This window comes from Pocillopora verrucosa, chromosome 10 (assembly GCF_036669915.1).
Source record: "Pocillopora verrucosa isolate sample1 chromosome 10, ASM3666991v2, whole genome shotgun sequence".
Classification (NCBI taxonomy): Eukaryota; Metazoa; Cnidaria; class Anthozoa; order Scleractinia; family Pocilloporidae; genus Pocillopora; species Pocillopora verrucosa.
This window is the reverse complement of record NC_089321.1, coordinates 20,804,669-20,873,291: the sequence shown is the minus strand read 5'-3', so window position 1 is coordinate 20,873,291 and position 68,623 is coordinate 20,804,669. Positions and strand designations below refer to the sequence as shown.

Genomic DNA, 68,623 nt, shown 5'->3' with positions numbered 1-68,623 from the left:
ATCAAAAAGTTATCAGCTCTTGCTTTTTCCCGAGGGAACGGTATGAGAACACAAGCCATTGCTGCTTCTCACAAAATCTCTCAGATGAACTTCAAGGATTTCTGTTTTGTTCATTGTGATGTCATGTTACCATGAAAATGAATGCTTCCAATTCATGTTGCGCGCGCTCAGTGCACTGTGTTAATTGAGGCCAGTTTGCAATAATGTGAATTTCTCCTTAACAGTTGAAATAGAAGTAACTAAATGAGGAAAACAGTTGCATCTAGGAAACAAAAAAAAATGCTTGCGTCTTTACATTTCCTCACTCGTGCTAACAGTCAGCTGATACAAGGGCGACATATTTGCTGAAAATGGGTGTGCATTAGTACCCCCTCCCCCTTGCCCGTCCCTCTCCGATCTGACCCTCTCGTTTGAACAAACCAAATTCTTACAGTGTACGGAGAGATGTAAGGTGTGATTACAATACTAAACAAACTACAATCCTAGCCACAATAATTAAAACTTTTTCCCCTACCGACCTTAGACCGCCCTAAAAAGATGAATTTAAAAACAAAAACAAACTAAACAACGAGAGGTGAGTTTGTGTTTTGAGAATACTTCATCAGGGTTTCAAGTTGACAATTGACTTACGCTCGCGGAGGACTGGGGTGAAATCTGTTGTCACTGCACTGGACAAGAACTTGTGATATCGTATGCTTGTCTGCTGTTAAGAAGTTAACACAATTAGAACGTCAAATGTGAGAAAATCCAGCCACATATAAAGGAAATTAGAAAAACAAAGTTCACAGCTATCGTGAATGACTCCATTTCTGCGCCGGCCAAACTAACTTTGTTGAAAACTAAGGCAAGGAACTGACCAATCGTAGCTTTGAGCTCTCCGCACAAGGCGAGAGTCACACGGAAACTTTGATTTGAGGGCCTTTTCATATGAGCCAGGTTGACCGGGCTGGCCGGGTTTTCGTGATCTCCCCTTGCCTCTAAATCCTTTGTAAAATTTTCGATGTGTTCATATGAGGGAGCGGCCTGGGTCGGTAAGCGGGCTGGAAAATTTTGCCACATGAACACTTCATCCCGGTTACCGGAATGAATTCTTCGCAATAGCGCATGCGTTAAATGGTCGATGACGTAGCAGCGCAGTTTCATCACACAACAAGGCGGCCCGAATGGCATCGTTTTGCTTTGCCGGATGAATTTTCCACATTATTAGCAACCCGTTTAACTGCAGTGGTACAGCTAAAAGGGTTGCCAAAGCCATGAAAGGCGCTAAAGTAATAACTCAGTTGCTTTTCGCCATCTTTTGTTTTGTTTTTATAATTATTTCGCGCCAGAACTCGTCTCCAGGATCTTCGGCCTTTTCTCATCTCGGAAACCGGGCTGAATTTTCTCATATGAACCCAAGGCGAAATTCGTCCCGGTAAGTGGGTCAGCCCGGTCAACCGGGCTCATATGAAGAGGCCGTCAGTCGCTTTCTATTTTGGGGTACTGGTCTTCTTTCTGATTTGATTGAATTGTGTTGTTGCAGTATTCAAACAGCAGATTAGAAAACAGATATTAAGCAAAAAATCTTTTAAATCTGTTTGTTTTCAAGTTAGACTTCAGCAGGTTGTTGGAGGGGAAATTCACAATTTTAAAGATTTTTTTAGGGACCTGATCATGAGCAACAACAGGAGCCCATACATGGGCTCTTGCAAACAAGGTAGAACTTACTGCTTCAGTGTTTCCTCTTTAAATATTAAAGTTGTTTCACGGCAACTGCGTCTCGTACACCAAATAAGCGAAGGTAAAATTCAGTATAAGGACGCTTTAGAGTTAACTCTACTGGCTCTTAAAATGTTTGTACATACATGCTGGCGAAGAAATATTTGTTAATTAGAAATCATAATAGGGCGTGGTCTTTTGAAATGAACTGTTTTAAGTTCGCTGGGCTTCGAGTACTCTATTGTAAAAATAGTAGTTAAATGGTATTTTAAGAATAGAGGCATTAAATGAAAACGTATAAATACGATAGTAATTTTATTTTACTCCGGTGATACTAGGACACCTTTACAAACAACTCGTACTAGTGAGCTCGAAGCCACGCCGCAATTAGGAATGAATACCAAATTGAAATTGGTATTTGAAAGCTCTGCGGAAAAACTTGTTGCTTCTAACAAACGAAGAAATTGGCGATCAGAAATCACAGCGATTTATGGAAGTTTAAATAGTAATAAAATAATAAAATAGTTAAAACGTCAAAATTAAAGTTACACCCAAAAGACATATTTACACCCAGTTGATGTAAGTCACTACTGTGTCTCTTACACGAGTTCCAGGGTAATTGAAGAATACCTAAAAAAACCTTAGTTATAATTTAAAATATTGACCGCCCAGCTACAAATAATAAAAAATACCTAAGAATAAACAACCTAACTACCTAAAATGAGCCAAAAAAAGTGAGAAAAAACAAGAGCAGACGGAAAAAAGTGTACAATGTCAAAGGAGAAGTATTCATTTACAACTTGTGACTTTGTGACCGCTTACGTCACTTTCATTACAAACAATTTTACCAGCGCGTCTGATTGGAAAAAACAAAGCCATTGAATTGAAAACCATAAACTATGACTTCACCATAGATCTAACTACCTTCACCTTAGAAATAAAACGTAATCGAGGTAAAAGATAAAAGGGTCGTTATGAAAAGAAACCTTGTCAGATCCGCTTTTTTGTTCGTGACCCTGAACTTAAGATACTACAAAAGGCGTATCTGAATACTCATAAGATAATTTTGAACAATTAAAAAAGGGACGGGAAAAGATATCAAAAACTACCTATGATGAAAAAACAAAAATATTTCCAACAATAAAAATATTTGAATTCATAGTAGTTATGTACATGGAAAATTGTTTGACAAATAAAGTAATCTCAACGTTTAAGGGAAATATCTGAATGATTCTCTAAGAGAAATAATTTTACATTGAAAAATGAATGTGCTAACTTAAATTGAAAGCAGAATTTATGGATTTACAAAGGATTTTAGCAAGATATTATAATCTCTTGTTCTTAGCTACATACAAACATCAGTACCTTACAATTCAGACCAGAAAGGAGCAAACAGTTGTGAAATCGAAACTGAAAAAGGAAAGCAAAGGAAAAGGCATAATTAGCCATTGTTATCCAGGATGAAGTCTCTTAAATAAAAATAATCAAAATAATCCATAGCAAACTCATTATAAAATACATAGTAAGATAACGAGAGAGAGAACCAAAGGCATTTAAATTCAATTAAAATGAAAGTTTCTTACTTTTAATGCCGTTTGTTATTCAGGCCATGTTGGTCAATTTGAGGATAAGATCCAGGACATTCTTTTCCTGATCTTTGTGTTCTTTGGTTTTCTTCCAACCTTCCGCAGAAAACGAAAGAAAACATCACTCACCATATGATGGCAGACAAATAAACTATTGCATAAAAGACTTATGCGTGGGTAACAAACCACTTGTTTAGCATCATACAAAAGAAAATTTAGCACTATCACATCGAGGAAATAACTTAGACACTAATTCTCACCTTTGACTTCAAATAGGCATTTAAGGTCCTGACGTAAGAATTTCAAACACTCCTTCTCGTTTTCTTGTCTGGAACTAAATACAACAGAGACGAAAGATAGGGCTTTAATATGATAAACTTTCACATAGAACTTACAATGTAAAGAATCAAAACGCTTAATTATTGAAGAAAGGAGTGCTTATATATGCTTAATTTAAATTATACGCTTTGGTTATTGAATATGTATTACCATCTCATAATTAGGCACATGACTTGTTCCCAACTATCGAGCAAGGTTTAAAACAGCTTTATAGGGATAAGATGTACTTACTTACAGAGTAAGAAGGTCTTGTTTCCTTTGGTCAAGTTCAGAACGGAACTTATTTAGCGCTAACCAGTCAAGTGATAAACTTTCAAACTCGACCTCACAATCTAAAAGGAGTAAATTAAAGAAGGCTGCATTTCATTTGTGTTTATTTATAACGCATGCATCACCCTCTATTTGGCGCGACGGTAAACCCAGAAAATTGTTTCCAGACCTCACCTCTTCGTAGGAGAGAAACTGCTTTTCTTTAGCGTTGCGTGAGGGAAACTAAGCACTTTGAATCCCGAAAGATTCCTGTCAACAAGGAGGATAGTTCGGCTGCTATTTGACGAAGGTAAACAGTTGGAAAGAAACGAAGCTAGGGATTCAGGAGAATGGCTCACGAAAATGACTGACAAATCAAAATTGGCTGGTTTTCCGAAAATAAGCCATTTTTTCCAATGCAAAATCGCTTTTATTCAAAAGGCTACACGAGAACATTGAGGTGAGCCATTCTGAATCTCAGAAAATTGATTTTATAAAGCTTGTTGAGCCAAATCAGTGGCAGCGTATCTTAATTTGCCGCTTTTATTGGTTTTTAAACTATAAACTATGATATCCTGGCGTTGTGCACGTTTTCATATATTGACTCACGCAAAGAAAAAAAAAAAGAGAAAACTAACCTTCAGTGTCCATTGCTTCTTTCATCTCTAATTCCAATTTAACCATTACCTTGTGCAATGAAAGCAACTCGCGTTCGACAACCTTAATCTCTGTCTCCACATAAATGGCCAACTCTGTACTCTCTTCCCTGACGGTATCTTTCTTGTCCAAGAGACTACAAGATAATCACAACTGTACAGTGAATTCAAGTAATCAAACAATGTTCACTAAATACTCTAAAAGAGCAAGAAGTTGTACTTTGCCTTATTTTTTATGAACTTGCTTTCTATCTAGGCCTTCCTTGATAAGCCATGAAATATTTTTGTTCATATTTCGGAAATGGAATTTCGAAACTTTGGGTTCCTGAAATCTTCACATCAGTCTATCAGAGATTTCAGTTTCATTTTTCTGAATCTCAATTACTTTCATATCCCCGTGATTTTCAATAAAAACACAATTCATTGGCTCCTTAAAATTGAGATTAAGCACGAGTCGATAAAACCAAAGAAGAACTGGTTAAGTTTTAAATTGTTTGGAGTTATTTAGTTTTTTTCCCAGACTTAATAAAACACTGTTAGATTATTTTTTTCCGGCGTGTTTTCATCTGTAACGTTTTGCCATACTAAAACGCAAATGGTAAAAACTTTCACTTAAATCTATAATGCATTCATTAATAGGTGATCTTTTCCGATGACTTTTCTTCTTTTTCTCCACTTACCATTTGTCTTTGGCACATTCCACAGTCGTAGAAGGAACCGAAGCTCTCAAGGGTAATTCTTGATGGATTCTACTTCGACCTTTTCTACGCATTTTCTTCAAAAAACTCATGATTGCTTCCTTGTGTTCAAAGCGATCAAATGCGTTACAGAGGAATACAAATCTTCTTTTTATTCATTGTGATGTCATGTAGCCATGACGATAGCTTGTTGGTTTCATTCCCAGTGTACCGCGTCACTGCAAATGGTTCTTTCGATTTTTCACAGAAACGAAAGCTATGACTTGATTAAAAAAAAATGATAAGTCGACATGCTAGTGTATATCAAGCTTCCTCTTTAAAGAAAAAGCCGTGGTTGTTCTAAAGTGATGTGCACGCGCAATTCTCGATGCGCGATGAGGATGCGTGCAGCGAATTTTAGATATACAACCAGAAAATCACCTCAGACTCTGAGACGTCTCAAAAAATAAATAAACTGCTTGCAGCTTACTAACTGGCCACAAAGGAACGAAGATAAATATAAAAAACATTTTGTTGTCCGCTTGATTTTCCCCTAAAAACCAGCATTAAAACTGACAGCGAAGTGAATCTAGTTCAATAGGCAAGGATATAACAAATTCCTTCTTTTTTCCTTCTTTTTGTATTTGAAAACTCGTCCCAAAAATACCACTTCACCTTTTTAATTTTACTTTATTCTTTGTTACAAGGTAACTATAAAGTTATAATTGCCAAAATAACCGAAAACCAGGTACAGAAGTGTGAGTTTTGGGTGTTCCGTATTTGGAATTTTCCCCACCCGTCCTCCCATGGTAAGCTTTCACATGTTCATGCGTGACGTAAGTGATCTGATCAATTAGCCAAACATGTTTAGAGACCTTCACACTGAGGTTGACGTGGACACTTGTCTAAGTTTTCTTGAACTCTCTTTTACCAAAACTTCACTTGCTTTTATCCAAGATTGTCGAAAGACTTTTGCAAGGCTTTATGGCTTTATTTAAAGCCAAATGTATTTAATTTGATAAGTTAATTACATTTTTATTTACGGACTTTGGAGTCTAGCCTCTTTATCGGTAAAGAACAGCGAGCGTTCAGTTAACTCAGTCGTTCGGTCAACATGCTTCGATACAAACCTCTTAAACTGGCTTCGTCCAGGATGCGACACTGAAGTACGTTGTTAAACATACTGAGATGAATAAATGAGGAAACACCTCCAAATCTTGCCGGAGTTCTGATATTTAAAATTGAATCACATGCATTTCTCGGTTTGCAACTTTGGAACCTAGAAACATCCATTTTTTCTACAGCAAGAAGGGATGTAAGCTTTGATGTCCGGACGAGCGCCAAAGGAACCAAATAACATCGTATAACCATTATTTAAATGGTTAAATACTCATTTTCCAAAATATGACAGCGGAATAAACTGAAGCCATCCGGGGGCAGCGGCAGAATTCTTTTCAGACATTGAAGAAATTGAAGGCGGTATATCTACTACCAAGCCGTGAAAATTAGAATCTAGAAGACTTAAGCCCGTTCAAAAGGTCATGATAGTTGATGATAGTTTCAGCTATTACGCGCGTTCATCCACTGTCCTATCAACTATTACATGACATTTAATAGTATTATTATTATTAATTACTTTAATTATCATTACGTTCGACGAAGGAGAACGCATACTAATCGTGTCGCTCTACGGGAATCATTCTCAAGGGTTTTTACGGACCAGCCCAAAGGGGAAAGATCGTGATGCCATGCGATTTCGGGCATTGGGCGCCATTTTGGACTGGCGGACTCGTGGGCTGGCTGGCTGGCAGGCTATGTGGCACAAATAGCCTCGATCTCATGTGCAACTGTAAAAGGAGCCAATTAGAACTATTAATGAAGCTAAGCAAACTGCTCAAAGAGCGGGAAAAAGTGAGCAGCGATTAGTCTTAGTGTTGCATTTGGGGCGAGTTTTCTGGCCTAATCACAGAGGGTAGATGGGTAGAACTGTCGCAATTAAGGATCACTTTCATTTCGACACTTAATCGAAATGGCCTCATGAACACAACAACGATCATCACATACTTTATAACAACAAAGTTTATTCATACTTAACTTACAGGTTTTTCTTTTCATACTTTGAAGCCACTGCATAATTATCTCAAAACCAACATTCATAAAAGAATATTGAAAGATGATATGATAACTAACCAACAAATAATGAGAGGTTTTTTTCATACTTTGAAGCCACTGCAAAATGATCTCAGTAGTAATGTCAATACCAGAGTATTACAAATGTAGGAAACCATCCAACAACAGGAATTCAGGAGCATAAACTTCTAACTGTTTTTTTTTCACTTTGGAGCCACTGCATAATGACCTCAATACCAATTTCTGAACAAGAGTCTTACATATTAAATGTTAAGCAACAAAGAAAACACTATGTTTGATTGACAAAAAAGACTTCAACCGCACCAAGAAAGAATTTCAAGTTTAACTTATTAAGAAGGACTGACATGTCACAGATTTGAAAGGTCAAGTTGAACCAATTATGTCATTATTTCTGTGAGGTTAAGATCTGAATATATATCGACGTCACACTGATTGTCTCTTAGTCTCTGTTACTATGCGTTCTCCCACATCAGCACTGATATTGATTCACTGATAAATCAATATGTGCACATGTGACCACTTAGAATGACTGTTGACACTAGCTATTTGAAGTAGATCTTTCAAAAATAAGTTAAAGAATTTGGAATGTACGTGTTACTTTAACAGTGCCTTCATAAGTATTGCATGAAAAAAGTGTTTTTGAAATTGTATGTATCAAAAGATTGTACAGATGATAAACTGTTCACAAAACATATTGCGAACTAGTTACAAAATATTGTTTACAATTAAGACAGGAGATGTGTATATGTCTTATCAACCTTACTTAGAGTACATTATTTCAAAGTAATTAAAGAAAAAGATTTGGAATGTACAGCTATTATAACAGTGGCTTCATAAAAACTGCAGGAAGAAATTAATTCTTTAAAATTAAAATCCTATTAAAAGATTGAAACAAGAATATGACAAATGGTGACCTGTTTAAAAACATATTTTGGACTATTTACAAAGAATTATTTACAATGAAGAGAGGAAATGTTTCATCACAAAAATTTTTCTTTCTGAATGTAGAGCACTCAATATCATATATCATTTTGAGTAAAATCATACTTAAAATACTTTTATAAATGAACTTATGAGAGAAGAATTTGTTTGAAAAGGACAGCAGCATGTTTTTGAGCAATTCTTGCTGCAATTTTTTTTAAGAAACCAGAACACAAATAGCCAATATTCAAATATAGTAGATGGATTTTCATTCAGTCTGAAATGCAAAAAAGAGAAAATAAACCAACATAAGAACATCTGCATCACTTCATATGACAGAATTATAGACAGTGTGTTTTATTGCTAGATTGTAGTAAACAAAAACACTAAAAATAAAATTAGCTACATGCCTTGAATTTCAACTGATTAAGATAGAATATTGATTGTTATCATAGGAAGTGTTAGAGCCTTGCATTTCATCTCAGTTAAGATTACTGTTTCTTACCATTATTTAGGCATCAAGGCTCTGCTGGCAAATTGCATCAATGAGTCCAGCAACTCTTTTTTCTTGAGCTCTGTTATGATCTGTTTTCCTCCACCCTATGATTAAAAATACAAACCTTGTTTCCTTCCTCTACATATTAGCTGATGCCTTTGACCCCAAAGAGATTAGCATCTAATTTCTCCTTAAAAATGTGACAAGGATAAAGGAATTGATCACTATCTAAAGAAACTCAAGGTTGTTAAACATTCACCTTGTCAGCACCTTAGGAAATGTAAAGAGATCAGTTTGGAGTATATATACACAGAATGATGTTGAAGTGTAAAGGGTTAAGAATCAAGGCTCACTAAATCAGTCCCAACAACACTTAACTGAGAAAAAGGAGAAGAAACAACTGAATACTTACCTTCCACTTCTGAAAGGCATCTCAAATCTGAACACAGCAAGTTAAGACAATTTTCAATGTTTTCTCCTTTGTGACTACGTTGGCAAAAGGAAAACAGAAATTAAAGCAAATCTACTTGAAGCTAAATACAACCTTTGGTTAAGCAGAACCACTACAGTCTGTGAAAAAACCAAAAGAAAAAATTAGGACAAATAGTAGAACTGCTTGATCAGTAAATCAAACATTTTTCCTTCCATTGCTCACATTTTTTATTACCAACAATAATGAATATATCCAGAGGAACTAATTAGGCAATACAGGGCGTGAAATTAATTTTTTTTCTGATAGCCACTTGGCTCCTAAATTTTTCAAAGTGGTAGCCAATTCAAAAAAAGTTGGTTGCCATTTTTAAAGACAAACAAAACTTTTTTTACATTGTCAGCGTTCTAGATAGACCCTCCAAAATTAAGCTAGGAAAAAGATCTTTAATATAACGTACTACAAAGTGGACGCTAGGATGGACGATATACAACCCTCAAGCTCACCTAAATCCAAGGTGGTGTCTAGTCATCGATCAAGATGCATGTGCTGTCTTTTGCAACAAACTTAACAAGGAAGTTTGCCACAGATTTTTCTTTGCAAATCTTTTTAATTTACTTTAGTTATTACTCTAATTATCTCTAGGTAAGGTTATGATGAAGTATTCTAGTTGCCAGTTTGGCGACTAATTTTCAGGATTTGGTCGCCAAAGTAAAAAATTTAGTCGCATTGGTGCTTGTATTAGGTGCAATTTCACGCCACACAAGATATGAAGGATAGATCAATTATCCCATATCAAAGACAGTAGGTAAACATATATAGCACTTATGCAGAGTTTTTGGATCATGGATTACAATGTAAGACCACATTTTAAGTCATAATGGTAAAATTTATTTCATTTCAAAAATAAGCCTTTATTACTTACAGGGCAAAAAGGTCGTCTTTTTTTTTTTCATCACTTTGGAATGGAAGCTATCCAATATAAGCCAGCCTTGGTTTAAGCTAAATTATCTTAGTAGTAATGTCAATACAAGAGTATTACAAATACAAGAAACCATCTAATAACAACAGGAATTTAGGAGCACAAACTTATAACTGGTTTTCTTTTTCACTTAAGAGTCACTGCATAATGACCTTAATACCAATGTAGCACAAGAGTCTGAAAATGCTTCATGTGTGATTGACAGAAAAGACTTCAACTGCACCAAGAAAGAATTTCAAGCTTTATTGAAAAGGACTGATATGTCACAGATTTGAATCAAGTTGAATCAATTACATCATTATTTCTGGGAGGTTAAGTTATGAATATATATTGACATCACACTGATTGTCTCTCAGTCTCCATTTCTCTGTGTTCCCCCACATCAGCACTGATATTGTTTCACCTATAAATCAAAATGAGACATGTGCACATGTAATCACTTGCACATGTTATCACATGTACACTTGCTATTTGAAGTAGACCTTTTGAAAATAAGAAAAAGAATTTGGAATGTGTTACAGAGTCACTGCATAATGACCTTAATACCAATGTAGCACAAGAGTCTGAAAATGCTTCATGTGTGATTGACAGAAAAGACTTCAACTGCACCAAGAAAGAATTTCAAGCTTAACATATTGAGAAGGACTGATATGTCACAGATTTGAATCAAGTTGAATCAATTACATCATTATTTCTGGGAGGTTAAGTTATGAATATATATTGACATCACACTGATTGTCTCTCAGTCTCCATTTCTCTGTGTTCCCCCACATCAGCACTGATATTGTTTCACCTATAAATCAAAATGAGACATGTGCACATGTAATCACTTGCACATGTTATCACATGTACACTTGCTATTTGAAGTAGACCTTTTGAAAATAAGAAAAAGAATTTGGAATGTGTTACAAAAACTTGTGATATTTTAAGGAAAAATTAGATGCTATCCTCTCTGCAGGGTCAAAGGCATCAGCTAATATGTAGATGAAGGAAACAAGGTTTTGTATTTTTATCATTATAGGGTGGAGGAAAACAGATCAGAACAGAGCTCAAGAAAAAAGAGTTGCTGTACTCATTGATGCAATTTGCCAGCAGAGCCTTCATGCCTAAATAATGGTAAGAAACAGTAATTTTAACTAAGATGAAATGCAAGGCTCTAACACTTCCTACGATAGCGATAAATATTCTATCTTAAACAGTTGAGAAATTCAAGGCATACAGCTAATTACTATGTTTGAATATTGATCATTCGTGTTTTGGATTCTTGTAAAAACAACTTTCTTGATTGCTGGCTTAAGGGTAACAGTAACATACACTTTCCCAGGCATCTCTGTAATGTAATTGCTGATATCAATACAGCCAGTGGCCAAAAGCTCATGACGACCACTAGGGGACACCTAATGATTTCAAAGAAGCAAGACGAAGATGAACAGTGTTCAGATTTACTCCAAACTGTGTGGAGTGAAAATAATATCAAAGGCAAAGAGCGACTACATGCTCATGTAATAATGAAAAGGGAAAAGCTTACATTACAGATGAAAATATTCCACTGCTTTTCTTGAAATTCTGTCATTTCCTCCTCTGGGTTCTACAATACAAATAAATATTGTTATAAAATAAAGAAACAAACTTGATAACAACAAATTAAAGAGACCTTGAGCAAACCATAAGAACGATGGAAACGAAGATGTGGCAAAAGAAAAGATCAAATGAGCAGAACAATAGTTGAGCACTAATGTTTAGAACTTTGTTTATGTTGAGCCTGTCCTTGGCCAAACAACAACATGAAGTAATCAAATTTGGCGTGGTGTGTGTACGGGAACATACACTGACAGAAAATTATTTCAGTTTCAATATGGAACTCAATGTAGCTCACACACATTATGCTGAGGTTGAGATGTGGCACGATTAGAGACAGTAAAAACATTCATGCAGCCATTCAGGAAATTCCAACTAAAAATGTAGATTTATTTTTCATCAATCTGTCTTCTCGGCATCACTCTCCTGACTGGTTAAGGTTCCTATTAATTTTGCGAAATATTGTGAAATAGAGTTCATATAATTGTTTTGGCAATATAAATTCAATCATCTGTCTTCAAACGTTTTCCAGGTTCAATAGCATTTCATAATTTTTTTCTCTTCTGCTGTTGTGCTTTGAACTTTTACAGTGAAAATTGCAATAGATTTAACATTAATAAATTAACATAATATTACATAGTAATTCCAACGCAAGAGGCTAAGCGATATTAAAAACCTTGTGGCTTCAAAAAGTCTTCACAACGAAAGATGGACTGTTTTTATTTCAAAATTTCTTTAAACGTAACGCAAATTGAATCGGAGGAAGGAGCAAGCCTAAGAAAAAAGCAAGGAAGGCTTCAGTAAGTGGGTGTAACGTGTTTACGAAAACGATGGTTTCATAAAAGTTGGCCATGATTTCCGCACTTCCCCATAGTTCATTACGCATAGAGCTCTTGGATAAATAAAACAATGACGAAAGAAAGTCTTTTGGACCACAATTTCGTTTCCGAATGCTGTGGCACTTTACGGAAATCTGTCCCCAAATTTGTACCTCATGTTGCCTTTGTTTAAATCTTACCTTGAGGAGAGTAAGTTTACTATCTACTGGATCAGGCTCAGGCCAAAAATGAACACCACGATAACCATTTTCAACACCTCCAAACCATGCTACAGGCTGAGAGCAAAAGTAATTGGAAGAAATATTTCTTTAACTCAAACTGAAGATTAAGAAATCAATAACGTTTAGTGAGCTAAGAGAGGAAGAACAGAGATCCAAAGTCAACACTGAATACCTTTGTGCTAAATTTCGCTTTTCTTTTTTTCCAAAACACTGCAAGCTTGTGGGGATACCTAATTAAGCAACAAAAACACGAATGTCAGCATAATGTGAAAAAGTTGCCATAGTCAACCATACTTCTGTTCAGTGCAGATTGTTTCCTTGTAGAAGCGATTGACGTTTTACTATTCGATGGCCGAGATGCACTTACATCTTTTGTTATCTTGGAATACTACAAAAGGCAAAGGAGTACATTGTATGTTCAAGGGGCCGCCATGACGTCTTTATGCCAAGACTGGTAACTAGTAAAACTTACCCCTCCCTCCCCTTCGCTGTCAATAATTGACCGTTATCAAAAACCTTCTCTTGCAACACTGCCGTGAAAAATCCGAATTACCTTAGTACTTGTTTTTCACGGAGTCCTGCAACTTCAAAGGGCAAACAATATTCAGTTTGGGGAAAGACCCTTTGTTTCTGTTGCTTTAGTCTGACGCGGTATTAAACAGTGAAACCGAACTCAACCGAATTCTAAAAGGCATATTTTTTTCCTCAATTCAATTAATCATAGTGAAATTAATATTGTTTTCGAAATTGTTTGCTTCGTCAGAGTTTAACTTCTGATCATTTTCTAATCAGAAAAATAGGAAAAAAAGCCTGACTCTGTTGAGACAAGCAGCTTCGAAGACTAAACTCCTAATAGTAAAGAGAGAAAGAAAATACTTTATCGTGTCGCTTACCACCTTTTCTTGCGTAATTCAACATTCAATAGCGAAACAGATGCTGTGGTCAAAAAATTATCAGCTCTTGCTTTTTCCCGGCGGAACGGTATGAGAACACAAGCCATTGCTGCTTCTCACAAAACCTCTCAGAGAAACTCCAAGGATTTCTGTTTCGTTCATTGTGATGTCATGTTGCCATGAAAATGATTGCCTCGAATTCATGTTGCGCGCGTTCAGTGCACTGCATTGACTGAGGCCGGTTGGAATAACTTGAATTTCTCCATAACAGTTGAAGTAGAAGTAGCTAAATGAGGAAAACAGTTGCATCTGGGAAAACAATGTCCGCCTCTTTACATTTCCTCACTCGTGTACCTGTTTGTCTCCATTATGTCTTTAAAAGTCGATTCATAACGATTTAGGTAATTGTAGTTTTTGTGTTTCTTCCTATTTATTTCTAAATGGAACATTTAGCACTCAGCTGATACAAGGCTGACACTTTCGCTGAAAAAAGGCGTGCATTAGTACCCCCATTTCCGGCCAAACTAACTGTGTTGAAAACTGTGGCAACGAACTAACCAATCGCAGCTTTGATTTCACCGCACAAAGGCGTGAGTCCGCATGCAAAGTTTAATTTGATTCCCTCTCTATTTTTAGGGTACTTGTCTTCTACTTGATTTGATTGAGCAGAGTAGCAAAGAGATGTTAAGCCTTCGACACCTTTTTTGGACACTAAGGGCTTTTTGTAATGTTTATAAAAATGCTGGGAACATTCAGAAACGCTACATTACTTTCAACATATTTTCTGTCGTTATCACTTTCGGAAGTTTAAAATATTCTCACACTTCTACATGATAAAATGTTTATCAAATTACCAATTTGATGTAGTAGATAATTCAGCGCACTGACAAGCAATCAGTGTTGTCATAGGTCAGTTCCTCCTTGTATTCTTTTCACTTCTCTCTAAGCATCTCTCCTCAGAGTTGGTAAAAAAAATTTGAACAACTGCTAACGTACTCCCGCGCTTAACGCAGATTTCTAAACTTACTCAGAATACTTCAACGAAAAAAAGCAAATACTTCTTTCTACTCAGTAAGCACGCTTATTGAATCATATTTTTCGATATTTCCGGTAATGAGTAGATCATTGAAAAGTTCCATAAACTATACTTCATTACACAAGCAGAGTCAGCAAAGTTTTGAGACCAGTCAATCTCTACGTATTGAGTCAAATTTGAGTAGCAGATATCAAAGTAAGGATGTTTCCTCTGACAATGCATGGTAACTAATGGGCTAAAGAACTTAATTTTTTTATAGTGAAGATAATCTGGAGCAGGTCGGATTTGATTCAGTTTTAAAGGCAAAGGTGGGAAAACAACATCGTTACGCTTGCATGACAATTTTTAAATCTTCTTGCACTGTCAAGTCTGCAATGAAGAAGTCTTGTTGAGTTTGGTGTTATGACTCTTTTTCGTGTTCCCGAAAGGTAGTCTGGTTATTTCAACTTTCATCATTCAGGAGTTATGATATTTCAAGACTCCATCGAAATGTGCATTGCTTTGTTTGGTAAAGGGCAAGGATGAAAGGAAAGGACTTCCATGCATTTTTTTTGGTATGTCCTATTCAAGTTTTCCCAAGATTTGTCAAGTCCATTTATTGTCATAGAGCATGTGTTTACTCCTAATCTCCGCTAGCAAGAAGAGTATAGCCAATGGGCTTGTCACGTGACTTCTTAACGATCATCAGCGCAGTTCCTGCTAGGCAAGCAGCGCACGTCACAAACACAGACCTCATGAAGAAAGGACTGGATCCTAGGGAAATAGAAAAGAGGAAATAATAAATAAAATTACGAACTGGTGGCAAATAATGGCATACCTTCTGAAAGGGCCTTTTGTTTAGAAATCCAAAGAACTACAAATATCAACAACGGTACCACCATTTGCATGTCAAAGAAGCCACAACACTCTAATAACACTTTTATTTCGTGTTATTTACCATTTTTAATAAAGGCATTCTCCTTCTTTCTCTCTCGCTTGCCTCCTGCGAGGTGGATCGGGCCCTGGGCCAAAGAATACACGTCATCAATCACGTGATCACTTACTACACGTTTACCTCGGCCACTTGATAGACATTTTTTTGCACACTTTGAAGCAGGGTTCGTTGCGTTGCATACAATTACGTGGCAGTGTACGAATACGAATGGATGATCTGCGATGAACTTGAAAGCCTCCAGGCTAAACCGCCCAGAGTAATACTTCACGGTGACGTCATTCGGAAATCTAAGAAAAAGAGTTGCGCCTTGATTGGATTTCAATCCCTACTTCACGAAGTATCTGTAACCTACATTTTATTGTCCTAATGTACAAGTGGCGGAGATCAAGTCTATTAAAGATTAAATGGAACCTGCGCGCCGATGAAAAAAAGATCAGAAACAAATAAAATATTTCCTATAATTATCTTTCACATACCCTTTCTTTACAAATTTGCGCTTTACAGAACTTTTCTCATCCTGAGTGGGCGTGGCATAGTATCGATCAGCCATGATTGACAACCTCTTGTCAGTCGATGTCACTGACACTTCAAAGAAGAGAGGTTTACGAAGCAGCACATCAACAGGGAAGTCATCAGTCATGTAAGGACTCACGAACATTTTGTCACGGAACATATTCAGAGAAAGTGTGAAGTTTCCTTTGCCTTAATCGCTGAACCTAATTTTTCTGTTGCTCGGCCTCCAACCAACTGAGGATACCACGCCAAACTTGGATAAGTAGCAGCTGAATGGTATTTCTATTTCCCGCACGCGTGTTGCGACGTCCTTAGCAGCCACAGGGATCTCAAAGACTGTGTTGGAGTAGACTATAGCTGTCGGAGTAAGCATGCGTTTTGTGTTACAGCCAGTCAGCGGAGTTGCCAGAGAGAAGTAGGCGTTGGTTTCCTCAGCCTTGCATCTAGTGTCCTAGAGTCAAAGACGCCTACGGTTGAGACCGCGGAGGAGGGACCTAGGAATGATAATTGTCATATTGTTGCTGTTGCACTAGACATTGACCCCTGGAGCTTCAGGAAAAATAAAAGTTTCATTATCTCCTAGAAGGAAGGAAAGTGGAATGTCGTATAAAGAGAATCTTACTTTGTCGGAAAAAAGTGGGATGGAGAAAATGATTACTTTAGCAAAAAAATGTAATTATGTTATTTCTACCAGTTTATACTAACCATGACATGTTTTGTTATCTGATGATAAGCTTAGCTCTGAGTCTGGACATTCACTTTTGTAGCCCCCTGCAGTATTGACACACGCCTCCGTTCCCAGAACATTATCAGGCTCTCCAGAACACCAATTGGTAAAGGTTGGCCGCGAACCATCAACCCAGAGCCAGCGAGACTGGTGTTTAGGATCCCTGTGCAAACCAATATGCATATGGTGTGAAGAATGAATTACCCTGGAGCCAAGTGCTTGATTTTCAGCTCGAGAATTTATCACGACGAGATGGGATCCTTGCGCTTCGCAGGACGCTTTTGCCGCATTCGAGGAGGCTGACTTAGATGAGAACTTGTAGCACGAGTTTCGAAAACGTACCCAGTTCTTTGGACATACTGTTAAAACAACATGCATCAAGAATCAGTAAAGGTTAAGTAAGATTCATTTCTACATTTACATTTAGTTTAAAATAAGGTTGCTTCTGCGTGTATGCCTCTTTTTTCTATGTGGTCCAGAAATAAGAGTTGATAAAAAAGGGGAAGCCTAAATGCATTCGACTGCAATGTATCGCAATAAATTACCCACGCTCCCGCCGGAAAGTTTTGACTTTCTCTGTTAGTCTTAATCATTTGGATTTGCGCCAACAACATACGCTAACTCGCACTGTATAGGTTACTTTCGTGTACAACGCGCGCTATTGATAAATTTAATGGGGTTCGCATGTGCTTTTGGATTAGCGTGGGCACATGAACAAACGTATCGAGAAGACTCATTTTATGTAGCTTTTTCATTCCCGTCAAGCCAAAAGAATTGAAGATGGGTTCAGGAAAGAGTTTAGGCGGAAAACAATTCAATTTTACACTTGATTTCGAAGAAATCTATGGGACGCCGAAAATAAAAACATCGATTAAATTGGAACACATGAAAGCTTTGTATAATTCAAATTCTAGTTTGACCAGATCAGGAACGATCGATGGCGATTAGTGATTTAACTGAAGGGAGTAGTTCTTATTTTTGGAAAAGCTACGATAGTGTTACTAAGTAAGAGTCGGAAGAGGTTAAACTCACCTTAAGCATTTCTTGGTAAGACAAGGACTGTAAAACCCAAAATAATAACAGACAAAAAGCGAATGATGAGCATACCGACACAGACCTAACCAGTCTCTCTTGTAAGTTGTCCTTTTAATTTTAAGCAAAGGTCTGAAGAATTAGTGGAAACAAAGCATAAACAATTTACTTAAACGGGAATTTTCTTGAGTAAGCTTATCTTATCTAGCGACTTAGACGGTTTTGGCTTTGTGTCATATTGATTTAATATACAGGACTCAATAGGACGAACAGTTTACGATTGATAATCCTAAAACGAACTTGCAATGAGCATAAATTCCGTGTAGCTTTTGAGTGAGAGGTACTGCACAAATGACGCTGAGAATTGTGTACTTGTTAATCTCTGCTTGAGTGCTTCTGTTTTCGCCTCTGGAGCTGTAGTGATATATTACTCGGTTTTGCATGTATTGGGACGATCTCAGAATAGACAGTCATCGAAAGTTAATATAAGCAATATAAACTAGTGTCACCGACGGCTGCCCTCTGAATGTTGTTTTTCAGGTCCTGTCGAATATAACAAAGAAATGTGTTACAGCCAAAGATTTACCAATTTTATCATGAAATATAATTGAATTTATCGAAATGCCAGCTGATATGTGGCTGAATATTTCCGCGCATCGACGATCTAATTGTGTTCATTACACGGAACGAGGCTAATGTTTACAAACCGCTTAATTTCAATTTCGAGAGAGTTACAATCACGGAAATGCTCATCAGAAAGTTTCATTTTTCCCTGATATAAGAAGGAAGTAATTTTGATTGCGCTAGAACTTCTCGAACGCCTCGTATATAAATATAACTTTAAACAGCAGACAAGCACACGATACCACGAGCTCCCGTCGATCTAATCCGATGATTAAAGATCTCACTTCAGTCTTCCGTGAAAGTTAGCTATTGGTCAACTTGCGTTTGCAACCCACATCACGCTTTATTAAAACACCCCAACACCTCTCGATGTTGAGTATAATTTTTTCGTATTTCTGTAGGACGGTCCAATTTTTTTCCGTCACCGAAATCGACAAGGCGTTTAAGAAGGGTGAGGGGGAAAAGTTTCAACAATTTTGTCAAGGATTGTAACCTTGTTCAGTAAAAATAAATATCTATTAGCCAAAAAGAATCATGTCAATCACCATATCTTGTAACAGCCTGTTTTACGACTCTTCCTTGTCTTCTTTGAACTTGGGCTAAGAAAGAATATTTATCTAAAGAATATATATACAAGCACAGCATTGTGTTGTGGCGTAGGAAGTTGCCGAAGTTAAATAATTTTTGATAGTTTTACCGGAGAGGGGGGGAGGGAAAACGGCCAATGAATACCAAAATTTTCTTTCTGCCGCTGCCATTTAAAATTTTTAACGTAAGCAACCTAAATTATACCAATTTATTTGTAATGTTACGAGAATAAAATAATTTACATTCTCTTGTTAATACTTAGTCCTTTATTTCTGTTGAGAGAATTACATTGGAATTGATAAAACACCTCAAAAAATGAAACAAATGAGACTGTTTTCTCTAATACAGGGTTCACTTCTAACTTCCTGAATTCTTCATTTGAAGATTTGTAAAAAAATGGTTTCGATGTCTTTAAGGTATGAAGTAAAATCAAGTCACGGAGAGATTTCTATTTCAAGTGTGCTTCATGTTTGCTTGCCATCAGGTGATTATTTTTAATTTGGTGCACATGAAAAAAGTATCGCAATTCTTGGTCCGTGTTAACTTAATAATATGCGCTTGAGCCTCTCTCGAGGGGTTTTATTTCTGCTTGTTATTCTTAACAGTAGCTACTGGCAGCTCTTGCTTGTCGCGTGACGGCTCTTGATGCCTCCTTGATGTTGATTGTAACGAGCACGTGACAGTAAACCGGAAACGGTCTAGGAATGACTTCACGAGCGCATCAAACGCTCTGCACGTGAGACTCGACTAAGATTCGCTTGCTAAAAAAGAAATAACAACTTTTGATATCCGTTGACATTTCTAAATAAACATCTGCATGGATTAAGGTGCGATACTCTTAAGAAGCTTAAAAGAACCTTTCGATAGCATTTCTGAGTGTCAGACCTTTAGTCCATAAGACAGGGCTTGGCTGCCGGGCATTTAGACACAGCGTTACATTTATATTTGTGCCATACTCCGCTCTGACGAAAGTGAAAAGTTATGAATTTATTTGACGTCCAGTCCCAAATTGGCGATTGAAAAGTGAAATACGATGCCCAAAAAATAAATCCATGACGAGTAATGCATCATTTTCTGTTTCCAGTTCGACAAGCTCATAATAATATTCAGCTTCTTCGAAACTGCTCTTGTTACCAAGTTTATCATTTTGTTACACACCAGTGAGGGAAATCACATTTCACAAGTCAGAGCTGAAGGTGAGAATTAGATTAATAGGTTGGGATCTTTGCGAGAAAATTCATAAGAAAAACAAGGGAAGCACATGTAATATTGTTGTGGTTTTATGGGTGAAATTATTCTTATAAAATAAATCTGTGCAATCAAAAGAACATGTGCTCTTGGTACAAAAATAATATGACTCGAGGGTTGTCTTCATCCTTCTCGATTCAATTTCATTTGCCTTTGGTGGAGTCTGTACTGCTAAGAGAAGAAAGGGGATTTTGAACTGCGAATAGCGAGTGCTCTCCACCGAAAGATAAATGACTAAATCGCAGGATGAACTAATCAGAATACAAAAATATTAAAATATGTAGATACATATATATATAGTATCAAACAAGACCAAAACGAAGAAACAAGCAATTAAACGAACTTGCGTGAAGTAGAAGAGCAATCTTAATCTCTAAACTAGACATTAGAAGGAATTTGGTATTTACTCGTGAATATGAAATCTTTCATATTTTCATCGAATGTAATAAATGTAATAAAGCAAAACATATTATTCTTGATATTTTTAGGCATGCAAAAATAAAAACGACATATTTTGGAGGATAAACGGATTCAGAGGATGGCAGTTTAACAGGTACTAAAAAACATCTATATTGAAGTTCATTACACGTATACCCCTATAGTTGCGCTACTCTTCGAGCCCGAGCGTAAGAAGGCTGTATATCGGCCAAGTTCCTTCTCTGCATTGTTAAAGAGGGAGACAAAGGCTTTGTCAATAAAGGATTTATTGCATAGAAAAATTATACAAACCAAGAGGTTGTAACATATGTACTCGTTATGGTTGTCTTTATTTTGACTAACATGGAGACAAAATTTCGGCCCCGTTGTAGCTAAAACTGCTGCAAAACCCTTTTTTTATGGCAAATAAACGTCTGGTTACAAAATTACAAAGTATTGGACCGGTTACAAGCAAATTATTTCTTTTTTGCGAGTTCATTTATGGAAGTCCAGGGAAAGCACATTTTACCCTTTAGGATAGCCGATCACAAGATTCGTTTTGCTCGCTCGTGAGTCTCACTACACAGGAAAATATAATAATAGAGGGGAAATTAGGGTAACGTCAAAAAGATCTAACAAAAGTGAAAAAATTTAACCCTAAAATACCATACTGATAACAAATTTTCCCGATGAAAAGATTAAGTCGTGTCATTAATCCAGTCCCTCCAAATAACATCTTACTGAGAGAGTTTTGGATCAAAATAAAAGCGAACTGAAAAAACAAGACTTTCCCCAACAATCTTTTAAAGGGCTTGTGGCTTCAGATCATTCATAATTACTGAGCGCCTCGAAACGAAAATTTGTGGAATATTTAATTCTCTCGAACTCTTGACTTTGGTTAAACACACTGACAACTTAAACTAACCAGAGCTTTGGAAATTTTTCGAGGCACTACATAAAGTAATTTAAATCCTTCTCTCGCTCCAATTGACGGATAGGTAGGTTTAGATGGCCATCTGGAAACACTTTTCTTTGTATAATAGGCCGCGTTAATAGGGGCGTTGGCAGAACTTGTGATAGTTGTACAAACCCCTGACTGTGTTCAGCGTTTGTAAAATGCGCCGTTCAACTCGAAGCGGTGACATCCCCCTCCCCTCCCCAGCAACCTTCGGGTATTTGACAGTGGTCCATACCCAGGGAGTGGGGAATTTGACACAGAAGGCACTCCGGGAGTGCAGGATTTGAGACGTGCCCGGTTGAAGTGGGAAATTTGAACCGAAACTGTCAAGTCTCTCCAGCGGAGTACTCTCAAGTTTCAATTTTTGTCATAGAGGAGATACAAATTTGATTTGCGCTCACACCAGCACAACGCTCTCAGTATTGGAGGCAACTGCATCATCATGATCTTTCACATTTTTAAGATAAGGCCAGGCACCATGCCTTTTCTCTCTTTTTGATGATTTTTTCTTTAAAAGGAGCACTGACCATCAAATCTGGCGGTTGGATATGGCATTTGAACGCAATTTTGGCCCAGGGGGGAATTTTAAAGAGCGAATCTTCAAAAGTTTAAATGCCAGAGATATTGCCTTAGAAGGGAATGTTGAAACTTTAAATTAATCGACGCATACAACTTTCAAGAATTCTCTTAAAATAAAGAATTTTCTATGCTTATTTGAGTACAATTAGGTTGATCATGTTTAGAAACGGAGAGCCTTGAACGATGTATCGAAACCAACCAAACAAACGAACAAACAAACATGAAATTAGAAGTGGAATTTAACTCGTGTGGTCACGAGACCACAGTAGTGTGACGACGAAAACCTTGAAATTCTCATTCTTTTGTTATATATTAGTATCAGACACAGGTGGTCTATTGTGCTCTCTTTAAATTACGTTCATTTGCGTCAACTTTTTTATTTTTTGACGATGTTCTTTAGCGCAGTACAATCAATTTCATTTTATTTTCCAGCTATGGCGGAAGGTGATCCCCCAACAGCAGGAAAGGATCTGGACTTAAACAATGAGCTTCCAGTCACAGGTGAGAGAAAACAATTCAGTAAGACGGCTATATGGTAATCGAGTAAGTAATTGCATGTTTTGTTTGGTGCAGCTTTTTTGGACCGTTTACACTTGAAGGTTTTAGGAAACAAATGAAACTCTGGTTTTCCAGCGAACGAAAAGGGAAAAAGCGAACTAAAGCACCGGTTGGAATTGCACATATAAATAAAAAAATAAAAAAGTATATTTTTGTTAATTTCAGCGTCAAACGAAAGTCAAGTTACTTCAAGTGAAACAAAACTTGGTGTATATGATGACCTTTTAAGAGGTGAGGGATTAGATTCTTTGAGATACGCCCCTAGGTATTTTTTTAAGTCTCCAGTCATGGATGAATAATTTCATAAGTCCTGATTTATCTCAAATTATTTGTCAACTCCTCGGAATATAAAGTTCTTGGAAGCTCACAATCGATAGTCTAAAACGCAAAGCACAGCGGTCAAACGTCTGCACGTTTACCGATATTGCAAAACTAGGTGAGGTGCATCAAGGCTATCAGAACCAAGTTGTCTCACAAGAGCTGAAAAGAACCAAAAAAGACAGTCAGTCACGTATCTTGTTTCAAAACCGTATAACTATTTTGGTAGACCTCAAAATAGAAAGGTAAATCAACAGGAAACAAAAATACTTAAGTTTTCCCTTTCTCTACTTTTGTTTCCTTTCCCAGATTTCAGATGAATGTTTCAATTTTCTTTTTCTTATTTTGCAAGACAGCGATCGTGTTTCTCATTTTTGCGCGGGAAATTGGTGCGCAGCCGGTCTGAATTGATCCCCTTGCGCATGCCCAAAGGTTGACCGCTATTTCCCTTCGCATCCGTGTTTAGGATTTTTGCAGAGGGGGACGTAGCGTAACACTCCAAAGAACGGCTGTCAAGAGAACAACAAAGTGGAAGGACCATATTTTCATCAGATTTCACTTATGCCTCCTAATCGAGCTAATCCTCAGTTAGTAGTATAGAAGAGGTTTCTGTGAAATATCCACGACCGAAATAACAATCGATTCAATTAAACTCAGTAGATGTGCTACAGTTAAGACTCCCATTTACTGAGTTTATTTTACGTGAGCAAATAGTTAAATGCGCGAATAATCGTTTCCGAATTCCTTTTATTTTGGCAGAATTTTAGGTTTCTTTATGACTTACAATCTACTTTGTTAAGCAAAAGTTTGCATTATCCGTCTAGGGTCGCTTTATTCATCACTAACTTATTAACACTAAGCCGATGTATTTTCAGGCATAGCAAAAGAATGTCTCGAGGAAGGTAACAAGAAATACAAACAAGGAGAAACTAAGGAGGCGATAAACTTCTACACGGAAGGACTTCAAGTGAACTGCAAAGATATACAGCTGAACGCCAAGCTTTACAGCAACAGGGCAGCAGCTTATTTCCATTTGGGTAAGCATTAGTTTTGAAACTTCTAAAATCTTTACATAGCCGAAATAACGAAATACATAATCTGTACCCATTTCAAACAGGATATTACCCACTCCTGTTGTCTTTCCTGCACTTTGTGCATCTTTCCTCACCTCATAACCCAAGTAAAATCGGCAAAATGAGCATTTCATGTATAACAAATACGCGGAAATGCTCCTTAAAAGAAACAATTCTTAAGTAATCTTTCATTGCATTTTTGAGAAGTCCCTATTGCATATTTTAATAATCCAAGATTATAGCCCTCTTACACGGCATTACGTCCAACCTCGCCAATCAAGCACTAGGGCGAGTGCAATTTGTAGTCGTTAAAAATTTACGAGTGCTAATTTATTCCAAATTGCACGCCAAACGTAATGTGATTACTAGATAAAATGTACAAGCAAAAATACGACTCTGTTTCCCTTTTTAGTGTCTTTATTTCGTGTCATGGCTCGCCAATTGTTGCCAAAGTAGTAAGGCTTTTTCCTCAATAATTTGCTTCAAACTTTTTAAACATCTCTTATATATCCGCATTATCTGACTACGATATTCCAAGCTTTTTAGCTAAAATTTCCGCCAGGAAACGAGATGCTTAGTAATAAGAACAAAAACATTTATTGTTGTTGTTTGCAACCTTGAACATCAAAATAAAGATGAACAGATGATTTGGATTTGGAAATTTCGTTTTTTATAGCATTTGTTTGTCTTAAAGTGCATGGCTCTTTAATACGTCGATCCCTTCGAAGCTGCACCGGTATCGCAGAGGTCATGGGTTCAAATCCCGTACAGGCCTGAATTTTTTCCAGGCCTTATTTTCACTACTGCCTAAGTAGTGCACATTACTGCGAGGATCACTTTCATTCACGTCTTTATCCGCAGTTCAAATATATGACTTTCATATATTCTTAACCGTCCATGTGTATTATTAGCACGCAAATCGACGTGCGATGACGACTCACAGGTAATTATTGAATTCCACAGAAAACTACGAAGAATGTCTTAATGATGCAACAGTTGCCGTTCAATTGGAACCCACTTTGATCAAAGCGATAAAGAAAGGTGCGTGTTTCAGCTATGAGTCATCTAACCTCTTTTTTGAGATCTCTTCCAAGGGAGCTGTATAGATTAAGGCAGCTAACTGTACCTCGGGTGTCTATGATATCTAACGCATCAATATCTGCCACGTAGGTAAAAAGTATTTTCCAAACCAAGTCAAAACCTATCGAAAGCTCAAACATGATTTAAAGCTGTTTTGTCAAACACGGTCTGATTTTTGTTCTTCATAGAAGCTCCACGAACCCATGTTTATCGAATTAAAATGTACCACATTTGAAATACAAGTTAGCGATTACTTAGATGGAAAATTCAGCTTTCCAGTTCTCTGTTTCTGATTTTCAGTCAGAAAACCATGTTTAACTAAACATGTTTTGCTAGTGTGAATGGGGTGTGAGTCGATATTCTGGATACATTTAGATGTTGACGGTAGTGAATTATTTACCTTGCGACGCTTATTATTACCTTCTCAGGAGCCAGTGCTTGCGTCGAGCTATCCTTGTTTGAAGAGATAAGGAGCTGGTTGCAGATGGGATTGGCCGTATCCTTTGACGAGTGTTTCAAATGTGATGCGTAAGGCAATGCAGGCAGTGTTCACTGACACCTATTAGAAACTACAATATTTTCAAAGATCATTTCAATTATCCCACAAAACTTTACTGAACAGAAGGGGCCATAATATGGAATTCCCAGCGATTAAACAGAATGCTCCTCATCTGCGTCACTAGAACAAAAACAGCAGGACGCCCGAAACTAAACAGATAATTGCTATTAGAAAGCTCGTAATACTCACTCTATTAAGAGTATTGTTAAGATAGCAAATCATCCAGATAAACCCCCGCTAGACACGTATGTCCAATTCCAAGGTTTTAATGGGGAATAACATGGTTACTATGGGGTATTTTAGGAACAACATGGTTACTATGGGATATTTTAGGAACAACACCCCGAGTGATTTTTCAAAATTAAATGACCTTCCAGGGATGTTACCAATACCCGCAAACTGTGTGGCTCATTGCACGAAATTGTCCTTTTTTCTCAGTTAATAAGCTCTTCAGATTCATATCAAATTTCTTGACCTCGTGGCTCAAAATATTTGGACTGAATCTTTTCGCTTCAGCCCACTTCTTCCAGACTGTTGGCCACATCGTGCTTTTCTTGATGTTTACATTTGCTGCGTTTTCCTTACGCTCTTGCAGTTCTTTCGCCTCACAATCGGAAATTATTTCAGCCATTGTTTCAAAATTAAAAACAACATAATTTCATATACCATTAAAAATGCTACTTTAACATATAAGTGTTTCGAATTTGACTAAAATACTACTGCTCCTGGCCAGTCATATACAAAAAATTTCCCAACCGGTTGTATAATATTCTCATTATTATTGAAACTTTCTCACTTCACGTCATCAGCCATTTATTCTTGACCCGTTTCAAGATTGACGAGAGAAAAAAACTTCTGGTTCCAGTAGAGATAGGAAAAGCCGAAGCAGGAATCCGTTGTAGCCATCTTGGAAAAGCTTATTATGATATAGCACAGTTCAAAACAGCAATCGAGTACCATCAACGAGCTCTAGAAATTGCTAAAGAGGTGGGAGACAAAGCCAGAGAGGGAGCAAATTATGGCGATCTCGGCGGCGCTTATCGTAGTCTAGGACAGTTCAAAACAGGAATCGAGTACCATCAACGTGCTCTAGAAATTGCTAAAGAAGTGGGACACAAGGCCGGAGAGGGAGCAAGTTATGACAATCTCGGCTGCGCTTATCGTAGTCTAGGACAGTTCAAAACAGCAATCGAGTACCATCAACGTGGTCTAGAAATTGCTAAAGAAGTGGGAGACAAGGCCGGAGAGGGAACAAGTTATGGCAATCTCGGCTGCGCTTATGATAGTCTAGGACAGTTCAAAACAGCAATCGAGTACCATCAACGTGGTCTAGAAATTGCTAAAGAAGTGGGAGACAAGGCCGGAGAGGGAACAAGTTATGGCAATTTCGGCTGCGCTTATTATAGTCTAGGACAGTTCAAAACAGCAATCGAGTACCACCAACGTGCTCTAGAAATTGCTAAAGAAGTGGGAGACAAGGCTGGAGAGGGAACAAGTTATGGCAATCTCGGCTGCGCTTATCGTAGTCTAGGACAGTTCAAAACAGCAATCGAGTACCATCAACGTGGTCTAGAAATTGCTAAAGAAGTGGGAGACAAGGCCGGAGAGGGAACAAGTTATGGCAATTTCGGCTGCGCTTATTATAGTCTAGGACAGTTCAAAACAGCAATCGAGTACCACCAACGTGCTCTAGAAATTGCTAAAGAAGTGGGACACAAGGCCGGAGAGGGAACAAGTTATGGCAATCTCGGCTGCGCTTATTATTTTCTAAGACAGTTCAAAACAGCAATCGAGTGCCATCAACGTGCTCTAGAAATTGCTAGAGAAGTGGGACACAAGGCCAGCGAGGCATTCTCACTCTCTTTCCTTGGAGAAAGTTTTGAGAGTCAAGGTAAACTAAAGAGGGCCTTTGACTGCTTTCACTCTAGTGTAGAGGTGTTTGATAGTATCAGGTCGAGTCTGCATTTCAATGATCAGTGGAAGATTACTTATCGTGATCAGCATAAGAGTGCATACATAGGCTTGTGGCGTGTAAATCTAATCCAAGGTGAAGTTGTTGATGCTCTTTTCACCGCAGAGAAAGTACGCGCTCAAGCTCTGAGAGATCTACTCACCTCAAAATATCAGACCAGAGATTTTTCGTTCGCTCTCCTTAGTTTTGTTCCATCAAGTACAATTTTTATAGCCATCAGTGGACCTTACGTTCACTTCTGGGTTATCCTTAGCGACGATAATATCCAGTCGAGACAGGTACATGTGAACAATTATAAGTATCAGAAGGAATTGGAATTTTTCATCAAGCAACTGAACAAAACTGCCTTGAAAGAGGTTGGTGCAAGAGATGCTGTTGCATGCGAAAATCCTCCTCATTACTCGCCGAAGCCGGAGAAAGTGGCGAACGATATGATTCAAGTTGATGTAAGGAACTTACAATTAAGTGCTCTACGGAAGCTTTATGACATCATCGTTACTCCTATTGCTGATCTGATCAAAGGCAACGAGCTTACATTTGTTCCTGAGGGTCCATTTTGTCTTGTGCCTTACGCGGCATTGGAGGACTCAAATTCCACTTATCTGAGTGATTCATTCAGAATTCGTGTGCTTCCTTCCCTGACGACCTTACGACTAATTAATGATTCCCCAGCTGAGTTCCACATGAAGAGTGGTGCATTGCTTGTTGGCGACCCATGTTTCAAAGAGATCATTTATCAGGGAAGACGTTTGGTGCAACTTCCGGGAGCAAGAGAAGAAGCGGAAATGATTGGACGAATTCTCAGTATTTCCCCCCTCACTGGAGAGATGGCAACAAAAGAAGAAGTGTTAAAACGACTGTCATCAGTGGCTTTGGTACATATTGCAGCGCATGGTAAAATGGAAACTGGGGAAGTTATCTTGGCACCAAACACTACAAGAGAAACCACTCAGCCTGAAGAAAAGGACTATCTACTAACGATGAAAGATGTCATGGAAGCTGGGCTGCGGGCGCAACTGGTTGTTCTAAGCTGTTGTCACAGTGCTCGTGGGGAGGTCATGGCTGAGGGTGTGGTCGGCATCGCCCGAGCATTCCTGGGTGCGGGCGCTAGATCTGTTGTGGTAGCCTTGTGGGCGTTAGATGACGAAGGAACCCTGGAGTTCATGAGTTTCTTTTACGATGCACTCGCTAAAGGCAAGAAGGCAAGTGAAGCTCTCAATCAGGCCATGAGATGTATGAGAGAATCTGGAACGTTCAAGGAGGTGAAGTACTGGGCACCATTTGTACTCATTGGTGATGACGTCAAACTTGATATCAAGGACATCTAGTTGCTGATCCATGTAATTATTCTTTTCATAACATTTATGCAATTCAACGTAGCTTTTAATCAAAATTGTATGGTTATATATTTTAGCACGGGTGCCTGGTTGTCTAGTGGGTAAGAATTGCTTTTTTTTCCCGAAGAAATTGAGATACTTTACAATTGAGTCGACACTTTATAGACTTAACGATGAAAACGTTTTCCATAGAAAATAAGATTGATAATAATTGTTGTGAAGTGTATCGTTTCTTGTCGTACAACCGAATGAAAAATGTTATGTAAACTCAAAGATTCTCCCTTATTGTGGTTCTTTTATTTTTCAGTTCAGGGACCGAGCATTGGAGCGGTATCATAGAGATGACGATACCCAAGGAAATAAACCTTTGCCTACAAACGTTGACATTTGGAACAGAAACCACAGGAATACCAATAAAATCTCTGTAAGAGACTTCTATGCAAAGCAAGCAGAATAGAAAGAGCCTTTAGAGTCCGTAAGGATTTCTCTTCTTTCACAAGTTGATAATTTACTTATTATCTTAAATGTTCTTTTAAGCTATAGGGATTTTGGACACATCGAAGAAAAAAGACTTTGCAGTATTTTTTATCTTTAATATCTGATTCGAACCAGCTTAAAAGTAATTTTTTCAAAAGCAGTTTCGGGAAAATACTATGACTGGCTATGTAAAAAATTTTTCATCAAGCATGAGTGAGTTTGTTATCTATAAACAAGTTTTTGGGCCGGTTATATTAATTTTCCGTTTAAGCTAAAAAAGCACCTGGAAAACGCCGTTTTCCCTAAAATATTTTTAATAATTTTTTTCTCTTAATCGGTTTTTGTCTTATGGCTGATATACAGCTGTCAAAACCATGTGCATGTGTAAACGTTTTCATAGAAATTGGAGAATAATCAGTTGAGTGATCGTTCGATTATCTCACTTTCAGTTGAATGGAAATTGTGATTAACATTTGGAGGAAATTTACCAAGTTATAATTAGTTTCTGTTTCACGATTATTGGATTTTTCGGAATTAAATAAACAGATTTTTTGCGTTTATAGCCAGTATTTAAAATTATTTTTCCCAATACTTCGACAGATTTTTCCCGGGTGCGTTCGAAAGCGATAAAGTTTTCATGCATCAGGATTACAATATATTTTGAGTATGCTGTTAAAACTAATTTTCCAATCGCAAAACGAGAAGTCAAAGAGGAGTTTCCTTTTTTTATTGTTGTTTTCATTGGTCAGTTTTAAAAATGTGTATTTTATGAAACATTTAGAGGAGAATTTCAATAAGTACAAGGAAGTTGTAGTCAAATAATGTAATCAGTCACTTTTATTGGGTTATTGACCCATTTAATGATTTTTTTGCTAAATTTGATTGAAGTGACATTAAATGCTGTTTATTAAATTACAGAGCAACAGAATTGAAATTTATTTACGGGAATGTGCTACAGTGGGAGAGGAAAAAATCTCAGCATAACAAAAAGTAACGACAGCAGCAAAGCACACTTCTTAAAAAAACAACTGGAATGTTAGCAGCTATCTCATGGCTCTAACTCCCCGTGGTGAGTTTAGTGCTGCGTCAAGCTTAAAGAAGATGTTCTACTCACATTTTCCCTAACTCCGCCAAATTTGCAAAGTAACTCACTCGTCAATCTACAAATGGTCCAGAAAATTGAAGAAACTTCCATCAGAAGTTTATAACCATCAAGAGTGAAAACCCATCTCCACATAAATTCCCTCTTAACGCCTCAAATGACATTCAGTAGACTTAGATAACATTGAACAGACTAGTGTAGTGCTATACCTACTTTACAGCTCCTCCGATCATACTAGTGAAGGACTCTTGATCCTTTACCTCCCATTAGTGACCAAGAGAGAATTTCTCCTTACAATATCAACACAATTTCAAGCATAGTAGTGATGAGAATAACGCAAAATATCAATTAGGAGATTATTAATTGATCCAATACCAAATTCTCCAAATTGACAACATAAGAATTGTATGGCGGACAGTAAGGAGAATTACTAACGAGATCTTGGGAGTTAAAGAGTTAATATTACAGCACTCTTCTCGTATCAGTTAGCATGAGCAATAAATAAAAAGACCGGCTATATAGACACCTCCCATTCGATAAACGCATGAGCGTGGCCGTTGAGTTTTGAGCCATTTATTAAATGGGTGAAAAACCTTGAAGGACTAGAAGACTCAGAGATATTAAATCGGCCTCCTTCAACTCCCTCCAAGAAAACTTTCAATATCATTTCATTAAGCCAAACGCAAATCAAGAAATTGCGAAGAATCAAGAATGAATTTGTTTACGCAGGTGCATAAATACAAATGTTCAAAATAAACGTAGTTCGACTAAACTTAAAATTGATGTCATATGCTTTGGAAAGAGACGCGTCAATATTTTTTTCACGCAGTGTTGACGATTTTCACAGCCATAGATTTGTCTCCCCACCCGCATGCTTTTAAATGGATGCGTGGTAACTAGGCTAAATGACATGTTTACAATTGTATACGAAGATGGAACGTGTTGGTTTATTGATTGTGGTGCTCGGTAATATCACAGCTTTATTGCATAACATTATCTCGCAAATGTGCAGGCCATACCGAACATGTCACGCACGTGGGCGACCTCATGCTGGTGTCTTGATAATGTCAGTAAATCAAGGTAAAAAACGCTGCACATCTATCTGTAAATCGAAGGAGTCGAAGCAGCAAAAACACTGGACGCCATTTTGCTCTGGGTTAAGAAGCATTCTGCACATGAGGAGACGGTAAAACACTCAAAAATGTCGCAAAATTCATCCTGTTATTAGTTCCATCTGAACAGAACGAAACTTTCGCACGGTTTTGTGTAAACAGAATGTCCGCTCGTCCAAAATTCGTCCGTTACCGTGTGAACGTAGCCTGAGTTTCTTTCGAGTTTGATATAGTCCTTGAGTTTCAGTTCTTGCCCACAGACCTCATATCTTCCCTTCATCTCTGGGGCATTCTTAGGAGGTAGGCTCTGCCCAAAGTAGAGGAACACAACCCGAGGTGATTAATTTCCGGACATAATGCTGTATCACTTCTTTCCTTTTCATTTTTCTTTATCAAATAATTCGTTAATATATTTCACGTACATGTATTACATTTGATGACACCGGAAACAAAGTTGACTCAAGAGGAGGCAAAGTAGTCTTTGTGCCAGGTAAAATTAACACTGTCAAGATCAGTGTAATGTTCTCCGGAATTGAGTTTCTTTCTTCATAAAACGGCACTGTCTGTCGTCATGAACTTTTCTTGGAGCTGTTTTGGTAACGCGCTTTGTTTCTTGTCTCTTTCTTCATTTCCATCCATATTTTTATCTGAAAAAAAGCAACAATAGCCGTAAAAAAAACCATTAGCGAGTGATTATCGAGGATCTGACTGAGAAATACTGCAACGAAGGATACATGAAAAGGTGAAAAACCTTTCAGTTTACTGTGCGGAGATCTTATAGAATTTAATCTAGTCTGCTGTTCTGGACCCCACTTTAATCCAATAGCTTACATGTGAAGCTTCTGTTTTAGGTCACTTGTGTGTTTGGCTAAATTTTAATTTTTTTTTTTCTTTGTTCAAGTCGGTGATTTACAGGAAACTATCTAAACACCGATAATTTATCAATAAACATGTACATCATCACAACAGCGTGATGCTGTCTTCCTCTGTGAAGTTTCCATCGGTCACTCCAAAAGAAGACGAGAAACGGTTATTTTTCGATAATAGCAGATATCTGGTTAATCCCATCGAGACCCTCTTTTACCGATGAAGAGGCTAGACTCCAAACGATGTAAAGAAAGACGTACTAAACTTATCAAATTAAGAACATTTGCTAAATAAAGTCTTGAATCAAAAACAAAAGCAAAAGCGAAAAAGTTTCGATAATCAAAAACTCAATGAACTATACTCAACTACCGTGAAAGTGTCCACGTCAACCTCAATGTCAAGTTCAAGCTCTCTAAACATGATTGGCTGATTGATTGGATCACGAACGCTAAACACGAATACACAAATCTCACCGAAAGGATCGAGGGAAGAGGGAAAAGGTTGCAATTTGAAATACATCTACGGAGCACCAAGAACCCACTCTTCTCTGCCTGGTTTATGGCTATTCTGGCAATTATAACTTTGCAGTTCTCTTGTTACAAAGGATGAAAGATAAATTAAAAAGACGAAAATATTTTAGAGGGAAAACTTTTTCAACTGAAGGAGAGGAAGTAGAAAAAACCGCATCTTTTTGTTGTCTTCGTGTCTTACGAACTAGATTCACTTCGCTGTCGAGTGCAATTCTCGTTTTGAGAGGAAAATGAAGCAGACCACAAGACCTTTTGATCTATATTCATTCCAATGTACCCAACGAGTAAACTACAAACATTTTATTTATTTTTGAAACGTCTCAGGGTTTTCAGGCGATTTTCTTTCAGTATCTAGTATTTGCTTTACATATCGATCTTCTGAAACGCGAATGATCGCTTTGACCACATGGAAGAAAATGCAAAAGAAAGGTCGAAGTAAAAACCATCAAGAATTACACTTGAGAGCTTCGGTTCCTTCTTCGACTGTGGAATGTGCCAAAGACGAATGGTAAGTGGAGAAAAAGGAGTCATCGGAAAGGTTCACCGATAAGCATGGGTGTAATAGATTTAGCAGGAAGTTTTTTCCCTCTGCTCTTTAAAGGTGGTGAAAGAAAACATCAATCAAGATGCAGAACAGGAAAGAAAATATCACACAGTTTGTTTAAGTCCGAGACGAAAACGAAATGACCCAATGAATTTTTTAACTTAACCAGTGATTCTTTTGTCTAATTGAAGCGCGCTAAATCTCAGTTTTAAGAAGCCGATGGAGTGTTTTTCGGAAATCGAGGACACAGGACAGCCCTTGAAAATATTGGTGAGATTCGGAAAATGAAATTGACTGGAGTAAAGACAACGAAAACAACACAAATTTTCGAAACACTATTTTGCGAAAATGCTTAGCTACTAGGCAAATTCATAAAAACTAAGTTAATTTCTACTTTCTTACTCTTAGAGTCGTTACGGCACTGTCTTAAATTACATGAGTTCACTATACCCTCATAATTATCCTACAGTCTTACAGACAAGGAAGAAAGCAGAAAATTGTCGCGTCCAGGATCCTTAAAAAGCTTCCGGAAGGAAAAGCGTGATGGCGATGTTACCAGTGGTGCTGCCTGTTTCAAAGAAGCCACCACAGAGGCCAAAGCTGCTCCACGTGCTCCATTGTCAGGCGTCGTTGGAGACCATGAGAAAAAGAAGGAAGCGAAAGCTGGTGCTGACACTAAGGGGGATAGTCCTCAGAAGGCTTCGTGTCGAAGCAATAAAAAAAGATCAGGACCAACAAAGGTCAAAAGGAAAGATCTACCTCCACCTCTGCCTTCTTCTGACAGCCTTACCGTTTCTCATACCAGTCCATCCCTATCTGCTCCGTCTCGTCCTATTCCTGTCCGCCCTGCTTCCCCTCCACAGCGTCAACCATGTCCTCGTCAGGCGGCTCAACCTCGCCCCCCTCCACCGACTATCAAGCGGCCTGGAAAAAAGAGTGGCATTGCATCCGATGCAGCTGGCAAAGGACCGAGTATTATTAAGAAAAAGACAAACGAGATTTGCAAATATCCAAAGGATCTGAACCCGTTTGCAATTTCCAGCAGTGCCACCGATAATGACTGCCCGTCGCAGAACAGCGACAAGACCCTCAGAACTACTCACCAAAGGCGCAGAGGAAGAAAAAGTAATTCCAAAAGGGAAGAATATCCAATGGATAAAATCCATTTAATTATACTGATGACACGAGGGAAAAGGTCTCCAGTACTCGTCGCCAAAGGCTTAGAAGAAAACGGAAAGAATCGAAAAGTGAAGAATACCCAATGGAAGACGATCCACCCGGTGATGCTGAAGAGATGTGCGACAAGCCCTCTAACACTCGTCGTCAAAGGCGTAGAAGAAAATGAAAAGAGTCTAAAAGTCAAACACAATCCATGGAGTGATTCCGATGAGGGAAAGAGCTCTTCGTGTTCGGAGTCGACCAAAACTTCTGACAGTTGGTGATGAACACTGCCACAGTAGAAGCGGTGCAAGTAAAGAGCAACCAGCAAGGTTTTATTTCCAACAGTGAAAAGGAAGAACAGGGTGGGCGAGCAGATTCTTCTGACTCAAAGGCCCAGTCATTCCCATCTGATAAAGAGGTCTCTCCTGACGATTTCCCTTGCACAAACAAGGATAATAGCTTTGCAAGTGTCGGATCAACAAACCTTGATACTTCGACTGCCAAAGATTTTACAGATGTTGACGAGCGACCAATTCTCAAGCAGGCTGAACCCTCTGAGCAAGTTACTGATATGGTAGAGTACCAGGGTGGAGACAGATATGGTAAGTTTTATGTATCTGCTCCCTAAAAATACTGAAACGAAGAGGGGATCTCAAATCCTGTTCCTTTTTTCTGTAAGAATGGTGCACACTAAACCTTATAGAGGGAAAAGTACTGTAAAGTAGTGCATCTTCATCTACCGAACCGTGAAAAAGAGACATTAGAAACATTTAAATCTGCGTGCAAGTAAACTTTAGAATGATTCTTGATTGTTACCAGTACTTTGATTCGTAGAGTGGTAATGCATCTGAAGATGCATCTGCTAATTGCATCAGATGCAATGCCACTCTATGAATAAATTGAATGGATTCAACTGGATATAACTGATTCAGTATCAAATTCGCCTCCTCTTTTGAATATTTGAGCGCGTATATCTTCTAAAATTCTTTTTAGCCTCCAATTCAAGGAATCATTGCTCAGAGTTGCCCATTTACCTGGATGCAGAACTTCTGCTTGCTCTGCAGAAGGTGATGGTTAAATTGCAATCAGAGATGAGAGAGGCACTGGACACTAAAGGTTAGTTTTCTCGCCTCTTTTTCTTTGCTCTGGGCATTATAGGGAACGAACGTATTTGCTGACATCGCACAAAAAGCCAAGACATCGAAACTAACATTAATTCAATTAAAGCGGCATTACCACTCTACGAATCAAAGTATTGACAACAATTTGGCCCAGCAAGCTTTATAACTTAACTCAACTTTCTCGTGCGGCTTTTCGAAGAGAAGTGACGTTTCCGCAGCTTGCACCCGTAATGTGAATGAGGAACTTCGGGGTGTGGTTTTGCAGATGAAAATAGGGAAAAATTGACCATTTTTTGTATAACTGTCAATTTCGAGGGCCACTCACTGAAATCCCGGACCTCCTTTTAAATGTTCCCCCTCGTCAAATGGAAGACAGGCTCTTCTCTCATCGGATCTGTTTAAATATCCGATCATACCTTTGCTACATATGTCGGGTGATGCATGACTGTGTAATTAATCAAACACAAATTAAATACAGCCTTCTTTACCGCTTGTAGATTGTGAAGCCGAGTTTCAAAGCTTATCGCTCGACTGGTTGACGCTCAACAAGTTCCGTTCTGAACTTAACAAAAGGAAAAAAGACCTTATTGCTCTGTAAGTACATGTTTACTCTCAGCCGATTTGCGGCATTCTTATTACGAATAAAAGCTTTCGCTCTGGAAAAGCGGCCCTTGTCTGTTCTTTTCACGCTAGCGGGAAGAACGGCTGCCATCTTGGATGTCGCAATTAATGTTATGCGCAGAAAAGGTTGCGCAGTGCAAAACAAGGGAATCACCTTCATAGGATTTTTTCTGAGTAATAAAAAGTTTAGTTCTTTGAGATCTCAACCGTTTGGCTTTTTTAATAATCGCTCACCGTTTCGATTGAGTTCTTCTCGATCTGAGTTATGCCAGTTGACCTTATAAACCAGTCACAACTGGAAAACACTGGCTAAAATTTTCATCAAAACCGTGAGAACAAGGTCATGAATCGTTCAAATCTGAAATGCCTATGAGGGTAACAATCCGAACCTAACTTAGGTAACCCTAAGGGTCGGTTCGTATGGTGAAAAACTGGGACCTCAGTCTTCAAAATCAGGGACCGCACAGAGGGAGGGGCTGGGGGGGCTAAAGCCCCCCCACTTTTTTGCAAGAATAAAAATAAATTAAACAAAAAATAATTTAACAAAAAAATTTTCCTTCACGCATTCTTCTTTAGCCCCTCCCCCCCCCCCACTCGAAAACTTGCTGCGCGGTCCCTGAAAATGCTACCCGAGGCCTTCGGCCTCGGGCGGCATTTTCAAGTCCTCGGTCACAGTTTTTCACCATACGGACCTCCAAGCAGGCAAGTAACATATATGTATATTGTAAGAAAAAAACCAATTTGATCACGAGGGTCAGTCAAGGAGCCAATTAGAGCTATTAATGAAGCTAAGCAAACTTCCCAAAGCGCGAGGAAAAAGTGAGCAGCGACTAGTCTTAGTGTTGCATTTGGGGCAAGTTTTCTGGCCTAATCACAGAGGGTGGTAAGGTAAAACTGTCGCAATTAAGGATCACTTCAATTTCGACACTTAAACGAAATGGCCTCATGAACACAACAATGATCATCACATACTTTACAAATTTTATTATTTCTTAACTTACAGGTTTTTCTTTTCATAATATGAAGCCACTGCATAATTATCTCAAAACCAACATTCATAAAACAACATCAAAAAATAAAATGATAATTAACCAACTAATAATTACAGATTTTTTCATACTTTGAAGCCTCAGATCTCAGTAGTAACGTCGATACAAGAGTACTAAAAATACAGGAAACCATCCAATAACAACAGGAATTTAGGAGCATAAACTTTAAACTGTTTTTTTTTTTTTCGCTTGGAGCCACTGCATAATGATCTCAATAACAATGTCAGTACAGGAGTCTTACATATAAAATGTTAAGCAACAAAGAAAACACTTTATGTGTGATTGACAAAAAAGACTTCAACTGCACCAAGAAAGAATTTCAAGCTAAACTTATTAAGAAGGAGTGAAATGTCACAGATTTGAATCAAGTTGAACCAATTACGTCATTATTTCTGTGAGGTTAAGATCTGAATATATATCGACGTCACACTGATTGTCTCTCAGTCTCTATTACTATGTCTTCCCTCACATCAGCACTGATATTGATTCACCGATAAATTAAAATGACATGCGCACATGTAACCACTTAGAATGACTGTTAACACTCTCTATTGGAAGTAGATATTTTAAAATACGATTTTGGAATGTGCTACTTTAACAGTGGCTTCATGAATATTGCAGGAAAAAAGTGTTTTTGAAATTGTATGTATCAAAAGATTGTACAGATGATAAACTTTTCACAAAACATATCATGAACTACCGGTAGTTACAAAATATTGTTTACAATTAAGTCAGGAGGTTTGTGTTATTAAAACTATTTGAAGTACATCATTTCAAATTATGGAAAAGGATTTAGAATGTGCTGTTATTTCAACAGTGGCTTTATAAAGACTGCAGGAAGAAATTAATTCTTAAAATTGAAATCCCATTAAAAGATTGCAACAAGAATGCATGATGACCTGTTTACAAAACACATTTTGGACTATTTACAAATTATTATTTACAACCGAAGAGAAAATGTTTCATCAAAGAATTTTTCTCTCAGAATGTAGACCACTCAATATCATACATGATTTTCAGAAAAATCATACTTAAGATACTGTTATAAATGAACTTATTACAGAACAACTTGTTTGAAAAAAGGGAAGTAAAAGGTTTTTGGGCAATTCTTGCCAAAATTTTTTAACAAGAATCCAAAAAACAAATAATCAATATTAAAAAATAGTAGATGAATTTTCCTTCAGTCTGAAATGCAAAAAAGGAAAATAAACCAACATAAGAACATCTGCACCACTTCATATGACAGAATTATTGACAGTATGTTTTATTGCTAGATTATATAAACAAAAACACTGAAAATTAAATTAGCTGTATGCCTTGAATTTCAGCTAATTAAGATACAATATTGATTGTTATCATAGGAACTGTTAGACTCAATTAATAGCTTGCATTTCAACTTAGTAAAGATTACTGTTTCTCACCATTATTTAAAGAATGACAAATTGCATCAACTAGCTCAGCCACTCTTTTTTCTTGAGCTATGTTTTGATCTGTTTTCCACCACCCTAAAATCAAATTACAAAATCTTGTTTCCTTCATCTACAAATTAGCTTATGCCTTTGACCCTAAAGAGTGAATAGCGTGTAATGTCTACTTAAAATATCACAGGGATAAAGGAAATAATCACTCTCTAAAGAAAATTAAGGTTGTTAAACAAATTCACCTGTCAGCACCTTAGGAAATGTAAAGAGAACAGTTTGCAGTATATATATACACACACAAAATTATGTTGGGGTGTAAAGGTTTAAGAATCAGAGCTCACTAAACCAGTCTAAAATAACACTAAACTGAGAAAAAACGAGGAGAAACAACTAAATAGTTACCTTTCACTTCTGAGAGGCGTCTCAAATCTGAACATAGTAAGTTAAGACAATTTCCAATGTTTTTTCCTTTGTCACTATATTGGTGAAAGGAAAACAGAAAATCAAGCAAATCTACCTCAAGCTAAATACAACCTTTAGTTTAACAGAACCACAAAAGTCTGAAAAAACCTAAAGACAAAATTAGGACAAATATTGGAACTGCTTGATGATTAAATCAAACATTTTTCCTTCCAAGCCATCAATGATGAAAAGGTATTCAGAGGAGCTAATTAAGCAATATACGATAGGTAGATCAATTATCCCATATCAAAGCCAGTAGGTAAACATATATAAGTACTTGTACAGAGTTTTTGGATCATGGATTACAATGTAACGCCACATTTTAGGTCATAAGGGATGTGTTTATCTCATTTCTAAACTAAGTCTATATTACTTACAGGGCAAGAAGGTCTTCTTTTCTTTTCATTGCTTTGGAATGGAAGCTATCCAATATGAGCCAGCTTTGATTTAAGCTCTCAAACTTTTCTTTGCGGTCTACAGACAAAAAGTAGACAAATACATTGTAGAAGCTGATTAAGTTAAACATGGCTTATAATACCTGAAATAAGTGTAACAACTTTCAGTGTCTCTAGTTAAGGGATTACCTGTTTTTTTAACTCCCAAGATTTCATTAGTAATTCTCCTTACTGTCTGCCAAATGATTCTCATTATAGTATGTGAAGAATCTGGTATCAGATCAATTATTCATCCCATAATTGATATTTTCCTATATTCTCATCACTTGTCTGCAGGATATTGTACAGATAGAGTAAGGAGAAATTCTGTCTTGGGATTCTCCTGTTAGTGACCAAGACACAATTCCTCCTTACAATATCAAAACAATATAGGCAGGAGATTATCAGCTGATCCAATACCAAATTCTCTGATCTCGCTTCTATATTGACTGATTTTATCAAATGCCAACTATATGACCTCCAGCATGGCTTCTTGAAAGGTAAATCTTGTGTAAGTCAACTACTCTTATTGCACAATGAAATTGGTAAACATCTGAATGCTGGTCTAGAGACTGATCTGCATGATTCTGTAAGACTTTGCAAAGGCATTTGACTTTGTCTGCCTCACCAAACTGATCCAGAAACTAAGTTGGTTTGGTGACTACATGGTCCTCTTCTCACTTGGTTTAAAAGCTACCTCAGTCAGCCATCAAAGGCAACGAGTGGTCTTCAATGGATATGTCTCAAATTGGAACCTGTTAAAGTCTAGTGTCCCTCAAGGATCCATACTGGGACCCATCTTGTTCTTGCTGTATATTAATGACTTCCCAAATGCTAGAAGTCACTGCACATTGGCAATGTTTGAGGATGATTCCAAATTACTCAAAGTAATCCAAAATGTCAACTGCAGTGATTTTACTGCCATCCAATGCAAGGAGACCTTGATGGTCTAACCAACTAGTCTCTTACAAATGAAATTTATTTCCAGCCACCAAAATGCTTAAATCTAAGAATATCAAGAAAACAGATAAGCCCAGAAAGATTGTACTCTATATTGGGAACTGAACTTAATGTTGTCTGATCTGCTATGAATCAGGGAGTTACTGTAAGTAATGACCCAATAAGGACAGACCATATATCATCAGTTGTTGCAAAAGCCAATCCCATGATGGGTTTGATTTAATGAAACTGTATAAGAGACCTCAAAAGAGACCTTGTGAATACCCTATATCTATCACTGGTAAGATCACATCTCTGCTACACATTTCAACTGTGAGCTCCTCAATCTCCCACACTAATGTTCAAGATCAAAAACATCCAGCACAGAGCCACGCAATTCATATGCAAATATCCTGGCCTCTCTTACAAGGAACATACATTAGAACTGAACTTACTTCCCCTGAACTATTGGCTGGAAAATCTGGACATTGTCTATTTTTTTAAAGGCAAATTAGGTTTAATTGATCTGAAAAGAAATGACCTCTATGAGTTTTGTAGTGAGCACTCACGCCGTGGTGCCTCTGGTCTTTTTCTCAAAAATATGAAAGCTAAAACCTCACCCTATAGAGATTCCTTTTTTGTAAGAATCTGTAACTATTGGAAAACCTTACCGGGTAATATAAGTGCTAAAAAGGAACTACCTTATTTTGTCATAGCAAAGTTTTCAATCAAGATGACATCCATTTTTTAAAATTCGTTTGTGTACAATGTCGTTATTTAAACACTCCTAATGCTTGTACATGTTAATCAACCACCTTTTTGTTTTATTTCGTTAATGATTATGTATTTTGTTATTTCTTAGCATGGGGGGTTGTAAGTGGGTTGGGTTTCAATTTGTCTATTGGCAGGGGATAGGGAAAAGTAATTTAACTTGTTGGGGACAACCTATGTCCTATTGTAAATTTACCTGCCTTATAGGCAAATTGTTAAATAATAATAAATAATAATAATTTGACATCATAAGAATTGTACTCAGAGCAGACAGTAACGAGAATTACCAATAAGATCCTGGAGCAAAAGAATTATAGCTCATAAGTGGGGGAAAGAACTCTACATTATTTTTTGATGAAGGAATGCAAGCTCTGAAACTTGCCTCAACATGTGAATCCAACATATTAATTGCGTTATTTAAAATTCTAAGGCACCTCACTTTATCAAACAAACAAGGACTGGCTCAGTTCTAAATAGATCACCAACCTGATGACATGGCTTTCTGCATTTCAAGTTTAACTTTTGAACAGACTTCTTTGGAAGAAAATAATTCATCTTCAACAAACTTTAGTTCCTCTTCAACATAACTGGCCAACTCTGAGTGAAGCTGGCTTCCACTTGAGACTGAACAAAAAAGTTGATATCAACAATTAACAAAAATAGTTGTAATTCAGAATAAAACAATGTAATGTTATGATTGTTATTCAGTGCTTATGAGTCAGGGTTCCAAGGTGTCTTACAATTAAACTGTTTGTTGAAAACAAACCAGATCCAACAGGAAAAAAAGAAGAAAACCAATTTGAGCCCATGTTCCTTTAGCATGGGAGGCTGGAAAACAAAACATAACTTACATGAATTTTCATCTCTCAACACAGACAAGGAGTCCAGTGCTTCTTCATCATCTACACCAGGATGTAATACCTCAGGCTGTCCATCAATTTGAAATCTGACAGTTTTACGAAGCTTCCTTTTACTTCAGCACCCCTTTTTTCTCTTCACTCTTTGATGGCAGCCCCTGGCTAACAGATGGGTGTGTTTCGGGTGGAACAGAGTTATGAGGAGCATGATGAGGTGTTGCTTGCCTTCTAAACTTTCCTGACCTCACTTTGGTATTGCTGCCAGATGAGGGATCCATCTGAGGTCTGTTACTTGGAAAGATGCCACCTTGTTGTTCATTACTTTTTTTATCTTCCTCAGCGCCAATGTCTGTACCTTTTGGGCAGCCAAATTCATTGTTTTTATCTTTCTTTTTATCTTCCTCAGCAGTAAATGCCTGTACCACTTGAGCGGTCACGTTTCCTGCTCCTTCTTTTCTTCAAAGATTTATACATTGCTGTCTTTCCCTCAGCTTTTCTTCTTGCTTGTTCCTCTATGACCTCCTGCATTATCTCTTCCCATATCTCTTCATCTGTGGGACTGTAAAGGTAGTAAAAATATCAAGCATATTCAACACCAAAAGGGTTAATGGAATTTCACAATATGATTACCTTTGGACAAAACAAAGAATGGTTGCATGAATTTAAACCATTGACAAAATAAACTTCAGATTTTAGTCAACTCTTTTGTTCATGCAGCAAAAATGATAATATCTCATTTTAAAAATTTATTGATCAAGTTCATTGATCTTAAATATAACATTATGAAATAGTAATTGACTTTTAAATGCCGCTCATAAGCTGGATGATCATTACAGTAACTATAGCTATGCAAAATTAATGAAGAATACTCACTGAATGACTTTGTCATCTTCCTGCATAACCCATGATAATTCAAATTCAATTTCACCAGAGACAACTTTCTTGATTGCTGGCTTAAGGGTGACAGTAACATCCAATTTTCCAGGCTTCTCTGTAATGTAATTGCTGATATCAATACAGCCAGTGGCCAGAAGCTGGTGGCGACCACTGTAGGACACCTAATGATTTCAAAGAAGCAAGAGAAAGATGAACAGTTTTCAGATTCACTCCAAACTGTGTGGAGTGAAAATAATATCAAAGTCAAAGAGCAACTGCATGCTATTAGAATAGAAAAGGGAAAAGCTTACATTACAGATGAAAATATTCCACTGCTTTTCTTGATATTCTGTCATTTCCTCCTCTTGGTTCTACAAATACAAATAAATATTGTTTTAAAATAAACAAACTTGATAACAACAATATCAGGGACCTTGAGCAAACCATGAGAGTGACAGAAACAAAGATGTCACCAAATGAATGATCAGAATGAATAAGCCAAAGAATAGCAAAGCAATTAGAACTTTGTTAATTTTGAAGCTGTACTTGGCCAAAACTCAACATGAAATAATCAAATTTGGTGTGGTCTGTGTATGGTAACATTGACAGAAAATTATTTCAGTGTCGATATGGAACTCAATGCTGCTTACATACATTATACTAATGTAGCATGTGGCATGTGGCACCATTGGAGAAAGCAAACACATTAATGCAGGCATTTAGGAATTTCCAACTAAAAGTAAAAATTCATTATTTTAATCAATGTCTGCCTTGACGACACTGTCCTGAATGCTTAAGGTCCTTTTTTATTTTTCCTATCATGGCAGTAATTTCTAGCCTCCAAAGAGCCTTGTTTTGAGATAAAGTTCATATGATGGTATTTGGCAACAAAACGTTAAATAGAAACAGGATCATTTCATATTCGTTTTTTTTCTTTCCAGCTGCTCTGTTTTTAACTTTTACGATGAAAATTACTATAGATTTAGCGTTAAAACTTAATATGATATTACATAGTGAATCCAATGCAAAAGGCAAAGCGATGAAACCTTGGGGCTTCGAAACTCTCAACAACAAAAGATGGAAGACTTCAGTAAGAGGGTGTAACGTGTTTACAAAAACTATGATTACAAAAAAGTTTGCCAAGATTTCAGCCCTTCCCCATAGTTCATTATGCATAAAGATCTTGGATAAAGAAAACAATGACGAAAGCAAGTCTTTTGGACCACAATTTTGTTTCCGAATGCTGTGGCACTTTACGGAAATCTTTTCCCAAATTTTTACCTCATGTTGTCTTTGTTTAAAACTTACCTTGAGGAGAGTAAGTTTGCTATCTACTGGATCAGGCTCAGGCCAAACATGAACACCACGATAACCGTTTTCAATACCTCCAAACCATGCTACGGGCTGAGAGCGAAACGAATCGGAATATAAATATTTCTTGAACTCAAACTGACAATTAAGAAATCAGTAACGTTTAATGAGCTAATTAAGAGAGAAAGAACAGCGATCCAAAGTCTATATTGACTACCTTTGTACTGTATTTCGCTTTTCTTTTTAATTAATTCAACATTCAATAGAGAAACAGATGCTGTGATCAAAAAGTTATCAGCTCTTTCTTTTTCCCGACGGAACGGTATGAGAACACAAGCCATTGCTGCTTCTCACAAAATCTCTCAGACGAACTTCAAGGATTTCTGTTTCGTTCATTGTGATGTCATGTTACCATGAAAATGAATGCTTCCTATTCATGTTGCGCGCTCAGTGCACTGTGTTAATTGAGGCCAGTTTGCAATAATGTGAATTTCTCCTTAACAGTTGAAATAGAAGTAACTAAATGAGGAAAACAGTTGCATCTAGGAAACAAAAAAAAATGGTCGCCTCTTTACATTTCCTCACTCGTGCTAACAGTCAGCTGATACAAGGGTGACATATTTGCTGAAAATAGGCGTGCATTAGTACCCCTCCCCCTTGCCCCTCCCTCTCCGATCTGACCCTCTTGTTTGAACAAACCAAATTCTTACAGTGTACAGAGAGATGTAAGGTGTGATTACAACTGACTGAACAAACTACAATCCTAGCCACAATAATTAAAACTTTTTCCCCTACCCACCTTAGACCGCCCTTAAAAGTGAAATTTAAAGACAAAAAAACTGCGCCAGCCAAACTAACTTTGTTGCAAACTAAGGCAAGGAACTGACCAATCGTAGCTTTGAGTTTGCCGCACAAGACAAGAGTCACACGCAAACTTTGATTTGAAGGCCTCTTCATATGAGCCCGGTTGACCGGCCTAGCTCGGTTACCGAGATCTCGCCTTACCTCTAAATCCTTTGTAAAATTCTCGATGTGTTCATATGAAAGAGCGGCCTGGGTCGGTAAGCGGGCTGGAAAATTTTGCCATATGAACACTTCATCCCATTTGCCGGGATGAATTCTTCGCAATAGCGCGTGCGTTAAATGGTCGAAGACGTAGCAGCGCAGTTTCATCACACAACAAGGCGGCCCGAATGGCATTGCTTTGCTTTGCCTGATGAATTTTCCACATTATTAGCAACCCGTTTAACTGCAGTGGTACAGCTAAAAGGGTTGTCAAAGCCATGAAAGGCGCAAAAGTAGTAACTCAGTTGCGTTTCGCCATCTTTTGTTTTGTTTTTATAATTATTTCGCGCCAGAACTCGTCTCCAGGATCTTCGGCCTTTTCTCATCTCGGAAACCGGGCTAAATTTTCTCATATGAACCCAAGGCGAAATTCGTCCCGGTAAGTGGGCCAGCCCGGTCAACCGGTCTCATATGAAGAGGTCCTCAGTCGCTTTCTATTTTGGGGTACTGGTCTTCTTTCTGATTTGATTGAATTGTGTTGTTGCAGTATTCAAACAGCAGATTAGAAAACAGATATTAAGAAAAAATATTTTAAATCTGTTTGTTTTCAAATTAGACTTCAGCAGGTTGTTGGAGGGGAAATTCACAATTTTAAAGATTTTTTTAGGGACCTGATCATGAGTAACAACAGGAGTCCATACATGGGCTCATTCAAACAAGGTAGAACTTACTTCTTCAGTGTTTCCTCTTTAAATATTAAAGTTGTTTTACGGCATCTGTGTCTCGTACACCAAATAAGAGAAGGGACAATTTAGTATAAGGGCGCCTTAGAGTTAACTCTACTGGCTCTTAAAATGTTTGCAAATACATGCTGGCGAAGAAACATTTGTTCATTAGAAGTCTGTGCTAGGGCGTGGTCTTTTTAAATGAACTGTTTTATGTTCGCTGGGCTTCGAGTGCTCGATTGTAAAAATAGTAGTTAAATGGTATTTTAAGAATAGAGGCATTAAATGAAAACGTATAAATACGATAGTAATTTTATTTTACTCCGGTGATACTAGGACGCCCTTACAAACAACTCTTAATAGTGAGCTCGTAGCCACGCCGCAATTAGGAATGAATACCAAATTGAAAGTGGTATTTGAAAGCTGTGCGGAAAAACTTGTTGCTTCAAACAAACGAAGAAATTGGCGATCAGAAATCACAGCGATTTATGGAAGTTTGAATAGTAATAAAATAGTAAAATAGTTAAAACGTCAAAATTAAAGTTACACCCAAAAGACAAATTTACACCCAGTTAATGTAAGTCAATACTATGTCTCTTACACGAGTTCCAGGGTAATTGAAGAATACCTAAAAAAAACCTTAGTTATAATTTTAAATATTGACCGCCTAGCTACAAATAATAAAAATACCTAAGAATAAACCACCTACCTACCTAAAATCGGCCAAAAAAAGCGAGAAAAAACAAGAGCAGACGGAAAAAAGTGTACAATGTCAAAGGAGAAGTATTCATTTACGACTTGTGGTTTTGTGACCGCTCACGTCACTTTCATTACAAACAATTCTATATCAGCGCATCTGATTGGAAAAAACAAAGCCATTGAATTGAAAACCGTAAACTATGACTTCACCATAGATCTAATTACCTTCACCTTAGAAATAAAACGTAATCGAGGTAAAAGATAAAAGGATCGTGATGAAAAGAAACCTTGTCAGATCCGCTTTTTTGTTCGTGACTCTGAACTTAAGATACTACATTTACAAAAGACGTATCTGAATACTCATAAAATAATTTTGAGCAATTAAAAAAGGGACGGGAAAAGATACCAAAAACTACTTATGAAGAAAAAACAAAAAATATTTAAAACAATAAAAACATTTGAATTCATAGTAGTTATGTACATGGAAAATTGTTTGACAAATAAAGTAATCTCAAGGTTTAAGGAAAATATCTGAATGATTCTCTAAGAGAAATAATTTTACATTGAAAAATCAATGTGCTAACTTAAATTGAAAGCAGAATTTATGGATTTACAAAGGATTTTAGCAAGATATTATAATCTCTTGTTCTTAGCCACATACAAACATCAGTACCTTCCAATTCAGACCAGAAAGAAGCAAACAGTTGTGAAATCGAAACTGAAAAAGGAAAGCAAAGAAAAAGGCATAATTAGCCATTGTTATTCAGGATGAAGTCTCTTAAATAAAAATAATCAAAACAATCCATAGCAAACTCATTATAAAATACATAGTAAGATTACGAGAGAGAGAACTAAAGGCATTTAAATTCAATTAAAATGAAAGTGTCTTACTTTTAATGCCGTTTGTTATTCAGGCCATGTTGGTCAATTTGAGGATAAGATCCAGGACATTCTTTTCCTGATCTTTGTGTTCTTTGGTTTTCTTCCAACCTTCCGCAGAAAACGAAAGAAAACATCACTCACCATATGATGGCATACAAATAAACTATTGCATAAAAGACTTATGCGTGGGTAACAAACCACTTGTTTAACATCATACAAAAGAAAATTTAGCACTATCACATTGAGGAAATAACTTAGACACTAATTCTCACCTTTGACTTCAAATAGGCATTTAAGGTCCTGACGTAAGAATTTCAAACACTCCTTCTCGTTTTCTTGTCTGGAACTAAATACAACAGAGACGAAAGATAGGGCTTTAATATGATAAACTTTCACATAGAACTTACAATGTAAAGAATCAAAACGCTTAATTATTGAAGAAAGGAGTGCTTATATATGCTTAATTTAAATTATACGCTTTGGTTATTGAATATGTATTACCATCTCATAATTAGGCGTATTGAATCCCGAAAGATTCCTGTCAACAAGGAGGATAGTTCGGCTGCTATTTGACGAAGGTAAACAGTTGGAAAGAAACGAAGCTAGGGATTCAGGAGAATGGCTCACGAAAATGACTGACAAATCAAAAATCGGCTGGTTTTCCGAAAATAAGCCATTTTTTCTAATGCAAAATCGCTTTTATTCAAAAGGCTACACGAGAACATTGAGGTGAGCCATTCTGAATCTCAGAAAATTGATTTTATAAAGCTTGTTGAGCCAAATCAGCGGCAGCGTATCTTAATTTGCCGCTTTGATTGGTTTTTAAACTATAAACTATGATACCCTGGCGTTCTGCACGTTTTCATATATTGACTCACGCAAAGAAAAAAAAAAGAGAAAACTAACCTTCAGTGTCCATTGCTTCTTTCATCTCTAATTCCAATTTAACCATTACCTTGTGCAATGAAAGCAACTCGCGTTCGACAACCTTAATCTCTGTCTCCACATAAATGGCCAACTCTCTACTTTCTTCCCTGACGGTATCTTTCTTGTCCAAGAGACTACAAGATAATCACAACTGTACAGTGAATTCAAGTAATCAAACAATGTTCCCTAAATACTCTGAAAGAGCAAGATCTTGTACTTTGCCTTATTTTTTATGAACTTGCTTTATATCTAGGCCTTCCTTGATAAGCGATGAAATATTTTTGTTCATATTTCGTAAATGGAGTTTCGAAATTTTGGGTTCCTGAAATCTTCACATCAGTCTATCAGAGATTTGCAGTTTCATTTTTCTGAATCTCAATTACTTTCATATCCCCGTGATGTCTAATAAAAATACAATTCATTAGCTCCTTAAAATTGAGATTTAGCACGAGTCGATAAAACCAAAGAAGAATTGGTTATGTTTTAAATTGTTTGGAGTTATTTAGTTTTTTCCCCCGAACTTACAAACACACTGTTAGATTATTTTTTTTCCGGCGTGTTTTCATTTGTAACGGTAGCCCTATCATTTCGCCATACTAAAAGCGCAAATGGTAAAAAAGCATTCATTAATCGGTGATCTTTTCCGTTGACTTTCCTTCTTTTTCTCCACTTACCATTTGTCTTTGGCACATTCCACAGTCGTAGAAGGAACCGAAGTCCTCAAGGGTAATTCTTGATGGATTCTACTTCGACCTTTTCTACGCATTTTCTTCAAAAAACTCATGATTGCTTCCTTGTGTTCAAAGCGATCAAATACGTTACAGAGGAATACAAATCTTCTTTTTATTCATTGTGATGTCATGTAGCCATGACGATAGCTTGTTGGTTTCATTCCCAGTGTACCGCGTCACTGCAAATGGTTCTTTCGATTTTTCACAGAAACGAAAGCTATGACTTGATTAAAAAAAAAATGATAAGTCGACATGCTAGTGTATATTAAGCTTCCTCTGTAAAGAAAAAGCCGTGGTTGTTCTAAAGTGATGTGCACGCACAATTCTCGATGCGCGATGAGGATGCGTGCAGCGAATTTTAGATATACAAGCAGAAAATCACCTCAAACTCTGAGACGTCTCAAAAATAAATAAACTGCTTGCAGCTTACTAACTGGCCACAAAGGAACGAAGATAAATATAAAAAACGTTTTGTTGTCCGCTTGATTTTCCCCTGAAAACCAGCATTAAAACTGACAGCGAAATGAATCTAGTTCAATAGGCAAGGATATAACAAATTCCTTCTTTTTTCCTTCTTTTTGTATTTGAAAACTCGTCCCAAAAATACCACTTCACCTTTTTAATTTTACTTTATTCTTTGTTACAAGGTAACTATAAAGTTATAATTGCCAAAATAACCGAAAACCAGGCACAGAAGTGTGAGTTTTGGGTGTTCCGTATTTGGAATTTTCCCCACCCGTCCTCCCACGGTAAGCTTTCACATGTTCATGCGTGACGTAAGTGATCTGATCAATTAGCCAAACATGTTTAGAGACCTTCACACTGAGGTTGACGTGGACACTTGTCTAAGTTTTCTTGAACTCTCTTTTACCAAAACTTCACTTGCTTTTACCCAAGATTGTCGAAAGACTTTTGCAAGGCTTTATGGCTTTATTTAAAGCCAAATGTATTTAATTTGATAAGTTAATTACATTTTTATTTACGGACTTTGGAGTCTAGCCTCTTTATCGGTAAAGAACAGCGAGCGTTCAGTTAACTCAGTCGTTCGGTCAACATGCTTCGATACAAACCTCTTAAACTGGCTTCGTCCAGGATGCGACACTGAAGTACGTTGTTAAACATACTGTGATGAATAAATGAGGAAACACCTCGAAATCTTGCCGGAGTTCTGGTATTTAAAAGTGAATCACATGCATTTCTCGGTTTGTAACTTTGGAACCTAGAAACATCCATTTTTTCCACAGCAAGAAGGGATGTTAGCTTTGATGTCCGGACGAGCGCCAAAGGAACCAAATAACATTGTATAACCATTATTTAAATGGTTAAATACTCATTTTCCAAAATATGACAGCGGAATAAACTGAAGCCATCCGGGGGCAGCGGCAGAATTCTTTTCAGACATTGAAGAAATTGAAGGCGGTATATCTACTACCAAGCCGTGAAAATTAGAATCTAGAAGACTTAAGCCCGTTCAAAAGGTCATGATAGTTGATGATAGTTTCAGCTATGACGCGCGTTTATCCACTGTCCTATCACACTATTACATGACATTTAATAGTATTATTATTATTATTATTATTAATTACTTTAATTATCATTACGTTCGACGAAGGAGAATGCATACTAATCGTGTCGCTTTACGGGAATCACTCTCAAGGGTTTTTATGGACCAGCCCAAAGGGGAAAGATCGTGATGCCATGCGATTTCGGGCATTGGGCGCCATTTTGGACTGGCGGACTCGTGGGCTGGCTGGCTGGCAGGCTATGTGGCACAAATAGCCTCGATCTCATGTGCAACTGTAAAAGGAGCCAATTAGAACTATTAATGAAGCTAAGCAAACTGCTCAAAGAGCGGGAAAAAGTGAGCAGCGATTAGTCTTAGTGTTGCATTTGGGGCGAGTTTTCTGGCCTAATCACAGAGGGTAGAGGAAAAGAACTGTCGCAATTAAGGATCTCTTTCATTTCGACACTTAATCGAAATGGCCTCAGGGACACAACAATGATCATCACATACTTTATAGCAACAAAGTTTATTCATACTTAACTTACAGGTTTTTCTTTTCATACTTTGAAGCCACTGCATAATTATCTCAAATCCAACATTCATAAAAGAACATTGAAAGATGATATGATAACTAACCAACAAATAATTAGAGGTTTTTTTCATACTTTGAAGCCACTGAAAAATGATCTCAGTAGTAATGTCAATACAAGAGTATTACAAATAATATTATAGGAAACCATCCAACAACAACAGGAATTCCAGAGCATAAACTTTTAACTGTTTTTTTTCACTTTGGAGCCACTGCATAATGACCTCAATACCAATTTCTGCACAAGAGTCTTACATATTAAATGTTAAGCAACAAAGAAAACACTTAATGTTTGATTGACAAAAAAGACTTCAACCACACCAAGAAAGAATTTCAAGCTTAACTTATTAAGAAGGACTAAAATGTTACAGATTTGAAAGGTTAAGTTGAACCAATTATGTCATTATTTCTGTGAGGTTAAGATCTGAATATATATCGACGTCACACAGATTGTCTCTCAGTCTCTATTACTATGTGTTCTCCCACATCAGCACTGATATTGATTCACCGATAAATCAAAATGACACATGTGCACATGTGACCACTTAGAATGACTGTTGACACTTGCTATTTGAAGTAGATCTTTCAAAAATAAGACAAAGAATTTGGAATGTACGTGTTACTTTAACAGTGCCTTCATAAGTATTGCAGGAAAAAAGTGGTTTTGAAATTCTATGTATCAAAAGATTGTACAGATGATAAACTTTTCACAAAACGTATTGCAAACTAGTTACAAAATATTGTTTACAATTAAGACAGGAGATATATATATATGTCTTATCAACCTTACTTAGAGAAAATTATTTCAAAGTAATTAAGGAAAAAGATTTGGAATGTACTGCTATTATAACAGTGGCTTCATAAAAACTGCAGGAAGAAATCAATTCTTTAAAATTAAAATCCTATTAAAAGATTGAAACAAGAATATGACAAATGATGACCTGTTTAAAAACATATTTTGGACTATTTACAAAGAATTATTTACAATGGAGAGAGGAAATGTTTCATCACAAAAATTTTTCTTTCTGAATGTAGAGCACTCAGTATCATATATCATTTTGAGTAAAATCACACTTAAAATACTTTTATAAATGAACTTATGAAAGAAGAATTTGTTTGAAAAGGACAGCAGCATGTTTTTGGGCAATTCTTGCTGCAATTTTTTTTAAGAATCCAGAACACAAATAGCCAACATTCAAATGTAGTGGATGGATTTTCATTCAGCCTGAAATGCAAAAAAAGAGAAAATAAACCAACATAAGAACATCTGCACCACTTCATATGACAGAATTATAGAAAGTATGTTTTATTGTAGATTGTATTAAACAAAAACACTAAAAATTAAATTAGCTACATGCCTTGAATTTCAACTGATTAAGATAGAATATTGATTGCTATCATAGGAAGTGTTATAAGAGCCTAGCATTTCATCTCAGTTAAGATTACTGTTTCTTACCATTATTTAGGCATCAAGGCTCTGCTGGCAAATTGCATCAATGAGTCCAGTAACTCTTTTTTCTTGAGCTCTGTTCTGATCTGTTTTCCTCCACCCTATGATTAAAAATACAAATCTTGTTCCCTTCCTCTACATATTAGCTGATGCCTTTGACCTCAAAGAGATTAGCATCTAATTTCTCCTTAAAAATGTGACAAGGATAAAGGAATTGATCACTATCTAAAGAAACTCAAGGTTGTTAAACATTCACCTTGTCAGCACCTTAGGAAATGTAAACAGGACAGTTTGGAGTATGTATACACAGAATGATGTTGAAGTGTAAAGTGTTAAGAATCAAGGCTCACTAAATCAGTCCCAATAACACTTAACTGAGAAAAAGGAGAAGAAACAACTGAATAGTTACCTTCCACTTCTGAAAGGTGTCTCAAATCTGAACACAGCAAGTTAAGACAATCTTCAATGTTTTCTCCTTTGTGACTAAGTTGGCAAAAGGAAAACAGAAATTAAAGCAAATCTACTTGAAGCTAAATACAACCTTTAGTTAAGCAGAACCACTACAGTCTGTAAAAAAACCAAAAGAAAAAATTAGGACAAATAATGGAACTGCTTGATCAGTAAATCAAACATTTTTCCTTCCATTGCTCACATTTTTTATTACCAACAATAATGAATATATCCAGAGGAACTAATTAGGCAATACAGAGCGTGCAATTAATTTTTGTTTCTGATAGCCACTTGGCTCCTAAATTTTTCAAAGTGATAGCCAATTCAAAAATAGTTGGTTGCCATTTTTAAAGACAAACAAAACTTTTTTACATTGTCAGCATTCTAGATAGACCCTCCAAAATTAAGCTAGGAAAAAGATCTTTAATTTAACCTGCTACAAAGTGGACACTAGGATGGATGATTTACAAACCTCAAGCTCACCTAAATCCAAGGTGGCATCTAGTCATCGATCAAGGTGCATGTCCTGCCTTTTGCAACAAACTTAACAAGGAAGTTTGCCACAGATTTATCTTTGCAAATCTTTTTAATTTACTCTAGTTATTACTCTAATTATCTCTAGGTAAGGTTATGATGAAGTATTCTAGTTGCCAGTTTGGCAACTAATTTTCAGGATTTGGTCGCCAATGTGAAAAATTTAGTCGCATTGGTGCTTGTATTAGGTGCAATTTCACGCCACACAAGATATGAAGGATAGATCAATTATCCCATATCAAAGACAGTAGGTAAACATATATAGTCACTTATGCAGAGTTTATGGATCATGGATTACAATGTAAGACCACATTTTAAGTCATAATGGTAAAATTTATTTCATTTCAAAAATAAGCCTTTATTACTTACAGGGCAAGAAGATCTTCTTTTCTTTTCATCACTTTGGAATGGAAGCTATCCAATATAAGCCAGCCTTGGTTTAAGCTTTCAAACTCTTCTTTGTGGTCTACAGACAAAAAGTAAACAAATACATTGTATAAGCTGTGTAAGTTAAGCATGGCTTATAACACCTGAAATAAGTGTAAAAACTTGCAGTATCTCTAGTTAAGGGATTACCTTTATTTTTGGTCTGTGAGTGACCAAGACAGAATTTCTCCTTACAATACTAAAACAGTATAAGCAGGAGATTATTAGTCCATCCAATACCAAATTCTCTGATCTAACATCATAAGAATTGTACTGCAGACAGTAAGGGGAATCACTAATAAAATCCTGGAGTAAAAGGATTATAGCTCATAAGTGGAGGAAAGAACTCTAACTTATTTTTTCATGAAGGAATGTATGCTCTAAAATGACTCATCATGGGAATGGAACATATTAATTGTATTATTTGAAATTCCAAGGCATTTCGATTCATCATATTAACAATGATTGCCTCAGTTCTAAATGGATCACCAACCTGATGACATAGCTTTCTGCATTTCAAATTTTACTTTTGAACAGACTTCTTCTTAAGACATTAATTCATCTTGAACAAGCTTCAGTTCCTCTTCAACATAACTGGCCAGCTTTGAGTGAAGCTGGCAAACACTTGAGGCTGAACAAAAAAGTTACCATCACTTGTCAATAAAAATAGTTATAATTCAGAATAAAACAAAGTAAAGTTGTGATTTTTACTCAGTGCATATAACTCAGGGTTTTAAGGAGTCTCAGTATAATTGTTTGATTGAAAATAAATCAGATTAAACAGGAAAAAATGAACAAATTTATCCCCTGTCCCTTTGGTATGGGAGGCTGAAAAACAAAACAGAACTTACATGAATTTTCATCTCTCTTGGCAATGCACTTCTCTTTTGTTGCTACTTCATCTTTCTCAATGAAAGCTGTTTCCCTGTAGACACTTTCTGAGGACAACACAGAAAAGGAGTCCAGTGCTTCTTCATCATCTCCAACAGGATGTAATACCTCAGGCTGTTCATCAATTTGAAACCTGACAGTTTTATGAAGGTTCCTTTTACTCTGCACCGCTTTTTTCTCTTCACTCTCTGATGGCATCCCCTGGTTAGCAGATGGGTGTGGTTGGGGTGGAATAGGGCTAAGAGGAGCATGATGATGTGAAGCCTGCCTCCTGACTTTTCCTGACCTCACTTTGGTACTGCTGCCAGATGAGGAATCCACCTGAGGTTTGTCATTTGGGAAGATTCCACCTTGCTGATCATTATTTCTTATATCTTCCTCAGCAGCAATGTTTGTCCCAATTGGGCAGCCAACTTCATGGTTTTCAGCTTTCTTTTTGTCTTCCTCAGCAGCAATGTCTGCATGACTTGAGCAGCCACATTTCCTGCTCCTTTTTTTCAAAGATTTATACTTGGCTGTCTTTCCCTCCGCTTTTCTTCTTGCTTGTTCCTCTCTGACTTCCTGCATTATCTCCTCCCATATTTCTTCATCTGTGGGACTGTAAAGGTAATACAAATATCAAGCATATTCAACAGCTAAAGGGTTCATGGAATTTCACAGTACAATTACTTTTAGCAAAAACAAAGAATTATTGAATGAATAAAAACCATTGACAAAATAAACTTCAGATTGTAGTCAACCCTTTGTTCATGCAGCAAAAATGATAATATCTCATTTTGAAATTTATTGATCAAGTTCATTGATCTAAAATATAACATTATGATAGAGTAGTTGACTTTTAAATGCCACACATAAGCTAGATCATCATTACAGGAACTTAAGCTACAGAAATTACTGAGGAATACTCACTGAATGACTTTGTCATCTTCCTGCATAACCCATGATAGTTCAAATTTAATTTCACCAGACACAACTTTCTTGATTGCTGGCTTAAGGGTGACTGTAACATCCAATTTTCCAGGCTTCTCTGTGATGTAATTGCTAATATCAATACAGCCAGTGGCCAGAAGCTGGTGACGACCACTAGGGGACACCTAATGATTTCAAAGAAATAAGATGAACAGTGTTCAGATTTACTCCAAACTGTGTGGAGTGAGTGTAATATCAAAGGCAAAGAGCAACTACACACTCGTGTTAAATTGAAAAGGGAAAAGTTTACACTACAGATGAAAATATTCCACTGCTTTTCTTGATATTCTGTCATTTCATCCTCTGGGTTCTATAAATTACAGTTAAATATTGTTTTAAGTAAAGAAAAAAACTTGATAACAACAATATTAGGGACCTTAAGCAAACCATGAGAGCAATGGAAATGAAGGTGTGGCAAAATAAAAGATAAAATGAGCAGAACAATAGCTAAGCACTAGCATTTAGAACTTTGTTTATGTTGAGGCTGTCCTTTTTTTCGTTTCAGCTGTTGTGCTTTAAACGTTTACAATGAAAATTAATAGATTTAACATCCATTACTCAACATGAAATTACATAGTAACACAAGAGGCTAAGCGATAAAACCTTGTAGCTTTAAAAATCTTATCAACAAAAGATGGACTGCTTTCATTTCAAAATTTCTTAAAATGTAACGCACACTGAATAGGAGGAAGGAGCAAGCCTAAGAAAAAAGCAAGAAAGCCTTCAGGGAGTGGGTGTAACGTGTTTACAAAAACTATGGTTTCAACAGAGTTGGCCAAGATTTCCGCACTGCCCCATACTTTATTATGTATAGAGATCTTGGATAAAAAAGACAATTACGAAAAAAGAAAGTCTTTTGGAAATCTGTCCCCAAATTTGTACCTCATGTTGCCTTTGTTTAAAACTTACCTTGAGTAGAGTAATTTTGCTGTCTACAGGATCAGGCTCAGGCCAAAAATGAACACCACGAGATCCGTTTTCAACAGCTCCAAACCATGCTACAGGCTGAGAGCAAAAGTAATTGGAAGAAATATTTCTTTAACTCAAACTGACGATTAAAAAAATCAATAAAGTTTAATGAGCTAAGGGAGAAAGAACAGCGATCCAAAGTCTACACTGACTACCTTTGTGCTGTATTTGGCTTTTCGTTCTTTCCAAAAAACTGCAAGCTTGTGGGGATACCTAATTGGTGAACAAAACACGAATATCAGCATAACGTAAAAGAGTTCCCATAATCAACCATACTTCTGTTAAGTGCGGATTCTCTTTTTGTAGAAGCGATTACATGACGGTTTTACAATTCAAGGGCCGAAATGCACATACATCTTTCAGAGATTCCAACCCTCCCGATTTGATCGGGAGTCTCCCGATTTGATGTCTTGCCTCCCGCTCTCCCGATTTTTACCAAATTCTCCCGATTTATCATAAAATTCTGAAAACTAGGGGAAAATTGCTAATCTTTAGAATTTTTGGCGATCTGTCACTGTGAAACACTCATATTATACTTACTTTCTTCGCGAAGAGCGTTATGGTATGTTATAACTCAGGCCGGAATGATGTCAAAATTCAGGAAATGGCACTTGAGAGAACCTAAATTTGCAAAATTTCCCGGGGGCATGCCCCCTGACCCCCCTAGATGCTCGCGCCTTTGGCACTAATAATTACTCCCTATTTTCCATCACATGGGGTTGGAATCTCTGATCTTTTGTCATTTTGGAATACGACAGAAGGCAAAGGAGTACGTCGTATGTTCAAGGCGGCCGCCATGACGTCTTTCTACCAAGACTGGTAACTAGTAAAACTTACCCCTCCCTCCCCCCCACTGTCAACTATTGACCGTTATCAAAAACCTTCTCTCGCAGCACTGCCGTGAAAAATAAGAATTAGCTTAGTACTTGTTTTTCACCGAGTCTTGCAACTTCAAAGGGCAAACAATATTCAGTTTGGGGAATGACCCTTCGTTTCTGTTGCTCTAGTCTAACGCAGTATTCAACAGTGAAATCGAACTCCACCAAATTCTAAAAACGCAAATTTTTTTCTCAAAGTGAAATTAATATTGTTTTCGAAATTGTATGCTTCGTCACAGTTTAACTTTTGATCATTTTCTAGTCAGAATAGTGAAAAAAAAGGTTGACTCTAGTGAGACAAGCAGCTTCGAAGACTAAACTTTTGATAGAAAAGAGAGAAAGAAAATGCTTTATCGTGTCCCTTACCACCTTTTCTTGCGTAATTCAATTTTCAATAGTGAAGCAGATGCTGTGATCAAAAAATTATCTGCTCTTGCTTTTTGCCGACGGAACGGTATGAGAACACAAGCCATTGCTGCTTCTCACAAAATCTCTCAGACGAACTCCAAGGATTTCTGTTTCGTTCATTGTGATGTCATGTTACCATGAGAATGATTGCTTCGAATTCATGTCGCGCGCGCTCGGTGCACTGCATTGATTGAGGCTGGTTGAAATAATTTGAGTTTCTCCATAACAGTTGAAATCGATGTAGCTAAAAAAGGAAAACAGTTTCATTTAGGAAACAAAATGTCCGCCTCTTTACATTTCCTCACTCCTGCACCTCCGTGTCTCCGCTGTGGCTTTTAAGTCGATTCATAACGATTTAGGCAATTGTAGTTTTTGAGTTTTCTTCTTATTTATTTCTGAAGGAAAAATTTAACAGTCAACTGATACAAGGCTGACACTTTCGCTGAAAAAAGGTGTACAATAGTACCCCCTCCCCCTTGCCTCTCCCCCTTCCGATCTGACCCTCTCGTTTGAACAAATCAAATTCTTGCAGTATACGAAGAGATGTGAGGTGTGATTACAATACTGAACAAGCAACAATCCTAGCCACAATAGTTCTAACTTTTTTCCCAAACCCACCTTAGACCGCCCTAAAAAATACTATTAAAGACAGAAACACAAACTAAACAACGAGAGGTGAGTTGGTGTTTTGATAATTCTTCACTAGGGTTTCAAGTTGACCTTTAGCTTACGTTCATGGAGGACTGGAGTGAAATCTGTTGTCATTGCACTAGACAAGAACTTGTGATATCCAATGCTTGTCTGCTGTTAAGAAGTTACATCTATGGGGATTTTAACAAGCTCGAGCGACACCAGAATTGTCTTTTCTTTTAAGGGTGTAAACTGAAACTTTCAGATGAGCTGCGAACGTTCTTGTGATTGTAATTCCCCCGAAATTTAAATTATTGAAAAGACAGACTTATACTTTAGGCAGTCTTAGTAACATCAGCTTCTTTCCGTGTAATTAACACAGTTAGATCGTCAAATGTGACAAAATCCAGCCAAATATAAAGGAGATAAAAAAAAGCCCACAGATATTATGAATCACTCCATTTCTGCGCCGGCCAAACTAACTTTGTTGAAAAACTAAGGCAAGAAACTGACCAATAGTAGCTTTAAGTTCGCCGCACAAGGCGAGAGTCGCATGCAAAGTTTGATTTGAGTCCCTTTCTATTTTTTGGGGCACTTCTCTTCTTCCTGATTTGATTGAATTGTGTTGTAGCAGTATTCAGATAGCAGATCAGCAAACAGATATTAAGGAAAGAAAAACATTTTAAATCTGTTTGTTTGCAAATAAAACTTCAGTTGATAAAGCATAAGTACCCCTCAGTTTTTTGAGTGACTATTTGGATAACTTTTATTATAATTCTGATTTTACAAAATATCAAATTTTACACAGCTTTAGATAAGTTTTATTTACTGAGGGAAGTTCCACACCTCGAAGTTGAAGAACGCAAAACAACATCTTTCTTTCAAAACAACTCATCCCTCAAAATCGTACATTTATAAACATAAACTATTTGTGTAAAACTTCTAAACCACTAGCTCGAAGCTTAAATCCAGCATTTTGATAATTATGTGCTATTCCATTCTATTCATCCAATACTCGCTGCTTATTATGTGTTTATTTTATTTCCTCTACAGTTTCTGTTATATGAATTTGAAAGTATCTGTCACATCTTATGTGCCCACCATATGGCGTCTTCCTACCAGTGTATGAAAATAAGTGAAAACGCGATCCTGCTAAAGATACCTGAAGATCTAATAAAATAGTTGTGATACTTCATAGCTTTAGAACTAATCACGTCTGACTCAAATTCTGATGAATGTCTTTTTGATGCTCACACTTTGATTCTCATTCATCTATTTCCTACTAACTACTATTTATTATTCAATGCCAATATCTGCTAAGTAAACTCGAAAGTGCATGCTTATATATTCTATATCAGTACGCCTGAGTGGGCATGCTGGCTAACTAACTTTGCAAGATTAGACAGTTTCTGTTATTAGAAAACACTTTTACGACGGAATCTCACAACTGAGCAATAACGTACTTAGTGCTTCTGATGAAATGAATCAATCTTTGATCATGACTACGTAAGCCAAAACAAAAACTTGCGTGAAAGTCCGAGGCAAGATCAGTAGACACTCTAAGCACGTCCAGCGATGGAAGTTATAAACAAGAAAACTCGTCTCGACAGCTTTTTTATTTAGGTTTAAAAACCTAAATAACATGGGACCTCAAAAACTCAACTCGGGCGTCTCCTTTGGAAAGACCGAGCAATAAGAAAATAATTTATAATTAAAAGGCGAAATTAAAAGAATCATTGTTTAATTATTATTGGAGTTTTAAAGAAAGAGGATTAGTAAGGTTCTTGATCTAGCCCCTGTAAATTATCATTACCTCTATTATTATGGTTATCATTATTATGTCTTTATTAATATGATTATTTGTTATCATTTAATTATTGGTTGCGTGTCAAGTAGAAACTATATTCTTGGATTATCTTTCTCTTGTGCAACAGGCCACTCATCAATATGTGTATTTTTGCGATGCGGCAGGTTTTTATGCTTTGAATGTGAGACAAATATTCTTCAACACTACCATCTATCGTCTTTAGACAACTTCCAGTTCTCTTCGATACTACAAAAATTGAGCTATATCAGTAGCCACATGCAGTGTTAGACTGTATGTTTAACGATTCGGATCAGTAACCTTCAGTTATTCCCATTTACAGATTCTTGCCTGTTATTCTCTTCCCTCTCGACTAATGCCAACTGAATGTTGAATTAATGGGCTGAGGCTGGACGTAAACTTCTTTTTTTCTTGTTCGAGGCACAGCCATTGAACAGGCAAGAGCCAATTCGGAAAAAGCACAACACGATGCCCCAGGAAATATTTTACTATAATGTTAAAAAAAAAGTAAATTCCTACAAGAGCGAAAAAAATATAATTACAACACAGACAAACTACCTAAAGGCCACCGCAGAACGAAATAAAAAGCAAAGTAGCGTAATTAACAAAATACCGAAGAGCAAAAAAAAAAAGTACACAATGACAAGTAATTGAGAAAACGAAAACAAAGGGAAAATTTGCCCAACAGACGTGTACCGTACAACCTTTTTGTTGAAGTAATACAATGAGTCTGTTGCTTTTTAGTACTTAGTCTGTCTTCTTGTAAAAGGGATTGTGGGAAAAACGCATATCTCAAACACTCTAAGAAAGTTAATTACCCCGTGACACCCGAGAAAGATAGACCATCTCCGATTTGGAAATTTGCTACTGACAACTAGGCGAAATCGATCTTCCAGGCATCAGTTTCGTGTACGAATTATTTATCACGTGATTCAAACGTTAGACTCAGCGGCAAAAAGTTTCGTTTCCAGACTTCTCCTCCTTTTCCTATTATTTGACAATATGATAGAAGGGAAGAATGGCGAAATGGCGAAATTGCAGTATATCTTTAAACACGGAATGACTGAATATCCTAAAATGAGGAATGGAATGTCTTGTTGTATGAATGTTGAGAAAACAGGAACAGTGAAGTTCTTGAGCCAGCTCCTTTAAGTTATCATTGCTATTACTATGGTTATCATTATTATTATTATACAGTAAATGGTTTGAACCATTTATTGTTAAATAAACCAGTTATTGTTAATATCATTATATTTTACCATTTAATTATTGGTTGCATGTTTGTCGCAGTGAGGTACTTCGATTTTCTTAGAGTTGGGTGGAATAGACAGCTTATGTTTAGGTTGATGACGAAACATCCTGAAGACGCAGCGGAAAGCAATACAAAACACAACGAGGTTAATGACGGACAGTGCACATGCGGCATAGGCAAGACAATCTGCCAGAGACGTTTCGCTGATACTGTGTATTGTGCTGATCATGTCATTAACTCTATCTAAGGACCCGCTTAGTTGACCGTCGAATCTCTCAAATAACTTGTCAAAGTGGTCAATTATGGTGCGGTTGATGACTGTAGAAGACGGGATTGACGAGGATCCCCTGTGTAACATCAAAGGAGAGATATCGTACCATGCCACTTGGTGAGGGGCCCATGCCAGAATGAGGAAAGAGATAGGTGGAGAAATTATTTGGATAATCGCGCCTGGTTCCTCTTGAAGACTAATGGCGTACAACTGAATTATAAATTGTGGAGTGGATTTAAGGACTACCTCAAAGAGCACAGCAAACTCAATGTGAGTGAATACATCTTCAGCTTTTTCATAGCTGACCCGGTCGACTTCACCATTAAACAACAATTTCTTGAGAAAGAAAAGAAAAACTTCGAGTCTCGTAAAGGCTACTGAAAACGGACGTAATGCACAAAAAGCAGTTTTCATCGCCAAATTAGAAGGTGAAGCAATTCATTGGGCACGCAACCGGACGAACAATACTTGAAACACAAAAAATGGCAATGAAACAAAAGTAAGCCCCACACCAAACCGTGTTTTGAATTGTGATTCGCGCAGTAGAATTCCGCCAGTGTGAGTATGTCGGTGATGTGATCAGTAAAACTTAAAATAACTCCAACAAAGAACACGAAGAGACTGTACCACTTAAGTTCTTTCACTAACATCTCGACGGACCTTTCGTTAGCTCGCTTAGTAGGTCAGCTTCGACTGAAAAACTGCAAAGTTTCCTTTGGCTTATCTTATCTCACTCTTAAGGTCACGGAAGGAGGTGGGTGTGCTGCACGTCTGTATTAATTTTAGAGGAAAATAAATGATTCTCCGGATGTCCTTTGTGACGTAATCTTGGAGAGCTTGACTATTGTTCTGAGTAGCTCCGGTCGACTGACTGATAACGAACCTTATAGTGCATGCTTCTATATTTACTATCGGTAAGCATGCGTCGAGAGATGGATGAAATGTGCTGCATCAATCAGAATCTTAAATTCTTAAACCAAGAAGCTTCTCTTATGTAGTAAACCTAGAAATGGATTACTCGCTGAAATGGGTTCTTTTCAACATAGTAAGCGGTCAAACAATAGGCAATGCACTGAGGAAGTAAGATGAGGTTTTTAATCGAGAATTTGATTTTATTCCTAAGAGCGGTGGTAAATTTTCCCACACAAACTCCTATAATTTCGCCATGACTCATTTCGCAAGATAATCATCTCACAGCTGCAGTTTGGGCCACCTGTGATTGTTTGTATTTTGACTATCTACAAGCCACTCTATAACAACCATTCATTACTCGCAGCTTGTTGTGTTTAAGTTAAACAAGATAGTCGCAACTTCGAAACTCATCTCGATAGCTTAAAGCTAACTATGGACTTCAAATTCAAATAGTAGCTACAGACAAAATATAAGCGAATGACTTGATTATACTGAACTAATATAATACTTCACAACACATGTGTTCACATCACGCTGTCGTCGAGGCTGCTGAGCAGGTCCAGGTCCCTTAGTAAGCCAACGAAGTAAGCAAATTCTCATTGTGGAGCCAAGAACACTGAACACACAAACATACACAGTGACAGGTAAAGAGTACCAAGCCTTGGGGTGATAAGTGAAATAAAACATTAGGATCATAAAGAAGTTTTCTAATACAAACAAAATATGTGAGAAATACACACTCATGGTTAAACCAGTTACTTTTACACCTATCGAAAATTCTACAAAGTCATCTCTGAAACAGTTAATGTCCATGAACAACAGAATCTTGAAACCATAAGTTTGAATTTCATCTTGGTTTCTCTTCCAAATAACAGCCGATATTACTACCGCACAAGAATGAAACATTACAACGCTAATAACCCACCACTTGTAGCTGACGGTGAAATAACAGATGGCGGACAGACGACTGCTCAGGAGAAGTAAGTTAGTTACATACAATGCTAGTCGGTGTTTAACATTTACGTCATCGGTTCTTGATGTTATTATTATGTGCTCGTCAAGAGACCACTTATCAGTGGCTGTGAAGGCCCATACCAGAGTGAGGAAAGAGATAGGTAGAGAAACTGGATTGCGATTCATTCACTGATGGCGTACAACTGAATTATATTTTGTGGAGCGGACTCAAGTACTGCCTCAAAGAACACAGCAAACTAATGTGAGCGAATAGATCTTCGGCTTGCTCAGAGCTTACCGGGTCGATTTCATCTCTAGACCAGCATTTCTTGAGACAGAAAAGTAAAGCTTGTGTTCTCGCGAAGGCGGCTGAAAATGGATGCAACGCACAAAAAGCAGTTTCTGCACAATTAGAGGGTGAAAGTTCCAATTTGCAACGGAACAGGAGGAACAACACTAGAAACGCCAAACATGGCAACAAAACAAATGTAAACCCCACACCAAACCATGCCTTGTGATCCGCGCAGTAGAATTCCACTAGTGTGAGTATGTCGGTGATGGGATCAGCAAAACTTAAAATAGCTCCAACAAAGAACATGAAAGGACTGTACCACTTAAGATCTTTCACTAACATCTCGACGGACTCTTCGTTAGTTCGCTTAGTAAGTCGGCTTGTATTGACACAGGCTCACTTAATGAAATAGACTTCTGCACTGTTCGTAATCAGAGGCTTTTGCGCTCAGCTTCGACTGAAAAACTGCAAAGTTTCCTTTGCTTAGTCTGATTTCACTCTTAAGGTCACGGAGGGAGGTGTGCTGTACGTCTGTATTAATTTTTTGAGGAAAATGTTGGGAACTAATTGGTTATCTGGATATTCTTTGTGACGCAATCTTGGAGAGCTGGAGTATTCACATTCAAAAATTTTAATTGTCCAATAGTAAATATCATTTTAGTTGTCGCGTGTTTTGGAGGAAAACCAGATGCAGAGCGTACCTCGCCTAAGAAAAAACATCAAGGACTCTCGACTTATCCTTTTGTGGTCTTTTTAACCTCTTTTTTTCTAATACAATCTTAGTTACAACAAAATGACTTCACATACTTCTGTTCTTTTCAACCTTCTCTTGTTGTTCTTATTGATTAACCGAATACGATCGACTTGTTATGAAGCATTTAATATACCCGTTCAAAATGATGTAGTTTTTCGTTTTCATTTACAAAGCATTTAATGCATGAATTCGAAATCCTAATTTATTCAGGTTTGAGCTGTCGTGATGAGTTTCCGAATTGTGACAGCCTTTTCCAACTTCCTCAAGTAGACGTGCTTAGTTTGTTTACTGACTTGCTTTGGACCAACGCGAAAGTTCTTGTTTTGACTAACGCAGTCAGAGGTTCACTCAGTTTATCGGAAGCATTATGATTAAGTTCTTTGTTGTTCATATCAAAAGTCTTGTGAAATTGTTCCGTTTAACGCTCTAACAACAAATCTTTGATCTCCCAAGGTGAGCCAGCTGGCATACCCACTCGTATCTGTTAGTAGTGAATATATAAACATGTTACAGAGTTTACTTAGAAGAGACTTGAGAGAAGAGAGAGGGGAGAAGAGAGTGGGGAGAAGAGAGTGGGGAGAAGACAGTGTGCAGTTGAGTAAGAATTCCGCGGTTGGAGAAAAATTATTCAGAATAAAAGTGTGAGAGCCTAAGAAAATCCAACAGAGAGTCCAACAGAATGAAAGAAGCTTGGATGTAATTGGAATTGTGTACTGGTGAACCCAGTAATTAAAGAAAGCAGAAAGATACAGTTCGAAAGTCTTGTTGCCTTTCGCCGGGCGTTGTGTGTTCGATAGCGAGTTTTCCCCCGACATTTAATGGTCGTAATAGACTCATAATTATTCTGAGTAACTCTGGTCGACTGACTGATGACGAACCTCGTAATGCATGCTTTTAAATTTTCTATCGGCAGGCATGCGTCGAGAAATGACAGAAATTTACCGCATCAATCAGAATCTTGAATTCCTCAACCAATATTCTTAGAAAATTTCAAACTAGGTTGTTTAACGTCTATTTAAGTGCAGCAAATAGTTGCGGTTTCATTATTATTCCCAACGAATCAAATCAATAGCCTTCACTCATCAACTTGATCACAGCTTAATACGCAAATTAAATTCCGCAAGAAGTTAGACACCTTGAAGTGTCGGGCTAAACTTAAATCAATGTGTTTCTTTGTATGATATAGACAATTTCATTCTTATTAGCCAACGAAGTAAGCAAATTCTCATTGTGAAGCCAAGAACGCTGAACACACAAACACACACAGTGACAGGTAAAGAGTACCAAGCGTTGGGGTGATAAGTGAAATAAAACATGAGGATCATAAAGATGTTTTCTAATAGAAACAAATATATGTGAGAAATACACACTCATGGTTATACCAATTACTTCTACATTTATCGATAATTCTACAAAGTCATCTCTTAGACCAACAAGATTAGGGAGAGCTGGAGTGTTCATGATAAAATCAAAACTTCCGAGTCTCAAAAATTCCTGGTTAGTATATTCAGGTAAATATCATAGTTATTTGACGGTAAGCAATTGCAATAAGCTTCTAAACAATTGCCTGGTAATGCTTAATTAAGCTATGCGGAACATTCAACTGTTTTTCTAAGTAAAAACACATATATGGAAAAATTAGTTCAAACAAATGTCAAAGTAAATCCGGCGAGCTGACCTTGCCGTAAAAATTCTGTCAGTCAGAATAAATGAAAAAAAAAATTTCATTGCGGTACTCACACAATGCCTCAAGATGTTATTGAGGTCGTTCATGCTGATCATTTCTGATCATTTCTGCTTCGTCGAATACTTTGAGGTAAAGCGCCATACTCCTTAAATTTGAGAAATCTACCACACTATCACGTTTAATGTCAACATCACTCATAAATTATAACTAATTGACAACATTGAAGTACAAAAAAACCATTATATTTTAGTTATATGTGAAATATCAATTCAAATAACAAATTTTCCTTTTTTTTTTTATTATCTTAATAAAAATTCTTGCTTCTTATCCTCTTCCCTCCCGATATATGCCATACGATCAGGCTGCTTCAGAAAAGATTGAGCATACTGAATGTCGAATCAAGGGAATAAGGATCGGTGTGAACTTAATTTTTTTCTTTTACAAGGCACAGCCTTGTACCGTCTAACCTTTTTGTAATAATAAAAATACGTCTGTTGCCTCTCAACACGTGGTTCGTCTTCTTGTAAAAGAGGGTAATTTAGTAATATCAAATAAAATGATAATTTAAATTTGCCGCCGTAAAGAGTTTCCTAGTTGAAGTTTTGAGCGTTAGCTCCTTGTCAGAGCGAATGCGGTTGATCGCCTAGTGACAAGTCACCAAGGTGCTGCATTCGCTCTGACGAAGCATCTGCATTTGCTCGAAGCAAGGGCTAACGCTCGAAACGTCAGCTTTTAAAATCTTTACGGTGGCCAATTTACGTTATCAACTCAGTTGGTAACACGAAATTACCCTGTTATACTCTCCAACCGACGCAGCACTACAGTTTCTTCAGAAACTAATTCTCTTTATTTTTGTTAGAGATATTGAGAGAAAAAAGCATATGTCATTCACTCTAAGAAAAGGTAATTACCCCGTGACAACCGAAAATGATAGATCATGTCCATTTAGAAATTTACTACTGACAGCCAGATGAAATTGGTCTTCCAGGCATCTGTTTACTGCACGAGCTATTTATCACGGAATTATAAATACTAGGCGTGGCAATAAAAAGCGTCGTTCCCAGACTTCTCCTCCTTTTCTTTCT

The 68,623-nt window shown here is 37.1% G+C and overlaps 2 protein-coding genes and 3 pseudogenes across 2 annotated transcripts; 1 reads left to right on the top strand and 4 right to left on the bottom strand.

Annotated features, from left to right (window-relative positions):
- Positions 1 to 10,885: 10,885 nt before the first annotated feature.
- Positions 10,886 to 13,251, bottom strand: LOC136283809 (EH domain-binding protein 1-like). Its single transcript, XM_066173056.1, has 5 exons — positions 13,191 to 13,251; positions 12,996 to 13,053; positions 12,782 to 12,877; positions 11,714 to 11,773; positions 10,886 to 10,978 (listed from the first exon to the last, which is right to left on the bottom strand). Coding segments are annotated over exons 1-5 (237 nt in total). The 5' UTR covers positions 13,193 to 13,251; the 3' UTR covers positions 10,886 to 10,957.
- Positions 13,252 to 15,374: 2,123 nt separating this feature from the next.
- Positions 15,375 to 17,304, bottom strand: LOC136283769 (ZP domain-containing protein-like; annotated as a pseudogene).
- A 5,502-nt stretch (positions 17,305 to 22,806) lies between these two features.
- LOC136283768 (tetratricopeptide repeat protein 28-like) lies at positions 22,807 to 29,709 on the top strand. The gene is made up of 8 exons (XM_066172965.1): positions 22,807 to 22,873; positions 23,096 to 23,161; positions 24,124 to 24,285; positions 25,285 to 25,362; positions 25,830 to 25,929; positions 26,770 to 27,033; positions 27,607 to 29,272; positions 29,577 to 29,709. Exons 1-7 carry the CDS (start codon positions 22,807 to 22,809, stop codon positions 29,258 to 29,260), a joined length of 2,391 nt encoding a protein of 796 aa, XP_066029062.1. The 3' UTR covers positions 29,261 to 29,272; positions 29,577 to 29,709.
- Positions 29,710 to 62,678: 32,969 nt separating this feature from the next.
- On the bottom strand, positions 62,679 to 63,589 carry LOC136283767 (uncharacterized; annotated as a pseudogene).
- Positions 63,590 to 64,337: 748 nt separating this feature from the next.
- On the bottom strand, positions 64,338 to 65,439 carry LOC136283766 (XK-related protein 6-like; annotated as a pseudogene).
- Between the last annotated feature and the right edge of the window lie 3,184 nt (positions 65,440 to 68,623).

Excerpts from the sequence above, each read along its gene's own strand:
- LOC136283809 (XM_066173056.1), bottom strand. Across the intron at positions 11,774-12,781 it reads GTAAACTTACTCTCCTCAAG|AACCCAGAGGAGGAAATGAC; the intron begins GTAAGATTTAAA and ends TTTGTATTGTAG. Across the intron at positions 10,979-11,713 it reads GGAATATTTTCATCTGTAAT|GTGAAACAATATCAGTGCTG; the intron begins GTAAGCTTTTCC and ends TTTGATTTATAG.
- LOC136283768 (XM_066172965.1), top strand. The coding sequence starts at position 22,807 with ATGGCGGAAGGTGATCCCCCAACAGCAGGAAAGGATCTGGACTTAAAC. Across the intron at positions 24,286-25,284 it reads AGCAGCTTATTTCCATTTGG|AAAACTACGAAGAATGTCTT; the intron begins GTAAGCATTAGT and ends TGAATTCCACAG. Across the intron at positions 27,034-27,606 it reads CAGTTCAAAACAGGAATCGA|TCTAGGACAGTTCAAAACAG; the intron begins GTACCATCAACG and ends CGCTTATTATAG.